This window comes from Oratosquilla oratoria, chromosome 16, assembly GCF_046742065.1.
Source record: "Oratosquilla oratoria isolate Oo_2021 chromosome 16, ASM4674206v1, whole genome shotgun sequence".
NCBI lineage: Eukaryota > Metazoa > Arthropoda > Malacostraca > Stomatopoda > Squillidae > Oratosquilla > Oratosquilla oratoria.
Window position 1 is genome coordinate 28997334 of NC_134792.1, and position 72089 is coordinate 29069422.

The window sequence follows — 72089 nt, forward strand, 5'->3', positions numbered from 1 at the left end:
ATGTTTGGGAGCAGAGAACATTGATGTTTAGTACTGGTTCTGGAGTTGGGAGATCACTCATGAAGATGTTGAACAGTAATATTGAAAGTACTGCACCTTGTGGGACTCCATTGTAACTTTTTGTACCTGAGATTTGGTTGTTTTGGGTTACTTTACACTGTCCTACTATAAAGTTGGTTAATCACTATTTGTCATTTCCGTGGCAACAATAACTGTTCTTTACAAGGGAAAGGGACAAGTGTGAGCATAGTAGTTTCAGAAGGATCAGTTTGCTGAGTAATTGTGAAGTATTTTGGGAGGGTTTTGATTGAGAAGATTAGGAGAGGAACAGAGGTAGTAATTGGTGAGGAACAGTGTTGGCTTAGGACAGGTAGGGGTTGTGTGGATCAGATTTTTGTGGTAAGACAGATATGTGAGAAACCTTTTGGAAAAGGTAAGGATGTTTTTTAGGTCTATAGGTTTGGAAAAGGCTTATGACAGTAGACTGGAAGGCACTGTGGGAGGTATTGCAGATATATGGGATAGGAAGGAAGCTTTTAAGAGCAGTCAAGAGTTTTTACAATAGTAGTAGAGCCTGTGTTAGAATAAGAAATGGAGAGAGTGAATGGTTTAAGGTAAAGGTGGGATGGTGTGGACACATGGAAAGAATGAGTGAAGAATGGTTAGTAAAAGAGGTGAGGAAGGCAGAGGTGAGGAAGGCAGAGGTAGGAGTTAACATGAGGGGGCGACCAAGGATGAGATGGATAGATGGGGTAAAAAGGGCATTGAGAAAGAGGTGAATGTCTGTTGAAGAAGGATAAGAGAAGACAGAAGATAGGAGTGAAGAGAGAATAGTTGTGTAGGGATGATGCTGTGATGCATGAAAAGAAGTGGGTGGGGGATGGGGGGGTGAGGGATTATGTGTGAAAAATAATTTGACGCACCCTGAAGGGATTTCTCTCTGTTTTCTCTTTTTCTGTATGAGGGAATGGTGAGGGGGGGTTGGTGATCATATGAAGCAGCCTTGCTGTGGATGTGCTGTGTCTTGGGACACTGCTTCTGGCCCAAGGCAGTGGGCGAGATGCAGGGATGACCCTTTATCCAGGAGGAGCCGCAATAAGAGGGAGGGAGGAGGGTGAATGAGAGTGGAGTATGTGGGGATGGAATGGATGGGAGTGAATTTATACCTTTGTTTTTTGGATACCTCCCTTGTAAGGGAGAAAAAGCCTTTGGTATATGTATGTATTTACCATGTATTGATATTAATAGTAGACAGTAATAGATAATAGTGATTGTGCCGATGGCATTGTATGGGGCAGAGACTTGGTATTTAAGAGAGGCAGGGAGGATAAGTTTGAATGTGTTTGAGATGAAATGTCTGAGAAGTACGGTAGGGGATATTAGGCTGGATAGAGTGAGAAAAGAGGAGGTGAGGAGGAGAACAGGAGTGGAAAAGGAGAGGGCAGCTAGGGCTGTTGAAAGATTATTGGGATTGTTTGGACACATGGAAAGGATGAGTGATGAAAGATTAGTAAAAGAAGTGTGGAAGGCAGAGATGGGGGTGAGTGAACTTGAGGGGACGACTGAGGATGAGATGGATGGATGGGGTGAAGGGAATGTCTGTTGAGCAAGGAAGGGAGAAGGCATGAGATAGGGATGAGTGGAGAGTGACTGTGTATAGATGATACTGTTATGCAATTAGGGGAGGGTTAAGGGGTGATAACATGTGAATGATATTTTGATCCAGCACGAAGGGATTTCTCCCTATCTTCTCTTTTACTGCATGAGGGGACGGGGGTGGTCGCTGATTAAGTAAAGTGGCCTTGATGTTTCTTGCGTCATTGCCTCTGACCCAGGGTAGGGGGCGGAATATAGGGATGACAGGTCATCCATAAGGACCCAAGATGAGAAGGGGGAAAAGGGTAGCAGATGGGATTAGGTATGTGCCTTTAATGTAGCTACCTCCCATATAAGGGGGAAAAGCTCTTAGTATATAGACAGTAGATGATAGTAAGTATATAGATAGTAGATAAAGATATATTGAATAAGTTGAGGGGTAAAGAGATAGTTGATTGAGGGAATGTTGTATTCTCTCCCCTTTCTTTTTCTGATACCCAGTTATATCAATGAGTACTTTCAAGTACCACAAGAATACTACATACTTGTACAATGAAGGTGGTGGCAAAGACAAATTTAATTTCCTTTTATGACACTTGGAGGAATGTGGTGGTATTCTTGTCCCAAAGCACAGAGTGCTAAAGAAGAATAGAGGTATTTGGGTAATAAAAGAGAGATTTAAGGATGGTAGTAGAAAGAACGTATTGAAATTAAATGTGGTCAGCATTCCTAATTAGTGGAAGTTAGTCTCCAGTCACAAAAGAATGCTGTGTGACTGGTCTGTAGGGGTGTCAACTTTTGTTCGTAAAGTATTGACTGCTTAAAATTTTAGCAGTTAGTACTCCATATGATGGCCACAAAACCACTTTTATAATAAGTCTATGGAGTAGAGTTATGTTAATTTATTATTTTCAGGCGATACAAGTGGGCAGTATCTCAATTATGTTAATACATATCTAACTGCCCAGAAGAATGGAACTGCAATAGATGTTTGCGTGTTTGGTAATGACTGTGGGCTTCTTCAACAAGGAGCAGATATTACAGGTGGAGTCTACCACAAAGTAACACAGGTACCTAATAGTTTCATTGTATGACTTGTTAATAATGAATAATATGTTACATTTTTTAGGTTATCTATTTTAGTCTCGCTTGATAAGTTTCATCTTTTTATGTTTTCTGTATATTACCAATGTGAAGAGAAGAGGAATTTCTTTAGCCTGTTTGAAAAAAATACTGAATTTAGATTAATGTATAGAAATTTATTTGTATTTAATTCTCACATGTGTATGTCTCCTTTTTACTAAGGTTGAAGATCTCATGCAAACCTTGCTTTTACTCTACCATGCTGATGTCAAAGTTAGGAAGAAACTCAATGCCCCACCACCTGACAGTGTAGATTATCGAGCTGCTTGCTTCTGCCATCGTTGTTTGGTTGACATGGGGAATGTGTGTTCCAATTGCCTTTCTGTATACTGCAAGGCTGTGCCTCTTTGTTCTACTTGTAATGTTTTGTTCCCATCAGAAAGGCCAATGAAAAAACCCGTCAAGAAAAAGAGATGAGTTTACGTTTAGATTTTTTGGTTAAACTGTGATTTTTTTTTTATTTCCACGGAAACTTTAGGTAGTTGAAATAATAGTTTGATATCTTTCATTTCAAACTTAACATTATTAAATGTAGTCAGTCCTGATATTTTGTATGAGTTTGGTTATATAATTTGTGCAAGTTTCAAGGTAATATACCTTTATTGCATTTAAGTTTTCCCTGTATTTTTACTATTTCATTAAAAGCTAGATTGCTCACAGTATCAGATGAAGTTTGGATTAATTGGTTTATTTTTAGTATCATTTCAATGAAAACAACTCATGGACTTTTCAGCCATTGAATTAAAGAATCTGCTTATTTTGATTCCACTTTGTTGTATAGTTTCATGAGGGTTGTTCTGTCGAATCCAAGAATTTTGTTTTATTTTATATTCAATAATTTTTTCCAAAATAGTAAAAAGAGTGTGGCTGATGTAGTGTGGCAATATGGTGGGAAAGTGTGAGTATGTTGCTGTAACTTGAGAAGTGTAGTGGAAGTTAACTAAATGGCAAACTCCTATAGGTGGATCAAGAAACTTAAAACTAAGCCAGCCATGAGATTTGATTTGGTTGTATCACATTGTTTTGAATTGATGTAAAAAATAACCATGTTATTTTTAAGTTGGTACAATGCAAAGTCAAAATACAGGTTACTTGTATATGTATTTTAACAGCAAAATATGAATATTTTGTGGAAATGGACTGCATGACAGCAACATCCAGTGAATTTAACAATAGTAGATTATCATGGTCTCAGGTAATATTTTCATATTGTTTTTGATGATATTATGAATAAACATTTGATCTCGCATTTAATTTTGTATTCTTGTAGTATACACTTTTATAGTATTTTGGCAACAAAGTGGTGGACTTTCCATAGGTCTAAGATTATGATGGGGAGCCTGTGATCAGCAGAACAAGAAATCCTACAGAGCCAAGATTTCAGAAACCATCACATTTGATCCAATATCCACTTGGAGGTGTGACCCCAAGGGACCAGTAGCCTACTTGGTCTTTGGAATAGGTCCACATTTTCATTTCAGTGATCAATTTTTCACATATCTATCCACCAATCAGGTGAGGCAGTTGCCCTACTGGTACCATGTAACCCAGTACTACCTGCCACATAGTAGTTTTGTTGGTCATTCATCAGTGAGGAGGGTGTTTTGGACACCCAAATGGAGGAAAAAACATCAGAAGGGCAAATAAACTCTTGAATCAATGGTCATCTAACCTCATTAAGGGTCACTGACCCATGTGTTTACCATCTGTGGCATTCCTGCAGGGCCTGAAGACAGGAGTCCTGGAAATTGAGTTATGTTCCTGTGCTGTGGTTGCACTGAGGTGCCCCCTTGGACTGGCAACATAACTCTTCCTCTATTCAGGCCAGGATGGATAGCCCCTATTGGCTTTCTCTCAATTTGTGTTCATGACCTCTTAAACCCCAACCTTTAGGCATACAGAACTGATGCATACTGTTGTAAAGGTTATTTCAGTTGTTGAACATATAATGTTGGAGAGGTTGAACTACAACTTGGACTTCATCTCTTATTACAGTATATACTCCTACCAAGGCGTGTGAACTTATAGAGAAGTATATGTTCTATACCAAACATGACTATAGTTGACCAGTGTCTACCATGAGACTTCACTGCAGTTCCTGGCACCAACAGAGCTGGCTATGAAGTATGTATTGGTCCTTATGGCTCTGTAACCAGGAGAATTAACAGTTTTCTCTTGAACCTTGCTAAGTTCAGAAGGCTGAAAATTGCTGGTTCCTGGTTTCAGAGGTAAGAGCCACACTGATGGACTTAGTACAGCAATGCTGGAAAAGTTGCAAATGAGATTGATTTCATAATTGTTAGTACAGTAAAAGCTCTTTTATCCATTATTCTCGTATCCGGCTCCTTCTTATAACCGGCATATTATTCACGAGGAAATAACAATTTTAAATAAAAATGTAAAAATTCGAAAAAATAAAATTTAAAATTCCCGCGCCACTCCCGCCGCCACCAGAGGTAGCGCGCATCTTTCCCGCCATCTCCCACAAATCCCGCCGCTCCGTCAGGCCCAGTGCCCACTGTAATAAGGTTTCGTTGTGAAACAAAGGAAGGCAGTGATGGCTGAGTTGAAGGATATGCGTGGTAGTGCTAAGCTTAGCGTCACTGATGAAGCTCTTCAGGAGTGGATGGAGGTCGACAATGACGAAGCTATCACCCCCACACTAACTGACGACGAAATCATTCAGGCAGTGATTGAGGAGAAGCATGGTAAGGAAACAGAGGCTGATAGTGAAGAGGAAGATGACCCAGAGCCAAGAGTAACGTGGAAGGATGCCGCTAAAGGATTGGCAACATTTATCAAGTTTGCGGAGCAGTGCACCTACATGGGGACTCACGTCGTGATGTCTCTTCACTGTCTTCAAAATGAATTTTTAATGCAGAGAGACAAATATTCTAAACAAAGAGACATACATGATTTCATGAAAATAAATAAATATATATAAATATGAATATACTGCTAAATAAATAAACAACAAAAGAGAAGCCATTGAATGAATTTTATTTAAATACTCTATGAATAAAGGCAATAAATGTATTTTTTTAATATTCCTTCTCGTAACCGGGATTTCCCCTTTCCGGCACGTCTTTGGTCCCACTTGTGCCGGTTAAAAGAGCTTGTACTGTATTTGTTGGAAGATCCTGCAGAACTGCAGGGTATAACAGAGTGCTGAATTCTGTGATACTAATCATAGACTTGTGGTCACAACATTGTCTGTATAAAGTACAAGAAAATCCTGAGATGTAACCCACCTGGATTTCATCTGGAGAAATTCAGGAATATATGGAAGCAACCTCTAATTTGTAGAATTTGGCACTTTTGAGGACCCTGAAGAACTGTGGGACACCTTCAAATGTGAAACTGAAGGCTGACAAGGAGTGAATTGGAGAGTATCCAAGGTCTAAGAGTGGTGTGGCCTTGCACAAGACACAGGAAAGTATTGTGCTGGACCATGCTGCTAGAATGGCTGGGGACCTGGACCAATACAAGACTTAGAAATAGAGTACTAGAATTCTCATATGGATGGATTACAAGAGTTATCTCAAGGGAACTGATGAGGATATTGAGGGCCATTTCTATGCAAATGATCTCGGGCCTGCTTACCAAGCCCTGAAGAAACTCCATTTCAAATCTGTCGTAACCTGCAGGAGCACAGTCTGAACAGCTAGTGTCAGATGTATTAACCTCATTATAGTGTACAGGAAAGGAACAATTCTCATTGGGTCCTGTCTCCTATTATCTAATTTTCCTATATACCTAGACTCAAATTCATGTATAGTTCCAACTTAATCCTTATCTTTGATTTCCAGGTATATTTAGATTTGGACTCGTGTATCCTTTGAGCTTGGGCTATATCACCTTCTAAGCTATTCCACATATGCATCTATATGAAAACTGCATTTCTTTACATCCTTTTGACATGTGGTTTTTCTTAATCTACTTCCACGGCCTCTTAAGCTCTTCAATATGAGTCAAATTCTTGTGCATAGCAATGGGTGCCTAATGTACGATGCATCACACTACTTGCTGTATTACTCGTTCTCTTTTACTTTGAGTAATAATAAACACAACAAATGTGATCAAACCAATTTATAGGATTTGGGGGTCACTCAGCTACAACTACAAAATAAATATAATCAAGATGCCGATGCTGGCATTCTTGTATACCCACTTGTGTCTCATGATGCCTACGTAGGTGTCCTCGTATCAAAGAGGTTAAGCCCTCCCATCTTTAATCAGATCTCTTCTATCAATACAATCTAACCCCTTTAGTAACCTGAATATCGTAATCATGTCACCTCTTTCTCTTTGATCTTTCAAAGTTGGTAGACCCACTGCTTTTAGTCTCTCCTCATATGTTTCATCTGCCAGGCTGGGGACCAGTTTGGTTGCTGTCCCTTGTATTCTCTTGATCTTGCTTATATCTTTCACTGTGTGGAAATGTATCAGAGTTTTGACGAGTTTTTTCATCATCTCTTCATCCGTATAATGTAATACCACTTTAATCTTCTGCAGTAGTCCATATGCCTCTCCCACAATCCTGCTGATATGTCTGTCAGGTGACAAGTTGTCTTTTATCAACACTCCAAAGTCTTTTGCTTTGGTAATGTGTTCGCTTCCCAAGGAATAGTTTAAGGATGGTCTTTTGCCAGTATTGCCCATTTCTGGTACTTTGTGTTTTTTGGTGTAGAACTTCATTCCCCATTCATAGCTCCATGCAAAAATAGTATCTAGATCTTTTTGTGATATTCTACTGTCCTCCTCATTTTTCACTCTTTTCATGATTTTTGCATCATCTACAAACATGTTGTTGTTGTTGTTGTTCCCTAGACTGTCCGAGCAGTCCCGTCTCCCCAAGGAATGCTACAGCCGAAACTGGGTTTTCCCACAAATCCTTTATAGAGTGTATGTTGTGTTGTTTGCGTGCATGATTGTGTATAATGCAAACATGTTGGCATAGCTTGTTCCTTCCATCATGTCATTAACATAGACAAGAAACATTATGGGTGCAAGGACTGAACCATGTGAAACTGGTTGTTACTGCTGTCCAACTTAACATTTTATCCTTTACTATTGTCCCCATGTATCTTTCAAATATTCTTTAATCCATTCTAGTAGTTTGCCTCTCAGTTCTCCAACATGATCCAATTACCCACATAAGTTGACTGTGAGGTACTTTATCAAATGCCTTCTCAAGGTCCAGGTACATGCAGTCCACCCAGCCCTGTCTTGCAGCACATCAATCACTTGAGTAAAAGCTTGAAAGGTTCTACACATATGACCTTCCAGATCTGAAGCTAAACTGACTGTCTGTCAGAGTGTTCATCTTTTCAAGATATTTGGTTCATTGATCTTTCACAATCCTTTCATATAATTTCACTATTGTGCTGTTGAGTCATACTGGGCTATAATCTAGTGATGTTTCCTTGTTTTCACCTTTGTGAATTGGCACCACTTTCACCCTTTTCCAATGAAGTGGCACAATGCCTTCTTTCAATAAACATGTAATAAGACAGTGGATCTTGTTTGCTAGTTGTTCTCTACATTCTAGTATGTAGTTTGAGATCTTGTCAGGTCCTGAAGCTTTTGTCTCATCCAATGACCCCAGGAGATTGAGCACTTCCACTTCTACATTTATATCTTCTAAACCTGGTTTTTTGCTGCTCTTGCATTACTCAAAAAAGTTGTGCTCTTTTGTGAAGACTGATCGGAAACCTTCATTATTTCTGCCTGAGCTAAGGCCTCTTCAGAGACTTCATCATCTACTATTAACTTCGTGATTTCTCCCCCATGTCTCAATTTACCATTTATGAATCTGTAAAACAGTTTTGGTTCATCTTTGCATTTTTTCTACTACTTTCAAAATTGCTTTCTTCCTGTGAAATCTGGTATAGTCATTCCTAGCTTGTTTGTAAGTTTTCGTTTTACTGCTTTTTATTCTCTATTTTTCCCAAGCCACATCCCTGTCTTTTTTGTAATCTCACACTTTTTGTTAAACCAATCCTGTTTTCGCATCTTCCTTTCTCTAATCTTTGGTACATGTTTGTTCACTCCCCAGTTGTAAATATCAAGAAAGATTTCCCATTTCCTTCCTACTCCTGTGATAATCATGAATTCCTCCCAGTCTGCTTCTTCAAAGAATTTTCTCAACCCTAAGTAATCTGCTTTCCTAAAATTGAGTCTCCCTTGCCTATGTGATTCATTCCTTGGCTCTATTTCCTCATCCTTCAGCTGAAATTCAGTTAGAACCATGGTCACTTTTTCCTGTTGGACAAAGATAATTTAAGGAGCTGATGATGTCCGGCATTTTGGTTAGTACAGTAAGTCCTCGTTATACGGTACATATGCGTTCCTGAAAACCTTACCGCAGACTGAAATTACCGTATACCGAACCCATTATAACATGTAATAATAGGATATGGCAGACATACCTTCTCCCTGCTCTTTCATCTTCAGAATATCTAGCGGATACTGTATCTGAGAATTTTTCTTACCATAAATAGAATCTAGGGTAGTAATTACCAAATACTGTAACTGTGAATTTACCATTTAAAGAATTACCGAATAAGGAGGACTCACTGTAACAAATCTAATCTTGGGGGAGTGTCATCTCCTCTTACCCGAGTCACTTCCTTTACCCACTGAGTCATTGTGTTCTCCATTGCTACACTCAACAGTGTATTTCCCCAGGAATCTGCCTTTTCCACTTGCTCTCTGTTCCTCCCAGTTGATGTTACAATTAAAATCTCCAATAAGAACTATGTTACTACTTTATTAAATATTTTTCTTTGGAAAAAAAAAAAGTTTTATCCTTTAACATTTCTTGATATTCAGTTTCATCCCAAGCTCTTGTCTTGGGGGGGGAACATTCTTTAGGTGAATTGCTTCAGCCGTGCCTTCACTCAGATTTGCTTTTTCCACCTTTGTCACTTCTCACCACAAACATCCTCCATCCTTTTCATCTTCTCTATCTCTTCTCCAGGTGTGTCTGTTGTTCTTTATCCTTATGAAGTCATTTATCTCCAACCTGGCTGATAGTAAACCATCAACATTAGCATATGCTATTCTAAGTTTCCTTGTAGTGCTTACTTTGCAATACTGCCTTCTTGTGGAGTGGTGTAGCCCCTATGCTGAGTACTTTGAGTAGTTACGAATGACCCTCTAAGTAGACAGCTTCCCTTTGGTGGTGTTCAGGTGGCAGTTTAATTGGAAAAAGTATGTGGTTGTTCCTATCTGTAAGGGGAAAGGAGACAAGAAGGACTACCATGATATTACATTGCTCAGTGTGCCATGTAAGGTGCTCACCCAATTGTTGCTAACATGGATTCATTCATATCTGCTAATGTTATAAAAGGCTTGAGCAATGTGGGCGCACACTTGGCAAGCCAACAACTGATTGGATCCTAGCATTCTCTGTTCTTGTGGAGCACCAATAAGTTTCAATAGGGGTTTCTTGCAGTCTATGTTGATCTTTAGAAGGCATTTAACTTAATGCATCATGGGGTACTCTGAGATCTTTTGTGGATCTGTGGGATTCCTGTGAAGATTATTGAATTGATGTCTGACATACTCTGGGACAAAGAGTGCTGTAAAGTATAGAGGAGGGGTTTTAAATGTTTTCTGTTGACTCGGGAAGAATCTTTAAGCTAGAAATAACAGGAGAGGTCTGTAGAGATGCACCAACTCAATCTGAAATAATAAACAAACATGTTTCCAGTTTTCACCAAGAGTGAGAATAGACATATGTTAAAGGATATAAGGTGGAAGTGAAAGAAGTATGCTAACTATTGGAAACATTATATGTGAGAAAAACTCTAGGGCTTGATAGGTTTTTAAATTGGATACTTACAAAATGTAGGGAACAATGGGCAGACAAAAGTCACAACATACTGTGTACATTTAAACAAATGACAGTGCTACAAGATTGGAAGAGGGCTTATGAAGTACTAATTCAAAAAGGAGAAACCACTGAACTATAGGTCAATGTTCCTGACTAGCAAGATAAGTAAACTGAGAGAATTGTGAGAGAGAGGCAGCGAAAAAAGCACACACACACACACAGGAGCGACGTGCGATTTCACTCGGGAAAGTTCCAATGTCGCTCTCGCAAATCCAATACTGGGAGCGATCCCACACAAGAAAAAATCGCTCCCGCGGCAAGATTCAACGTTTTTCATGCATTATCCATCATTTGGCAATCCCTGAATCCCATCACCATTGATGAAAGGATCAGAGCAAACACAACTTACCTGTGATCAATCATTGCATTATCAATCGATATCATAAACGCAACGCATCAATCAACTTTAATTTGTTGATGTACGTACGTATGTGTACGCGGTATAGCTGCTAGAGTTCAATGGCTTACCTAGCCTAGCTTCGTATCAGCTGCATGCGCGCGTATACTAGTACATGTTGACTAGACTCTACACGACTATCGTGCTACATAATGTCGCTAGTTGCGAATTGCATGGTACCTGTATGCAGGGAAGTTCATTGGTTGCATACAGCTGCCCAGTCAACACGCTGTGAACAAATACCACATCACCGCATGCATACGTACACTGTACATATGCAAACTCGCTCGAGGCCTAGGAGGGAAACTGGGAAATCCCATTTATAACTTCGTTCGTGTATTTATGAGAAAACAAAATAGAATCAAACGTTTGGTTAGTAATTGAAAGTAAATAAATTTAAGTATAAATATGAACATTTGATCATTTATATATTTAGTTCATAAATATGGATCTTTGGAGGGAGAATAAAAAATACAAAAACAAAAAATTATTCGTTAGCTAGCTTAGGTTTACGGTAGCTAGGTCTACGTACGTCACGTCCCTGCCAAACTTCCGATGATCGTACATCATGGAACAATTTCTAGTGAAGCGAGTGAAGATGGTTTGCCCTCAGATTCAGTCTCTTCAGAATTGAGGGAGAGTGTTTTAATGGCAGGAACTGCTTCTGGACCAGCAAAGCCTAATTCAAACTCTACGGACAGGGGCCAAGGAAAACGAAAACCAGTAAAGCATGAATCTACTATACGCTCGTGGAACCTAGATTGGCTTGAAGTGGGTCGGGGCAGTGATGGTACTCTAACGGTGTATTGCAAGGCTTGTCGTGCATTTCCACCCCCAATCACTGCCAGTGGAAACAGAGGCGCTGTGTCTGCCGATCAGTTTCAACTGGGAAGCCAACATGTTAAAAAATCGAACCTGCAAAAACATGGCTCTGGAAGTATCAAAAATGGCTCTGGTGATAAAAAATGGAGAGAGGTGAGTCAAATACCATGAAGAGATGAGCATTTTGGCACAATTTTGTTTCAGAACTTGAACATCACTTGCATCAAACTTGTTTAACTTTCACTCAAGAGCAGTTGATGTGCAACAAGATAGGTCTGGAGGATTGTGTATACTTAGATGTGGGCAAGGCCTTCAACAAGGTACTTTACATAATGATTGTGGAAACTGGAGTATATTGGAGGCCTCAAAGAAAACTTATAGAACTGAACAAAAGGTTTACTGAAAGACTGACATATTAGGACAACAATAAAAGATAAGTTGTCTGGAAAGAGGGTAGTGACTAGTCCCACAAGGATCAGTAATAGCACTTGTAAAGTTCTTGATATTAGTAGATGACATGATGGAAGGGATGACAAGTTACACTAATTTGTTTGGAGACAACAAACAGTTTGTGAAGAATATGAAGAAATAAGAAGACTGCGTATTGTTACAAAAAATATTTAGAATACATACCTAGAGCCGATGTGGAAAGCTATCTTCAATGCCAAAAAAATGCAAAGTATTTGAAATGAGAAAATCAAAAAGACTATCAATGATTTTCATTATAAATTGGAACAATTACAAAAGCAAAATTGTTAATCAGATACACAGACTGTTGATGAACATTTCACTTTTTACCATATGAACAGAGACCATATGGTGGCCCCTGGTGGTACGAAGGAGTGCAAACACATGACACAGTGTCAATGTGGACAACATTCCAGGAATCTACAGCCACTAATCTCTAAAGAACACAACATGGGGAATGTGTTTGTTGACACATATGTCATATGCTTGCAATAACCTATTTCAAGCTACCAAAGCCGCCACTGCAGGGTGAAGTGTGGTTGTGGATTAGATTACGGGTATTTTGAGCCTTGCTCATGCATATTCATTGTGCAAGGAGCAGATTAGATGCAATGGACCTGCCATCACTTGAAAGACAAGAAAGAAGCAAAATAATAAGTGTTCATGTCAAAAGATGACTTAGATAAATATTGCAAAGCAGGGAGATCGATCACAGGGTTAATGCAGATACCCATTTTACTATGAATAGCGACATGTCTTTTTTCAACAGACCAAAGAAATTATGTTGAGATATCCGTAAAGTAGTCTGTTGCTACTTAATTTTTTATTCTCGTCAGTAATCTCGACCACTTTCATACTGGATCCACATGTTGATCAACTATTATTTACTATCTTTATTGCAGCTTTAGAGAAAATTTACATGTGTAAGGTTTGTTAGGTACCCGTTACCAGGATCCATGTTCAAGCTGTAAAAGACGCCTATTTTTTTTATTTATTTATTGACAAAACTGGCAACCTTGGCAGCAATTTTTCGGGGGTTAACTTGGGGTATAAAATCGGCCTTTAGGACGTAATTTAGGCGATTCTGGTGCACGAAACGAAGTATGAGGAGATGAAGTTGTTCTTCGACAGTTAGGTAGGTGCTATTTAGTACGTATTCAGACGCACGAACTGGTAATCAAGGTAAAACGAATACTATAAGGTACTCGTTTTACCTTGATTACTATAAGGTATGTTAGCGGGGGGTGAGGGAGAACCAGAAAACCTCTCCACTGCGCAGGTAGATGATGACGTCAATGGAAATATTGAGACCAGGGTTCCGCGGGTCGAGAGCTGTCAATCACTCACACACCAGTGTGTGGAGCGAAGCTCCATCTTCTGATTAAAGGGATAGCTAAGGCAGACAAATAACATATAAAGATGCCAACAGTTTGTATAGTTCAGAAGTTCAATGCCGTTAGACTGAAAAATGATAAAAATATACATTTCTTTTCACTACCCAAAGAGAAAGAACTTAGAAAGAAATGGATTGAATTATGTGGCACACACAAAACTCGGTCATCTGGATATGTATGCAGCCGTCATTTTGAAAGTAACTATTTATTAGCAACATTTCCTGAATTTTTCATTCAGTTGCAAATAAACAGACTATAGAAGCCGGTTAAAATACAACTGAGCTTGGTGGAGATAAAGGTCTACATATAAAATCCACGCTTGAGGAGATATGGAAACCCACGCAAATCCAAAATGTAATATAATAAAAACCATATGATGCTTTTACTTGTCATTACTACTGGGTTTATATTCAGCTAGTTGGTGTGTATCAACAGCATACTATCTTCCTCATCTACCTGATCAACATATAAATTGACATGTCATCCCATCTAATAACTCGTCATACTAATATAATCCACCTAATGTGAAAGCATGGAAAATATTTTTAAAACTTTTCTGGCGGTCATATCTCAGATACTGATAATTTGAGAAAGTGATATTGAGTTATTTCAGTATTATGTGATCATAGTGTAATTTTAAAGTTTACCATACATACAGATGGTTTTCTTTAAAGTTTACATTTTCTTCTACATCTCACTCTCTCCCACTGGATTTCCTATGACGTCACGGTGGAGGTGTGCGGAGGGGGGGGGGTGCTCAACGTACCTTACAGTATTCGTTTTACCTTGCTGGTAATTTCGCACCGCCAATTTTCGTAATAAATGTATAAAATGTGGCCGGGGAATAATGGTGTGATAGATGCTTGCTAAAACATTTACCAAAACAACAAGAAACACCACAATCACCTGTCCTCCATGAAATTATAAAAAAAAAAAAAAAAATACCGAAGAATTAATTTACTACATAAAGTGATAAATATTTGCTATAAAAAATCCACAAAAACTATTTACAAACACGTTTTCCGTAACTGTCAGACTATTAAGGGCGACTGTACATTGACTTGAAGCATCATAAATGTCAAATTCCTTCACTGAAATTCTACCGAAGTTTCCCCGAAAAATACGATCTCGTTCAACTCACGTGAGGAGCGAAAGAAAGTCTACGGATACTCTACCAAACTTTCGCACGCACATCTCGACAAAATCGACCCAGTTTCTCCACTATTAGGCTAAGGTGAATCAAAATAAACAAAATTTGTTGGATTGACATATTTTTGAGTTTATTTAGCAATGAAAAAGTCGATTTTGGCTCCGACACTGGGGGGGGGGGGGAGTAATATTTACATTCGCCCGGCGACGTCCGGGTAAGAGTAGAATTTCGTAAATTCAAATATAGATGTATGATGTGTAGTTCTGGTCTGTAAAATGGTGTGTACTAAACTATGGCTACGGGCCTAGCTACATATATGGAGTTGTGAGACATTAAAAAATAATAGTACTCTTACACGAACGGAAATGATCATTCAATACACTTCCTGTGATAAGGATATAACATTTTTATTCGTAGTAGTTTCTCATTGTTTTTGAAAGCTGTTATATAATTACAACATAATAGTTGTAGAAATAATTCTATTATATTATTCCGGTCCTGATGCTGAATTAAGACCCAAATCATGAAAAAAAGCGAAGGGTGGAGAAGATGAGTCATGCTACCTAGCTGTTGGCCAACCTCACAAATCTGAAAAAAGTGACTAGACAGAAAAGTACGTGGCACGGTGGCAAGATTGACTGCGTAAGTAGTAGTGATAGTAATATTTAAGCGTTTTTTGCAAGCAATATGTTGATTGCGCAGTGTTATACTATTTGAATTACATTCTGTGAAAGACGAGGGTTCACACGAGTTCACATTATGATTATTGAATTGCGCATACTTATACATATATGAACAGCTGCGTTGTCTTAGTCAATATTTCGTTCATTCCGAAAATATGGTGAAACAGGAAATATATTACACGCTCACTGTCACATTACTTGTGAGCGGAAGCATTATGATTCGCTGTTTTTCACGATTTCCCACAATAATAAAAAAAAAAAATCATCTATAGCAATGTCAAGAAATGGGTAACAAGCCTCTGACGTGGCAGACAGCTCAGAGTAACTAAAAACAACCATATATCTTGATGTGATACAGTACAATAGAGTATCCCTAGGAGCCATACACTCACCGGGATTGTCTGTCAATATCTACATACCATGGGCTTCTTCCCCGGACTCCTGAGGTAGCTGGGATTGCATTTGGAAAAACGGTCTCACTAATCGCCGATCAAAGCCGACCAAACGCAAACATTGACAGTTTTACCTCAAATGCACAATTCTATATACAATATAGAATATGGTTCCATTATTCGACCCATTTTCTTCAAAATGTGTGATTTCCATGTAATTTAATCAAAGAGAAGTTACGTTTTTATCCTCTGCAAAATTACCAACCTCAGCCATGAATACAGTCCGACTCACTAATAACCGACCAACGCCAACCAAACGCGAACAAGGACGGTTTTTGCTGAAATGCACAATTTTATATAAACAATTAGCATATGTTTGCATTATTTGACCTATTTCCTTTAAAATATGTGATTTCCATGTAATATCAAAGAGAAGTTACGTTTTTATCCTCTGCAAAATTACCGACCACAGCTACGAAAACCATCCGACTCACTAATAGCCGACCAACGCCAACCAAACCTGAAGGAAGGTTTTTGCTGAAATGCACAATTTTATATATATATAAAAAAAATTAGCATATGGTTGCATTATTTGACCTATTTTTTTAAATGTGTGATTTTCATGTATTTAGATGAAAAAAAAGAAGTTACATTTTTATCCTCTGCAAAATTACCGACTACAGCTATGAATGCCGTTCGACTCACTAATAGCCGACCAACGCCAACCAAACCCGAACAAGGACGGTTTTTGCTGAAATGCATGATTTTATAAAAAAAAAAAAAAAAAAGAGCATATGGTTGCCTTATTTGACCTATTTTCTTTATAATGTGTGATTCCCATGTAAATTTATAAAAAAGAAGTTACGTTTTTATCCTCTGCAAGATTACCGACCACAGCTACGAATACTGCCCGATTCACTAATAGCCGACCATCGCTGACCAAACCCGAACAAGGACGGTTTTTACTGAAATGCACGATTTTATATAAATAATTAGAATATGGTTGCGTTATTTTACCTATTTTCTTTAAAATGTGTGATTTCCATGTAATTTGATAAAGTTACGTTTTTATCCTCTGAAAAATTACCGACTACAGCTATGAAAACCGTCCGATTCACTAGTACCCGACCAACACTGACCAAACCCGAACAAGGACGGTTTTTGCTGAAATGCACAAATTATATAAAAAATTAGCATATGGTTGCATTATTTCACCTATTTTCTTTAAAATGTGTGGTTTCCATGTAATATGATCAAAGATAAGTTACGTTTTTATCGTCTGCAATATTACCGACTACAGCTACGAATACTGTCCGACTCACAAATAACCGACCAGCGCCGACCAAACCTGAACAAGGACGGTTTTTGCTGAAATGCACGATTTTATATTATTAGTTAGCATATGGTTGCATTATTTCACCTATTTTCTTTAAAATGTGTGGTTTCCATGTAATATGATCAAAGAGAAATTACGTTTTATCCTCTGCAATATTACCGACTACAGCTACGAATACCGTCCGACTCACAAATAACTGACCAACGTCGATCAAACAAGTACAAGGACGGTTTTTGCTCAAATGCACAATTGTACATTAAAAGTTAGCATATGGTTGAATTACTTGACCTATTTTCTTTAAATTTTGTGATTTTCGTGTAATTTGATAAAGAAGTTATGTTTTTATCCTCTGCAGAATTACCGACCACAGCTACGATTCGTCCAGCCCGCCATCTATGATCACTGGTGGTATGGATCAAACTACACTTTTTTAAGTTTCTTACTATTGTGCTATTAATGTAATAGATTGCGTATAGTTGAATGATTTCAACTATTTTCTCCAATTGGCGACCAAACCAATCAGAAGCGGACCAAAGCAAACAATGACGGTTTTTTCTCTAATGCACAATTTTATATAAAAAAATTGCATATGGTTGCATAACTTGACCTATTTCTTTAAAATGTGTGATTTCCATGTAATTTGATCAAAGAAAAGTTACGTTTTTATACTCTGCAATATTACCGACCACAGCTACGAATACCGTCCGACTCACTAATAGCCGACCAAACCCGAACAAGGACGGTTTTAGCTGAAATGCACGATTCTATATAAAAAATTAGCATAAGGTTGCATTATTTGACCTATTTTTTTTAATATGTGTGGTTTTCAAGTAATATGATCAAAGAGAAGTTACGTTTTTATCCTCTGCAAAATTACCGACCACAGCTACAATTCGTCCAGCCCGCCATCCATGATCACTGTTGGTATGGATCAAACTACACTTTTATAAGTTTCTTACTATTGTGTTATTAGTGTAAAAGATTGTATTTAATTGAATTATTTCAACTATTTTCTTTAAAATGTGTGATTTTCATGTAATTTGACCAAAGAAAAGTTATGTTTTAACCTCTGCAAAATGACCGACTACAGCTACGAATACCGTAACAAATCAGCATATGGTTGCATTATTTGACCTATTTCATTTAAAATGTGATTTTTATTTAATTTGATCAAAGAGAAGTTACGTTTTTATCCTTTGCAATATTACCGACCACAGCTACGAATACTGTCCGATTCACAAATAACCGACCATCGCCGACCAAACCCAAACAAGGATGGTTTTTGCTCAAATGCACAACTTAACATTAAAACTAAGCATATGGTTGCATTGTTTGACCTATTTTATTTAAAATGTGTGATTTTCGTGTAATTTGACAAAAAAGAAGTTACGTTTTTATCCTCTGCAAAATTACCGACCACAGCTACGATTCGTCCAGCCCGCCATTTATGATCACTGGTGATATGGATCAAACTACACTTTTTCAAGTTTCTTACTATTGTGTTATTAATGTAAAAGATTGTGTATAGTTGAATGATTTCAAATATTTTCTCTAATTGGCGACCAAACCGATCAGAAGCCGACCAAAGCAAACAATGACGGTTTTTGCTCAAATGCACAATTTTATATAAAAAATTAGCATATGGTTGCATAGTTTGAAATATTTTCTTTAAAATGTGTGATTTCCATGCAATTTGATCAAAGAGAAGTTACGTTTTTATACTCTGCAATATTACCGACCACAGCTACGAATACCGTCCGACTCCTAATAGCCGACCAACGCCAGCTAAACCCGAACAAGGACGGTTTTTTGCTTAAATGCACGACTTTATGCAAAGAATTAGCATATGGTTGCATTATTTGACCTATTTTCTTTGAATATGTTATTTCCATGTAATATGATCAAAGAGAAGTTACGTTTTTATCCTCTGCAAAATTACTGACCACAGCTACGATTCGTCCAGCCCGCCATCCATGATCAATGGTGGTATGGATCAAACTACACTGTAATAAGTGTCTTACTATTGTAAGTACCCAGGGTGACGTTGACCTTGGCCTCGGTACTCCCACATAATTTAATTGTACGGCATTATTGTATACCTAGGGATATTTATTTATTTAATATCTATTTATTTTTGTCACACCCTAAGAAAGGACAAATGCAGGTCCGGCGTGAGGTTGCGCCTCTAATGGAAGACAAAGTGCTCAAAAATAGGACTGTCCTCCCTGAAGGAGTCTGGCCACCCTAGAAAGGGGTCAGTAAATTACTATGGGGTCGAAAGGCAGTCTTTTAAATTAAATGGTTAGCATGAAACGATCCTGTTCTCTTCCCGTACTGAAAGAGTGAGGATAATCAACCAAGCAATATCTAAACTTAAAGAAAACCATGTCAGTTCACTCTTGAGTCGAAAATCCTGCCCATGTCTGTGGGGCTTACGCACAACCACATCGTGAATGAACATCAAGATGACGATCGAGCTTGTGTAATATTATTGGCTTGAATATTACTTATAGTAATATAATAAATAATATATAATATCACTCTTAAAGATATTGGTAAATTATAAATATTTATTTTAAAACACTTAAGTAAATGTGAAAGTGTCTATCATTATTGGAATGCCGTCGCTTTGATGAATGTTGCCATTTAGCCCTTTTATAACGGATCAAAATGATAACACTATTGATAACTAAAATTATAATAATAATAACGAATAATAATGATAGTAATAGTAATAATAATAGTAATAACAATAATAGTAATAATAATAGTAACAACAATAATAATAATAATTACAGGCCAGTCAGTTTAACTATTATAATCTATAAAAATTTCGAAACACTGATAAGAGAGGAAATAATGGCACACATAGGAGCCCATGGTTTCTTTGGTGAAAAGTAGTGGTGGGCAAATACCGCTAATTTCAATACCGGAATTACCGGTGAACAATAATACCGTCACCGAAATTACCGGCAGTTTACCGGTAAAAGACTCGTGAGGTAGTAGTGACGTCCAAAGTTCGAGTCGAGTTCGAAAAAAATCAATGTTTTTGTCCTTTAATAAGCTATATCTCTGGTTCTATTTTACTTATTATTTTGATTATGTCATTGTAAAGGGAAAAAGTCATACTTTAATTGGTGCTACTATAGTATGCTATCTACCGCGCGAGTGAGTGAATGGAGGGTGTCTGAGGGTGGGTGTGGTGTATAAACTTTCATCCGCGTCTGCATGCATGGGTTCATGTTTGGAGGGTGCATGTGGGAGTGGGAGCTTTGTTAATACGCACACACATACACATATAATGAGCTTTGGCTAATTTGTAATATTTTCCTCAAAACTAACCTAACCTAACCTGACTAATTTGTAATAAATGTTTTCCTAATTTTTTTTCTATGCTCCCTTGTTTTAATATTTATTTCATACAAATTAGCCCAGCACGTGATCCAAAGACCAAGGTGAATACTCAAGGATATATTAGATTTCATTGTCAGCATGTTTTTTATTTATTTCCTCAATTATTGTTTCATACAAATTAGTTCATATTCTTATTTAGAAACAAGCATATTGGCATTTTCATCACTTAAGCACACATATACATTTGGCGACACGCGGAATTTTTTCGATGAAACTTTCACAATTAATAGAGTTTCGTATGCTAATCACAGAAATAACATTAATTCTATTGAGAAATTAAAAAAAAGTGCCGAAAAAACGGTTATATTGGTAAAAAATTACCGAGACCTTAGCGGTACATACTTGCTTAATGGTAATAGTTTGACCGGTAAAATTAGCGGGACACTGGGCCCGTCAGTACCGTCACTCAGTACCACCAAGCCGAGACGTGCTTACCGCTCTCTGAGTGTTATGGTATAGCTTATCGAGTTATCGGTTAACGGAGCCTTAACGGTAGAAGAATTTTTGCCGGTAAGCTACCGTCAAGGTTGTTACCGATAAAACCCGTAACTTTACAGCTGCCCACCACTACCGTCAGTACCGTCACTCGGTACCACCAAGCCGAGACGGCTTACCGCTCTCTGAGTGTTATGGTATACCTTATCGTGTTATCGGTTAACGGAGCCTTAACGGTAGCAGCATTTTTGCCGGTAAGCTACCGTTAAGGTTGTTACCGATAAAACCGGTAACTTTACCGGTAGCTGCCCACCATTAGTGAAAAGCAATATGGCTTCATCTTTGGACGATCGACAGTGCTTCAACTCATAAAAGTTCTGGATAGATGGACTGAATTTATTGATGAGGGACATGCAGTGGACGTAATTTACTGCGATTTTATGAAGGCTTTTGACAGAGTTGCACACAAAAGATTATTAAGTAAAATTAGAAATTATGGAATTTGATCAGAATATCTAGAATGGATTGCAGCATTTTTAACATATATCTAGAATGGATTGCAGCATTTTTAACATATATCTAGAATGGATTGCAGCATTTTTAACATATATCTAGAATGGATTGCAGCATTTTTAACATATATCTAGAATGGATTGCAGCATTTTTAACATATATCTAGAATGGATTGCAGCATTTTTAACATATATCTAGAATGGATTGCAGCATTTTTAACATGTATCTAGAATGGATTGCAGCATTTTTAACACAAAGACATCAAAGAGTGGTGGTTAAGGGGGAAGTGTCAGGATGGAAGCCTGTGACATGTGGAGTGCGTCAGGGGTCTGTTCTTGGACCACTTGTTTGTTATATTTATTAATGACCTCCCTGAGAGTATGATAAATGACAGTGAGATTTACCTGTATGCTGATGATACAAAGATATTTAGATGCATAAAAGAACAAGAAGATTGTCAAAAGCTGCAGCAGGACGTACAGGAGGTATACTCATGGAGTGAAAAATGGTTGCTGAGTTTTCATCAGGATAAGTCCAAGTATATGCGAATAGGAAGGACGAATATTGAAGATCAAGGCTACTGGAGAAACAGCTGAAGAAAATTGCTCCTGAGAAGGATGTGGGAGTAATAATTAATGATAAATTAAACTGTGTGGATTACCTGGCAGAGAAAGTAAACAAAGCTAACAAAATAGTGGGACTAATCAGAAGGACATTTGTTACATTGGATACAACAATATTTAAGTCTTTGTAGCATTGGTGAGACCACATCTTGAGTATGCTAACCAGTTTGGAGTCCTCACTTGGTAAAAGATATTGAGATGGTGGAGAATGTGCAGCAAAGGGCTACAAGGATGGTGCCAGAACTTAAAGGACTGAGCTATGAAGAAAGTCTAAGGAGGTTGAACCTACCAACACTGGCATATAGAAGAGCATGGGGAGACATGATAGAGACCTACAAGATACTGACAGGAAAATATGATGGAGACTGCACTCAAGGCATATTGAAGCTTAGGGAAGAGAACTTAAGCAAGGTAAACTCACTGAAATTATTCAAGATAAGGTCATGGCTGTATGTAAGAAAATATGCTTTCCCGTGTAGGGTTGTCAATAATTGGAACCACCTGCCTGAATGGTTGATTGCAGCAAAATCAGTCAACCAATATAAGGGTAGACTTGACAAATTCTGGCAAAACCAAGAACTAGAATATGATTATAAAGCAAAGATCCACCACAAGCTACCACAAAGTGTAAATGTTGATCTGGAGTCACAGGCGTAAGCCTCTTCCAGGAAGTCTACTATGTGTCTATGTGTTTATTACTAGCATTAATAACAATAACAACACCAATAATAATAATAATAAACTGACATAATTCATGAATGAATAGATTGGGGGTCTATAGAAAATCTTAAACTTTACGAGGGGGTTGATGAGCTGAAAAGTTTGGGAACCCCTGTCCTAGATAGTCAATGGTGCTCCTCCTAAAGGCACTCTTCAGGATCACAGTATGCTGGGCTTGTTCTAGTCTGTCAAGTAAAGCCTGTGCATGTGATCACTCCATGTGTCAGAGAACACAACTATGTCATCTGAGTATTCTCTAACCCCTGGCAATTCCTCAACTAACCAGTTTACAAGGTGCTGAAGGGATGCTCCACTATTTCTCGTACCAAGTGGGGTCACTTTATGTTGAAAGTGCCCATGTGGGGTAACAAAAGTAGATATCTCAGTGGCTCTGCTTGTAAGAGGAATCTAATGGTATCCCTTAATCAAGTTTTGACAAGAATTTTGCAGCAGCAACCTCTTCAATGAGATAATCTATTCTGGGGAGAAGTTAAGGGTCTGCTTTTGTAACTCCATTCACCTTCCTGTAATCAACACATAGTCTTCACTCACTTCTGGGCTTAGGTACCAGCATAGCTGGTGAAGCCCAAGGACTAGTACTAGGTTCCACTGATCCATGATCCACAAGCTGCCTCACTTCCTTCTCCATGATCCTCTTCCTCTGGGTCGACAATCTGTAGGGAGTTTGCCTCACCAGTTTGGCTCCATCTTCTAAGATGACGCTTGAGTAATGGTGGGGCATGAGGAAAAAATCGTGGAATTTTTGCAGAGGAGTGCTTGGACTTCTTCATGCATCTCTCCCTGTAGTGATGACAGAGATCCCAATAATGCCTCACTAATATCTGACCTGTCCAAATCATAAAAGAAATTAAGATCCCAATATCTGAATGAAAGTTCCCATTAACTTGTCCAGTCTCGATCATACCAATGGCTTTCTCTTCTGCAATCCCCTTAAATTTCTTCAGGTTTATATGTGCTTGTTGCACTCCTGATCTCCACATTGGATTTTGCACTACATTATTGTTTCCACCCTTTCCCTCAAGTACCCTGAATGGTCCCTCATACTTTGGATGCAATGAGGTCTTCTGAGGAGATAACATCACTACATAATCCGTAATATTTAGCTCCCATCTAATTGCCTTCCTATCATAATAATCCTTGTCGGAGTTTTGAGACTTTTCAAGATTTCTTTTTGTTGCCTGCCTAATCTTCCTCAACTTCTTGAAGTTAGTACCAACTAGGTTTGTGTAGGGGGGAGTTATCATCTAAAGTCCCCAATAATGTCATTTTATATAAGGATGCAAGGGGTTCTCGTGGGGTTCTACCAAACATGAAGTAAAAAAGAGAAAATCCTAGACCCTCATGTACAGTTATTCTAGTGACATATAACAGCATGTCTATGCTTTCATCCCAATCTTTCTCAAATTCTAACACAAATGCTCTGATCATGTGCTTTCAAGACTCTGACTTTGGGGGTAGTATGCTGACATGATCACATGCTTTATATTGAAGCCTTCCAGGGCCCTTTTGAATATTCCACTTAAAAAGTTAGTGCCTCTCTCACTTTGTACTTTCCTAGGAATACCTATCTTACTAAAATAAGACATTGAGGTCTTGGTGATTGTCCTGGCCTGTATGTTCAAGAGGGGTATTGCTTCAGCATACTGTGCGGAATTGCATAGCACAGTGAGAAGAAACAACTTCCCAGACTTAGTTTTTGGGAGAGGTCCTACACAATCAACTACAGCCCTACTGAAAGTTTCCTCAATGACAGGAACTTGGCACATGGGTGACTTCTTGTGTATGTCATTTGGTTTCCAATCACTTTCTTGACATCATCTGACAACCAAGGCCAGAAGAAATGTATCAAGATTGTCTAGTCTTGGTGATTCCAAGGTGGGTGCATGAAGTTGTGTGAGCTAGCCTCACAATCTTCTCTCTAATCTTATGTGGAACAATGATTTGGGTAACAGTATCACCTACCTTTTCTGGTGCCTTGTATTTCCTCAGAAGTACACCATCTTCCGTGATGAACTTGGTCTTGCTGTCTTTCCTCTTCTTCCTGCTCCTCAGCTGCTTGGTACACCTCCTCTAACTCCTTGTCCTCCTCCTGTAATTTGATGAGTAGTTCTCTGTTTATGTTTTTCTAAAAGACCACTTCTGCTTGGGTATAGCCTCTCTGGTCTCCTCCTACATCTGTTGCTACCTACTTCTCTTCCTCGCCAAGTTCTTCTTGTGACTCCTTTGGGACCTTGTCTGCAGCATCTGCATGAAAAAGCAGGTTCAGGTTGTCATCACCTTGTTCATCTTCCTTTCGTGCTTTCTTGGCCTAAGATCTGGTGATGACTTCCACAGGGTCTTCCATATCGGCTCAAGTGCCATCTTTCTGTCTAGTCATATGGTCATATACTGTCATAAGTCTAACCTGGACTATCTCACCTACATAATTTCCGAGGAGGATGTCTATTCCTTTCACTGGAAGTTCTGCTACTCGTACTTCAACACCCACTGGCTGACAATCTATTTCAAGTATTACCTTAACTATGGGTGCTAATGTCGTCACTCCCCCGGCTAATCGCATGGTGAACTAACCTATGTGCCTATTTGCTAATCCTGGTATCACATCTGGCCTCACAATGGTGTGGAATACCCCTGTGTCTCGCAGAGCCTTGACCGTATACATTCTTTTACTTCCCTCTACTCCTTCACGTAAGGTAGCCACTCTGGTTGACTCCTGTTTTTTCCATCTTGTCTAACCCATTTCCACCTACACAGCAATTGCTATCTTCCATCTTGCCTACTACTCCCCTCTTCTTTTTCATGCTGTCATCCTTTTCTTGTCTCTAGTCTTGTGTGTCCCCTTTGCTTCCATTTCCCTTGGGACAGTTTTCCATCCTATGACTGTTGGCTCTACAGGTGTAACATCTCCTACTCTGATTCACATCCTCCCTGTTTCCTTCTACACACATTATTTCCTGCCTAGTTTGCTTGTTTCCCATTTCCTGCCTGTACCTTTGTTCACCCTGGGTAGCATAACAATCTGAGTTCTGTGCTCAAATCTCCCACATATAAAACATTTGACTGGTTTTCTCCAACTATTCCATACATGTGGCCTCATGTGTCTCTGACTTGGAGTAATCATCACAAATGACAGGTCCCCCTGATAAAAAGATCAACAAAATTGTTGGAGAATCTTGCAACTTTTAAGATCAATAAAGGTGGCTTTTACTTATTTGGATGAAGAAATTAAAAAAATAAATAAATACTAATCACAATAATAAGGCCTAGACTGGAATATGCTGCGACACTATGGTCACCCAGTACCAAAAAGAATATGAAGAAGATTGAAAGAATTCAGAGAGCAGCTATGAAGATGGCCCCAACACTTTCAAATCTGTCATATGAGGAGAGATTATCAAAACTGAATTTACCAACTCAGGAATAAAGAAGAAAAAGAGGTGACCAGTTTGGTAAGAGAGGACTTATTGAATTGAGAAATGAGAAATATAAGGGAACATAAAAAGAAACTAAAAAAAGGACAGGTATAGAAGAAACCTGAAAAAACAGCTTTCCACACAGCTTTGGATGTCTGGAATAAACTGGACGAAACAGTAGTGTGTGCGAAAATCATATATAAATTTAAGAGCAAATTAGACACATATACAAAGATGGGACACCATGAGCATAGCTGCCCTTCCCATAAGATTCAACTAGGTAAATGCACCTCTGAATTTGTATCATGCCTTTCTTCCTACTCTCACTTGTTTTTAGTGCAAAGTTTTCTACAAAAATTGCTGTTTGTAATAACGTCTCACATTTCTGCATGGTTACACATAGCTTCGTTGCTCAATAAGTCAAGGAATTGTTCAATTGCTATCACTTCCAATGCTATCTCAAGATTTATCACATTTTCTGCACACATCCATTTGTCTAGGTCACCCCTCACATTCCTGCCTAGATCCATATATCCATGACCAGTATTCTTCCTAACTTCCCTGAATTTCTGAAATACTCAGGGGAAATCTCATGCCTTTAATATTTTGCTATTAATCTGATCATAATCATATATACAATCTCTGTCAAACACTGTGTACACACTTAAGGCTCTTGGGGTTAGGCTAGATCTTATCATTGCTGACCAGAGGTTCCTTTTCCATCCTACTTGTTTTGCTATGCCTTCGAATGTAGAAAAGAACAATTCAGGATCCCTTTTGGTAAATTTGGGGATAAGATGACTCACTTTTATGATGCTATCCACTACACTTCCCTCACTACTCACTCCAGTTGACCGTTGCACAGGATGTCCTGCGCCCACCCTATTCGTTTCCCTTCGATACTCTTTCCCTCGTCTAGGATAGACCTCATTGCACGATTCAGCTCTAGGTTCCCCACTTATTCTAATTCCACTCATATTATCTACTATATCATAATATTTACCTCTTTACCGTGGAAGTCTTTCATTTTCAATACTAACTTCCTCCACGTAATATCTCTCTCTTATCCTTGGCAATCCATTATCTATCCTATTTACTCCTGTTATCCTCCCTACTATGATATCTGCCCCATACCTGTGGTAATTTCTCAAAGTTGCACAATACTGCTCCCTGTCTCTGACTGATTTCATCATTTATTCTGATCTCATTCCTTCTGTCTCTCACATCATAATACCTCTCACTCCTATAGTCTTTTACCACAATATCTTTCACTCCTATTGGCTCATACATACTATTCCCCTCTTCTTTTGTCTCCCACATCACAATATCTCTTACTCCTATTGTCTCTTACATCATAATATTTCTCCTATTGTCTCTCACATCACAATATCTCTTCTACCAGTGAGAATCCATCAAAGTCATGACTTATTTTTGGTGCTGCTTGAACTATTCAAATGAGACAATCTCTATTTTATTCGAAGGCCAATCATATTTTAAACACAAGTATGGTGGGCACTGTTTGTAAACAACAAATACGGCAGAAGCACTTATTTCTATGATCAGTCACAATTTGTATTCACTCAGCAACCTAACTTCTATTTTTTTTACTATTTCCTATTTCCTCTTGAGTATTTTGCATATACCAATTATTTCATCCAGTGAAGTAGAAAATTTATCCTGGACAGGCCCCCATTTATATGTCATGACTTTTAGTGTGCTCACCCCTTTTATGGGTTTTTCTTCTTCAATATGGATGTAAATAGAATGATGAGGTTCAAAAATTAATTTACATGATATAAAGATATAAGTTTCTTACAAAAAGATCTGAGGGTGAGAACAGGACATGGTCGGGAGTCAGAGAGCCTCAATGCCCATGTCTTCTTAATTTTATACCACAGCAGCACAACATAGGTGCTAGGGACAAGTGCCGATGTGTACCTCAATAAGTCTAGTCTATCCCCATTTGCCTGGCTTCACACAATCCTACTTCTTTATTTGTGTGTGAAGAAGGCTTACAAATTCTCAGTCATTACCTATCTAGACTAATGGGGGAACATTAATATATATGCAAGGAAACTACTCTGCCATCCGCGCAGCAAGGCTCCTGCAACTAGGGCATTTGATAAGGTACAGACAATTTATATAAAATCTTATTTTCTAATTTAAGATAACCCACTAATTGGTTGAATCCAACAACAATGGTCATCCCAATATGGTTCTTGCTAGAATGTAGCTTGTGGCTCCATTATTTGCATCCCCTTTGTGTCAGTGATGTGTCATGGAACATGACAGGGGGAAGAAGCCCTTGATATATAGAAACTATGATTTTTTTTAGAAGTAGGACAAAATCTTTAGAGGATGTTACAGTGTAGAATTGTGAAAATGCTGTCAAGAATGGCAAGCTGTTCTATATGAGCAGAATTGCAACACCCAGGCGGTCTTATCAGAAATATAGATGTAATTGCTCTGTATACTAAAACATTACTGACAAAGAGTTGATGGTGATGATTTACTGGGTTGTTGACCTAATGTTGTTTTCTTCTTTTTCAGGAATATATGGTGCAATCATGTCAAAAATTAGCCTGTTGATAATTTTTTTGTTAGGAGCATTTGCTGAAGCCAGCAATAAGCCGTCAACATGTGATGAATATCAGATTGAATCTAACATTACCAGGATATTATACATTGAGTTCCCAGAGGTATGTTTTGGTTTCTTTTGTTATAAATTAGTGGATCAAAAAATCTTTTATAAAAAAAAGGTGAAATGATGAACTTAGTACAGTACCTGTAGTTGATTGAAGGTATCTTCCAATTACGTTCAGCTCTGCATGGCATCTGTGGGCAGGTTCAGCACTGTATTGTACATTGGATTCATTGATGCAGTGTGGAAAAATTCACAAGGACCATACTAAAATATGCTTCCACAGTCTAGTTCCTTATGATAAGGAAATATAATCTATAGATAGTGTAAAACAGGGCCTTAGAAAAGTCACATACTCTACCAGAATAGTTTCAGTAATCTATGTCCATCTATCTATATAATTGACACTTCTTCCTCCTTATAATAGTCCATGTAAAAATATAGAAAGCCCTAGCCAAATGGATGATAGGAATAATACTTGTTGCCTTGTTTTGGTACCAACCTTTTTACTTGTTTGCTTCCTTCTTTTTTCTTAGCAAACTTTTTCTAATTTGCTTACCTCTTTTCTGCCACCACTGCCCTCACCTCATCATTTCACCATTTCTCTCCTTTTCCCACACTTCTTCATTTTAGTGAAGGCAAGGCTGAAGCAATTCACCTAAAGATAAGTACTGAAGGGCACAATAAAAGAGACTTCATGGTGGCATATGTTCCACCCAAGACAAGAGCTTGAAATGAAACTGAATATCAAGAAATATTATTGGATATAACCTTTCTTAAAGAAAAATGTTGAATAAAGTAGTAACATAGTCCTTACTGGAGATTTTAATTGCAGTGAGGTCAACTGGGAGGAATGGGATGCAAGCAGTGGGCAAAGCAGATTCCTGGGGGAAATACCCTGTTAAGCAGTGGAGAACACGTTGACCCAGTGGGTAAAGGAAGTGACCCGGGTAAGAGGAGATGACACTCCCACAAGATTAAATCTTTTACTATCCAAAGAGCCAGCCGTCATCAGCTCCAACTAATTTTGCCCAATATAGTGATCATATTACAATTGAATTTCAACAGGAGGATGAGGAAATAGAGCCAAAGAAGGAATCATACAGGCAAGAGAGACTCAACTTTAGGAAAACAGATTACTTAGGGTTGAAAAATTCTTTGAAGAAACAAGCTGGGAAGAATTCATGAATACCACAGGAATAAGGAGGAAACAGGAAATCTTTCTTGACATTTACAACCAAGGAGTGAAGAAACATGTGGCAAAGACTAGAGAAAGGAAGAAGTGGAAACAGGACTGGTTTAACAAAAAGTGTGAGATTGCAAAAAAGGCAAGGGAATGGCTTGGGGAAAATGGGGGAAGAGAAGAAGCAGTGAAATAAAAGAAACTTACAAACAAGCTAGGAATGACTATACAAGAATTTGAAGGGAGGAAGAAAGCAATTCAGAAAGAGGTATAGTAGATGAATGAAAAAATAATAAACCAAAACTGTTTTACAGGTTTATAAATGGTAAATGAGAAAGAAAAGGAGTACAAGAAGAAGCTGAGAGAAGGATAAGTGGAGGAATGGGGATGTTTCAAGGAGGGAGTCACAAGGTGTGCAAAGATGGTGTGTGGAACAAGGAGGACAGGAGGAAATAGAAGGAAGGGTAGTGAGTGGTGGGATGATGAAGCAAAGAAGGTTGTAGAAGAGAAGAAACGAGCATTCACAGATTGGTTACAAAATAGGACGAGAGAATCATACAAGAGGTACAAAGAAAAAAGAAGTAGAGCTTAAGATAAAGGAGGCAAAGAGGAGTGCAGATGTGAGATGGGGTAAAAGTATGAAAGAAAAATTTTAAAGTAATAAAAAGATGTTTTGGAAGGAAATTAAAAGAGGATGAGGAAGCAAATTAAGTAAAGAAGAAAAGGTGAAAGGTGCAGATGGAGAAATGATAATGAAAGAGGCAGCAGTAAGAGGAAGATGGACATAGTATTTTAGGGAATTGCTAAATGTGAAGGAGGATAGGGAGGGAAAGGTAGTTGCAGTAGGAAGTGTTAAGAAAATGACAGTGATGAATAAGGAAAATGGAGGAGAAATAAAGATGTGAAAGCAGTTATTAAAATGATGAGAGCAGATAAGGCACCTGGGCTGGAGGGGTGCCATGCAGTGTCTAAACAAGGGAGGTACAGTGATAGTAGACTGGCTGATGAGGTTGTTTAATGTTTGTCTAAAAGAGGATGGGTTACTGGAGGACTGGAAGAGTGCCTGTGTAGTTTCGCTTTACAAGGGAAAAGGGGACAAGCATGAGTGTATTAGTTTAAGAGGGATCAGTTTGTTAAGTGTAGTTGGGAAGGCTTATGGGAGGGTTTTGATTGAGAGGATTAAGAGAGGAACAGAGGGAGTAATTGGTGGGAATAGTGTGGGTTTAGGACTGGTAGGGGTTGCATGGATCAGTTTTTTGTGGCAAGACAGATATGTGAGAAATCTTTAGGAAAAGATAAGGATATTTTTTGGGGCCTTCATGGATTTGGAAAAGGCTTATGACAGGGTAGACAGGAAGACACTTTGGGAGGTATTGCAGATATATGGGATAGGAGGAAGGCTGTTAAGAGCTGTCAGGAGTTTTTACAAGAGCAAAAGAGCCTGTGTTAGAATTAGAAATGGAGAGAGTGGTTTGAAGTAAAGGTAGGACTTCGCCAGGGATGTGTTATGTCACCTTGGCTGTTCAATTTATACATGATGTGCTGGTGTGAGAGGTAAAGGCAAGGGTAATGGGTCAGGGATTGGAGATGGTTAAAGAAAGTTTAGAAAAATGGGAGATAAGCCAGTTGTTGTTTGCTGATGACACTGCGTTTGTAGCTCAGGATCAGAGGAGGGATTGAGGGAGTTAGTGATGGAGTTTGGGAAGGTGCACAAAAGAAGTTGAAGATAAATGTGGGTAAAAGTAAGATGATGAGATGTATAAGGGGAGAGGATGGCAGCAAATTGGAAGTGAATATTAAGGAAGAAAGACTGGAGGAAGTGGATTGCTTTAGATACTTAGGTGCTAATATGGTGGAAGAGGAATGGAGGTGTAGGTAGAATGTAGATTGAGAGAATCAAGTAAATGCCTACAGGGATTGAAAAGTGTAATGAGAAATAGACATTTGGGAATGGATGCTAAGAGGAGATTGTATGAAGGAGTGATTGTGCCAACAGCACTCTATGGAGCAGAAACATGTAACATAAGAGAGGAAGAATTTAAATGTGTTTGATATGAAATGTCTGAGAAGTATGATAGGGGTTACTGGGCTGGATAGAGTGAGAAACAAGGAGGTGAGGGGAAGAGCAGGGGTGGAAAGGGAGTTGGAAGATAGGATTGATGAAAGAGTATTGGGATGATTTGGAGATATGGAAAGAATGAGTGAAGAAAGATTAGTAAAAGAAGTGTAGAAGACAGAGGTAGATGGAGTGAATATGAGGGGGCAACCAAGGATGAGATGGATGGATGGGGTAAAAGGGACATTGGGAAAAAGGGGAAAGCTGAAGAAGGAAGGGCAAAGACAGAAGATATGGGTAAGTGGAGAATGGTTGTATATGGATGATGCTGTGATGCATGGAAGGGGGTGAGGGCGTATGTTTGAATGATATTTTAACACAGCCCAAAGAAATTTCTCCCTGTCTTCTCTTTTTTCTGCATGAGGGGATGGAGAAGTGGGTTGCCAATTAAATGAAGTGGCCTTGCTGTGAATTTGCTGTGTCTTGCTACATTGTTTCTGACCCAGGGCATTGGTCAAGATGCAGGGATGACCCATCATTCAGGAGAAACCAAGAAAAGAGGGAGGGAGGGGTGGTGAATGGGAGTAGAGTATGTGGGGATGAAATGGGTGGTAGCGGATTTATGCCTTTGACTTTGGCTACTTCCCTTGTAAGGTGGAAAAAGCCATTGGTATATGTATGTATATAAATGGTAAATTGAGACACAACATTGTTGATTAAAACATCAACAATAGGTAGTATATTATAATACGCCTTCACATTGCAAGGGTGACTACAGGCGCAGTAGTCACTCATTACTTGTTTTCTGAGTTCTGTTTTTGACAGTGATTAGCAACATGGCCTAATTCATTGCACTTGAAGCATCTTGCCTTCGGTTCCCTGCAATCCCTAACCAGATGAAGGCCACTACAACGAAAACACTTCCCTTTGAACAAGCTAGTGTCAGGTTTCTTTATTTACTTATTTATAATCATTCCAACAGTCACAGCTGATAGACCACCTTGCTGTTGTGACATCAAAATTCTGGCATGACTAACCAATTCACTCATAGCAATTGTCAGCACATTTGGAACTTGCTGCAAAGAAATGCTAATATGGTCTGGAAAGCCATTAATAAATATCAACTTAATCATGTTTTCCAAACCATTTCTGGTAAATTTTGCTAAACTAGCCAAGTGTCTAATCTCATTGGCAAAAAAATCTATATGTTCCCCTGTCCACTTCTTATGAGCTAATCAACATATGCATCATCAGGAAAAGCAGTTTTTTTTTTTTTCTTTAATTGTTTCTGCATTTACCTGTTCATCACCACTCAACTCCAAATATAATGCTGATGCATCTCCCTCTCAATACGAGGAAATAAAACTGGCCAAATCACTTATTCCCTGTAACTTTGCAACCAAGGTTACTTTCTTCAACCACAAAATGACATTACCTTCACCAGTAAATGGCTTGATCATGTCTGCCATAATTTTGGAGGCCACAAAAAGGACACGGATAGCTTGTTCAATTTGACTCACCTCTTCATGACGTCCGCCTTCTAGTTCACTAACAGGTGAAACTCCACTTTAAATGAGATGACTTACATTGGAAGGACCTACAACAGAGCAACATTAATAGACCCTATCCTTTCTCCAGGACAGCACAATTCCAAGTGTCTGATCCCCCCACTAAGGGCCATCCTTAAACTATTCCTGGGGAGACAAACATATTATAAAAGGAAAAGAGGAGAAAGACTTGGGAGTATTGATAAAGGACAACCTGTCACCTGACAGACATATCAGCATGATTGTGGGAGAGACATGTGGACTGTTGCAGAAGATTAAAATGGTGTTCCATTATATGGATGAGGGGATGATGGAAAAAAAATCATCAAAACCCTGACATGTCCAAGACAAGAATATGTTTCAGTAGTATGGTCCCCACACACAGTGAAAGATATAACCAAGATTGAGAGAATACAAAGGGCAGCAACCAGACTGGTCCCCAGCCTGGCAGATAAACCATATGAGGAGAGACTAAAAGCACTGGGTCTGCCAACCTTGAAAAATAAAAGAGAAAGAGGTGATATGATTACAGTGTTCAGGTCACTTAAAGGGGATAGATTGGATTGGCAGAAGAGATATCCTGACTTAAGATGGGAGGGCTTTAAAAGGTCATGGGAGTAAATTAAGAAAGACCTCATGTTTAAAGGATGTGAAGAAATACAGTTTTCCTTATAGATGCATAAATATGTGGAATAGCATAGAAAGTGATAGCCCAAGCTCAAAGAATACATGAATTCAAATCTAAATATGATAATTGGAAATTAAGGTTATAGATTAAGTTGGAACTGTATATGAAATTGAATTGAGGTATGTTAGAAAATTAGAGGATAGGAAATAGAACCCAATGAGCATTGCTCCTTTCCTGTATACTACAATTAGGTAAGTACACACTGCCTTTACAAATTAATACTTCACTCTTGTAACACATTTAATCTTCCTTGACTCCTACTTTCCATATCCCATTCATTGTATTCTATATATCTCTCAGCTTCAGCTGGCATCATCTCTCTGCCTCCTCCTTCTCTTCTATTTCTCTTATAAGTTGCAAACTAAAAGAAGGTACAATAATATATATATACTGTACTAGGCAAATCCATGGTATTTCATTACATAAAGGGAATAGAATACATAAAATACCAAATTAAAAGCCATCCCCATGGTATTTTCATGTGCATAAGTGAACTAGTTAATATACTATATCTATAATGTATAGGGAAACAAGGATAGCTCATCAGCAATGAGGAGCTAAGATGAAAGGGAAACAAATAGGTGATGGATGGGAGTGTGATGGGTGAGGATGGAAGGGTATCTTAGCAGGCTACCTTATGTATGAGGGAGAAGAATCCTTTGGTATGTAGATAGATAGTCTGTATTGCACGGGAAAGTTAGGAAACTAACACCACAAATGGTAAGAATTGTGTGTATGTTACTAAACCACCAATAAAATATATTGGTAAGATAAGAGAGAGTGCATTCTTCACATGGGAGTTTCCTGGACACCTGCAGATACAAAAAGAAGGGTAATAGAAAAGAGGGATAGTAATTGTTAAAACTGATTACCATTCTTCTTTGAGTTGAGATTAGTTTCCAGTCATAAAAATATGCTGTGTGACTTTGGCTCTAAAGGGCAATGAAATTCTGAAAATATTGACTTCATAAAAGTTGCTTTCAGGATCCTATATGGGGGCATATATACATAAATATATTAAATGCATCATAGAAGAGCATGCAAGAGACAGTTATATGTAAAACATGCATATGTTATGGGTAATCAATACTATTTGTACTTACATTTAGGATCATGATGCTAGGACAAACTTGTAATAAGGGTTATATCTTTAGAAGATTAAGGAGTCAGACGGTCAAGTTGATGACTCAACATATTGATGAAATCTCCTTTGAAATCAGTGTTTAGTGTGTGTTGTAGGACATTGTCTCTATTTGTATTTTGTTTCCAAGGAATGTGTATGGGATGGATGTATGATTTGACTAGGCCACTTTCCATATAAGTCCTGTGTTATTTATGTAATCATAGTATATGGGGTTGGGTGTACTGTACAGTATGGGGCCTTATTTCTGTATCTCTATATATAAAACTTTATCTTAAGTTCATTTATGTTGTTGACCTGTATTGATTTCTTTTGTAACTTACTCCACAGATTGATGCATCTATGTGGAAAGATGTATTTCCCTTTTTTTTTTTTTTTTTTTTTTTTCACTTACCTCCCGGGCAATGGACAAGATGCAGGGATGACCCGTCATCCAGGAGGTGTCAAGATAAGGGGGAGGGAGGAGGGTGGAAAGGAGTGGAATATGTAGGGAATGGAATGGGTGGGAGTGGTTTCTATGCCTTATTCTTTTTGGCTACCCCTCGTGTAAGGGGGAAAAAGCCTTTGGTATATGTATGTATTCACATTGAATCCTTTCATGATCTTGGCATCATTTGCAAATAAGTTTGTATATGTATTGTAAGCCTGATGTGTATGTATTATGTACCATAATATTTCTGTATTTTGATGAAAATGTTTTCATCTTGTTTTCAGGTGACAATATCAGGATGTGAAAATTACCACAAGAAGAGCTTATTCGTAAAAAAACCTATAAGTGTACAAGCTAATATCACTGTAGATGATGTAAGTTGGAATTTTGTTAATTTATGAATATGAGAAAGAAAAGGAGGAGTACAAGAAGAAGCTGAGAGAGGAGTGGACAACTGGACAAAAGAACACAAATACATACCTCATCTCTACATCAACAACACTCTAATACCACACACAAACACACCAAAAATTCTTGGTGTAACATACGATACATCCACGTCTTTCAAACAACACTTCACAAACATAAAAAACAAATGGACACCTAGACTTAACGCACTTAAGTCAATCACTGGAACAACATTTGGACAAAACAAAGAGACTAATATAACAATATACAAACAATGCATACGCTCAGTGATGAATTATGTGAATCCTGCGTGGGCTCCTAATCTCAGTGAGACACACCACAACACCCTTCAAATCATACAAAACAAAGCCCTAAAAACAATTACAGGCTGCACAAATACAACACCTACAGACCATTTACACCATGAAACAAAAGTCCTCAAAGTGAAGGACCACCTCGACATGAGAGGCACACAAACACTTGCTGCAGCCACCACAAACACATCACACCCACTACACTACATAGCAGAACACCCACACACACCAAGAAATGTTAAAACAACACCCAAAACCTTTATCACACACAGATATTCTCTTCTCTTCCTCCACAACCACCAAATACCAGCCTCCGGAAACATATTCATAATCATATCACTCACCGCTCCATTAACACACTGAAAGACAACACACTGCTGCATGCCAGACCCCCTGATATCCACCCTTCTGAATCCTCTCTCCCACTAAAGGACAGAGTCCACTTGGCCAGACTGCGGTGCGGCCACCACCCAGCACTTCTAAGTTACCAGAATAGGCTGGATGACTGCATTGTGAACAGCTGCCCAGGATGTAACACTTCACCCCATACCATACAACACATAATGGAAGACTGCATTACATACAATCATGCACACAAACAACACAACATACACTCTATAAAGGATTTGTGGGAAAACCCAGTTTTGGCTGTGGCATTCCTTGGGGAGATGGGACTGCTCGGACAGACATTCTAGGGAACGACAACAACAACAACAACAACAAGGAGTGGAGGAGGAATGGGAATGGTTCAAGGAGGGAGTCACAAGGTGATGGTGTGTGGAACAAGGAAGACTGGAGGAAATAGAAGAAAAGGTAATGAGTGGGATGAGGAAGCAAAGAAGATTGTAGAGGAGAAGAAGCTTTCACAGATTGGTTACAAAATAGGATGAGAGAATCATATGAGAGGTACAAAAAAAAAAAAAAAAGGAAAAGTAAAGCATAAGATAAAGGATGCAAAGAGGAGAGATGTAAAATGGTGTAAAAGTATGACAAATTTTTGGAAGTAATAAAAAGATGCTTTTGGAAAGAAATTAAGAGAGGAAGAGGAGGCAAATCAAGTTGAGAAGAAAAAGGTAAAAGGTGCAGATGGAGAGATGATAATGGAAGAGAAGTTAGTAAGAGGAAGATAGACAGAGTATTTTAGGAAGTTGCTAAATGTGAAGTAGGATAGGGATGGAATGGTAGTCGTAGTGGGAAGTGCTAAGAAAGTGACAGTGATGAGTGGGGAAAATGGAGGAGAAATAAGGAAAAATGAGGTGAAGGCAGTTATTAAGATGATGAGAACAGGTATGGCACCTGGGTTGGATAGGTGTCATGCAAAATGTCTAAAAAAAGGTAGAGTGATGGTGGACTGGCTGGTGAGGTTATTTAATGTTTGTTTAAGTGAGGGTAGAGTGCCAGAGGACTGGAGGAGTGCCTGTATATTTCCACTTTGCAAGGGAAAAGGGGACAAGTATGAGTGTAGTAGTTTCAGAGAGATCAGTTGTTGTTGTCATTCCCTAGACTGTCTGAGCAGTCCTGTCTCCCCAAGGAATACCATGGCTGGAATGGGGTTTTCCCACAAATCCTTTATATAGTGTATGTTGTGTTGTTTGCATGCATGATTGTGTATAATGCAGTCTTCCATTATGTTTTGAATAATATGGGGTGAAGTGTTACATCCTGGGCAGTTGTCCATAATATGGACATCCAGTCTCTTCTGGTAGTTTAGAAGGGCTGGGTGGTGGCCGCACCGCAATCTGGCCAGGTAGACTCTCTCCTTTCATGGGAAAGAGGATTCAGAGGGATGGATATCAGGGGGTCTGGCATGCAACAATATGTTGTCTTTTAGTGTGTTGACGGAGCAGTGAGTGATATGATTATGAATATGTTTCTGGAGGCTGTTATTTGGTAGTTTTGTAGGAAGAGAAGAGAGTATTTGTGTGTGATATAGGTATTTGGGTGTATTTTGATGTTTCTTGGTGTGTGTGGATGTTCTGCTATATAGTGTAATGGGTATGCTGTGTTTGTGGAGGCTGCAGCAAGTTTTTGCGTGCCTCTCATGTCAAAGTGATCCTTGACTTTGAGGACTTTTGTTTCATAGTATAGATGGTCTGTAGGTGTTGTATTTGTGCAGCCTGTAATTGTCTTTAAAGTTTTGTTTTGTATGGTCTGAAGGGTGTTGAGGTGTGTCTTACTAAGATTAGGTGCCCATGCTGCACATATATAATTCATCACTGAGCATATGCATTGTTTGTATATTGTAGTACTAGTTTCTTTGTTTTGTCCAAGTGTTGTTCCAATGATTGATTTAAGTGCATTAGGTCTAGGTGTGCATTTATTTTTTATGTTTGTGATGTGTTGTTTGAATGATATGGGTGTATTGTATGTTACACCAAGAATTTTCGGTGTGTGTGTGGTATTAGAGTATTGTTGATATAGAGATGAGGTATGTATTTGTGTTCTTTTGTCCAGTTGATGAGAAATGTTGCTGTAGATTTGGCTGGGGCTATTTTGAGTCAGTAGTGAACCATGTGTTGAGTGTATCAAGGTATGGCTGTATTATTTCTGCAGCTTTGTCTATGTTACAATGTGTACATTTGATTGTTATGTCATCTGCATAGGAAGGGATTTGTGTTTCTGAGGTGTCTGGTGTGGGTATATTATGCATGTATAGATTAAAGAGTGTGGGGGGATAGAACTGAGCCCTGTGGTACTCCATTCTTAATGTTTCTGGTGTGCAATGATTGGCCATTATATGACACTAAGCATTCCTGCCTGCCATATAATTGGCCAGCCATCTTTTGGTGTTATTGTGCATGTCTGTGTTATATATTTTGTTTGTTAGATTGTGGTGGGGGATAGCATCAAAAGCTTTACTAATATCTAATGTTATGAGAAGTGTTCTATGATGGGGCCTATCTGAATTGATGCCATCTAATATTCTTTGTGTGAGATTTATCAGAAGAATGTTTGTGGAGTATAGTGACCTAAAACAGTGTTGATTCAGCAAGGGGAATATATTGTGTGATGTATGAGGCATTCTATGACTTTGGAGGGGGTGCAGAGAAGTGTGATTGGGTGGTGCGATGTTGGGATTGTTGGATCTTTATTGGGTTTTGGGATGGTGATTATTTTCCCATGTTTCCAGATGTTGGGTATAGTGTGATGTGAATAGCTATAGTTTCCAGTGTTTGTGAGTGTATGTATACCTTGTGATCCAATGTCTTTTAAATGGATGTTACTTATGTTGTCAGGGCTGGAGGCAGATGAGTGCTTAAGGTTATGTATTATGTGTTTTGTCTGACTGTCTATGAAGGGTATACAGTCTGAGTCTGTGGGAAAGTCTTTCTTACATTCAATGGTGCATCAGTCATTGGGGTGAGAAGTGAGATGGCTTGTCTATGCAAAATGATTTATAAGTGTGTTTGCTTGTTGTCTGTTTGAGGGTAAATTATCTGTTGTTGTGGTTATTGCTGTGTGAAAGTGTGTTGTGATAATGTTAGATGGTATAATGCTGTTGAGTGTTTTATATAATTTGCTACTGTTTGTTTTGTGATCAAGTGTATAGACAAACTTTGGCCAATTTTGTGTTTTGTTCATTGGGTTTTGGGAGTATGTGAGAAATAAATTGATGCAGCCCGAATGGATTTCTCCTTGTCTTCTCCATTTCTGCATGAGGGGACAGAGAGGGGGGTTTGGCGATTTAATGAAGTGGCCTTGCTGTGGATGTGCTGTCTTGCAACACTGCTTCTGACCCAGGGCAATGGGTGAGATGCAGGGATGACCCATCATCCAGGAGGGGCCAAGATAAGAGGGTGGAGGGGAGTGGAGTATGTAGGGGATGGAATGGGTGGGAGTGGTTTATGCCTTTGTTTTTCAGTCACCTCCCATGTAAAGGGGAAAAAGCCTTTGGGATATGTATGTATTTATATATATAAATATATATATGTATATATATATAAATGTTTAAATATATATATGTATATACTGTATATGTATATATATTTATATGTTTATGTATATATTTATGTATATAAACATATATACATATATATATATGTATATATATATACATATATAGATATATATATATTAAATATTTTATTTCTTTTTTCTTTCCTTTCCATTTCACCAAGCAGGAGAAGAAAAACTACACACTTGTCATGGTGGATCCAGATGCTCCAGGACATGTAAAGGGCAAATATTGGCTGCATTGGATTATTGCAAATATTCCAGTAAGTCTTCATTCAGATGCGATTCATTATTGTGTATTCGCTGAATGTATAGTTTGACTATACTAGGGGAAGGGGGCCAAGTGTGAATGTAGTGGTTTTAGTGGGATCATCTGATGAGTGATCAGTAAGGTGTGTGGGTACATGTTGAGAGGATTGGAGAGAATGATTGGGGAAGAGCAGTGTGAGTTTAGGGTAAGAAGAGGGTGTGTTGATTGTTTTTGGTAAGACAGATATACAAGAAGTTTTAAGCAAAAGCTAAGGATACTTTTTGGCAATTGTGGAGTTTGAGGTGTATAATAGGATTGATAGTTAATGTGGAATTTATTGAGGATGTGAGGGATAGGGGGAAGTCTATTGAAGGCAGTAACAGGTTTTCACATGAGTAGTAGGGCATTCTTATGGGTGGAATAGATGCATGCCTTGACTAGCTACCTCCCTTGTAAGGGGGAAGAGGCCCATGGTATACAGATAGTAGTCCATGTGTAAGGGATGGGAAAAGGGTGAATGGTCTGAGGTGAACATGGGGATGTATCAGGGCTTTGTAATATCATCATGGTTATTGAATATGTTTTTGAGTGCTAAGGGAAGTAAATGCGAGGATGCTAGGCAGAGGTTTTGAGTTGGTGGGTGAAGGTGGATGGATGACACTGTACTTCAGAATGAATCAGAGGAGATATTAAAGCAGTTAGTAATTGAGTTTAGAGGAGTCTATGAAAAGAGAAAGTTGGGAACAAATACGGGCAAAAGTAAAGTGATGAAACATAGAAGGAATGATGATGATGATGGCAGATTGAATGTGAGGTGAAGAGTGAGAGGCTGGAAGAAATGGAGACTTTCAAATATTTAGGGTCTTGTGGATGTGAATGGAGAAGTTGATTTTGAAGAGAAGTGTAAAAGGGGTCAAGCAAATGTCTTGGTGGAATGGAAATTATTATGAAAAATAAGGTCTGGGGGATAAAAACATAGAGAAGGATATAAAAGTGTGATTGTACGGTACCACCAATGATCTTGTATGGAGCAAAAAACTTGGAATGTGAAGGTGGTAATAAGGAAGAGTCCGAATGTATTTGAGATAAAATGTTTGAGGAATATGGTTGGTTACCATTAATGGTATTCTATTGATATTATTTATTTACATTTTTGTTTGGGGATCACACTATTACTTCCTGTTCACAGGAGTTTTAATGTTATATTTCTGTTCATTAAGGGTATCTAAAGGCCACAGGTCTTCTACAAGAGAGACCAGGGGCAAAGGATTGATTGATTGATTGTTCCTGAAGTGAACTGCCACTCTTGTGTATGTTGGCAGTTTATGAGTATGTTGTGGGAACAGAGTATAGGATTTAATATTTTTTTCATTTATGTGTTTATTGGTTTTTGCTACAAACATGTTGACAATATATGAACTTGATGGTTGCAGTTGGGGAAATGAACAGTGAGTTATGCTATGTAGTGTTGACTCATGAAATAGGAGAGGAAAAGCTATGAAATTTATGAATCAGAAAATTTTGATTGTAATGCAAAAATGGTGAATCATGATCAATTAATCAATCCGTTCATGAATCATGAAACAGAATGTAAAAAAAGTGATGAGAGTGGCCTTCACAGTTCCCTAGAAGGTAATTGTCATCATATTGTTTGTAAGTAGAAATTGTATGAATCACCTTATACACTTTGTAATTTGATTTCAGGGTGAACATTTGAAAACATCTGTGGATCCTTCCACATGGACACCAGTTATCAAAAGTAAGTTTTATTTCCTGTGTTTATTCTTTCAGCTTATTGACAGTTGCTAATGTATCACTCTGTATTATTAGGTCATACAAAATGTTGACAAGGTCATTAAAAAAAGCTGGTCATGGTAATGTAATTAGAAATTTTAGTAGTTTCAATTTTCCTTTCCCTTCATCCATTAGGAGCTAAGATGAGAGTTAGAAAAGGGTGGTGGATGGGGGTGAAGTGGGTGCGAGTGTGTATGTGCCTTTTGGCTTGGCAACCTCCCTTATAAGGGGGGAAAAGCCCTTGGTATATGGATGGGGTATTGGCAGCATATTGTTGTGAAGTTAAAATCTACTTAGTAGCATAGAGCTGATACTTAGGGTCTATATGGGGTGCCCCTATGGACAAGAGCCACACATCATTTTGTCTGTGATAGAGGAAATCTCTATTAATAGAGAAATGATGCTACTTTATTATACTACTACTGTCCTTCCATTATGCTGTCTCCCCACTCTTGATACTGTCCTGTACCACTTCTCTGAATATAGATTTCCTTTTTTGCCGAACCCTGTGGTAGGGGAGAAGGAACACCTCCACTGAATGTTCCCACTTGAGTTGTAAAAGGCGACAAAAATGGAGCAGGGATAGGACTAGGCATCCTATGAAAAAAAAAAGGGGGGGGAGGGGATGGGAGTTTTCCAACTAGAACCCTAAGGTTTGGGTCTTTTAATGTGTGTGAATGTGGTATGGAGGAGAGTATAAAGGAAGAGATAGGTAATATAATTGTGAGAAGAAAGATGGATATGTTGGCATCGAGTGAAACCAAGTTGAAAGGGAGGGGCGAGTTTGAATTTGGGAGCATAGTTGCAAGGGTGTCAGGAGTGAAGAGAGGATAAGGGAGAGGAGGGGTGGCTATACTAAAGTAAAGAGGTAGCTAAGTATGTTGTGGAGTGGAAGGAGGTTTCTTTGAGGTTAATGTGGATTTTTGTAAGTACATATAGGTCTGATAGAAGAGTGTAGAGAAAAGCGAGGCTTTTTGGATATATATAAATGAGTGCATAGAAGGTTTAGGGAGAAATATCAATGTATTGGTATTAGATCTCAATGCTAGGGTAGGAGATGAACCAATAGTTGGAGTGGTTGGGAAGTGTGGGGTTCCAGGAAAAAATTGTGGAGAGTTGAAGGTGGAAATATGTTTAGAGAGTTGATGATAGCTAACACAGTGTTTAGGAAGAAATTCAAGCATAAGTATACATGGGAGAGGATGGTGGAAGGGTTGTAGATAGGGCTTTAATGGACTATATATTAATAACCAGGAGAAGAGTAGGAAGAGTTTTGGATGTGGGGGAATATCAGATAATTTTTTGGTGGAAGGTAAGTTGAGAGTGGAGGATAGATTTAGAAAGAGGAAAAGGATAGAAGGTGGGAAGGGGCTTAGAGTAAATTGCTTAAATGAGAAAAAAGGGAGGAAGAGTACAAGAAGAAACTGAGAGAAGTGTAGAGTAGAACTAGGAGTGGAGGAGGAATGGGGATGTTTCAAGGAAGGAGTCGCAAGGTGTACAAAGATGGTGTGGGGAACAAGGAGGACAGGAAGAAATAGAAGGAAGGGTAGCGAGTGGTGGGATGAGGAAACAAAGAAGCTTGTTGAAGAGAAGAAACAAACACTCACAGGTTGGTTACAAAATAGGACAAGAGAATCATATAAGCAGTACAAAAAATAAAAATAAAAAAAAAGAAGTAAAGCATAAGATAAAGGAGGCAAAAAGGAAAGCAGATGGGAAATGCGGTAAGAGTATGACAGAAGTTTATGAAAGTAATAAAAAGATGTTTTGGAAGAAAATTAAGAGAGGAAGAAAAGGTGAATCAAGCAGAGAAGAAAAGGTAAAAGGTGCCGATGGAGAGATGATAATAGAAGAGACGGCAGTAAGAGGAAGATGGGCAGAGTATTTTAGGGAGTTGTTAAATGTGAAGGAGGATAGGGAGGGAAAGGTAGTTGCAGTAGGAAGTGACAGTGATGAATAAGAAAAACGGAGGAGAAATAAGAAAAGATGAGGTGAAAGTAGTTATTAAAATGATGAGAGTAGGTGAGGCACCTAGGTTAGATGGGTGTCATGCAGTGTCTAAAAAAGGGAGGTACAGTGATGGTGGACTGGCTGGTGAGGTTATTTACTGATTGTCTAAAAGAGGGTAGAGTGTTGGGGGAGTGCCTGTATACACTTTACAAGGGAAAAGGGGACAAGTATGAATGTAGTAGTTTTAAAGGAATCAGTTTGTTAAGTGTAGTTGTCAAGGCTTATGGGTCTTGATTGAGGGGATTAGGACAGGAACAGAAGGAGTAATTGGTGAGGAACAGTGTGGGTTTAGGAATGGGAGGGGTTGTGAGGATCAGATTTTTGTGGTAAGGCAGATATGTGAGAAAGTTTTAGGAAAAGGTAAGAATGTGTTTTGGGCCTTTATGGATTGTTAAAAGTTTTTATGATAGTAGAGCTTGTGTTAGAATTAGAAATGGAGAGAGTGCGTGGTTTGAGGTAAAGGTGATACTTTGTCAGGGATGTGTTATGTCGCCCTGGCTGTTCAATTTGTACATGGATGGGGTGGTGCAAGAGGTAAATGCAAGCGTAATGGGCTGGGGATTGGAGATGATCAAAGAAATTGGAGAAAAATGGGAGATAAGCCAGTTGTTTGCTAACAACATAGGAGGGATTAAGGAAGTTAGTGACAGAGTTTGGGAAGGTGTGCAAAACAAGGAAGTTGAGGATAAATGTGGGTAAAAGTAAGGTGATGGCATGTACAAGGGGAGAAAGTGGCAGCAGACTGGAAGTGAATATTAAGGGAGAGAGACTGAAGGAAGTAGTTTTAGATACTTGGGGTGAATGTGGTGGAAAAGGGAGAAGTGAAGGTGTAGGTAGAATGTAGATTGAGAGAAGCAAGTAAATGCCTTAGGAGATTAAAAAATGTAATGAGAAATAGACATTTGGGAATGGATGCTAAGAGGAGATTTATGAAGGGGTGATTGTGCTGACAGTACTGTATCGGGTAGAAATGTGGAACATAAGAGAGGAAGAGTTTAAATGTGTTTGAGATGAAAAGCCTGAGAAGAATGATAGGGGTTACCATCCTGGACAGATTGAGAAACAAAGTGAGGAGGAGAGCAGGGGTGGAAAGGGAGTTGGAAGATAGGGTTGAAGAAGAGTGTTGGGATGGTTTGGACACATGGAAAGAATGTGAGTGAAGAATGATTAGTGAAAGAGGTGTGAAAGGAGTGAACATGAGGGGTGACCAAGGATGAGATGGATAGATGGGGTAAAAGGGGCATTAGGAAAGAGGGGAATGTCTGGTGTGAAAGGGCGAAGACAGAAGATAAGGGTGAGTGGAGAATGGTTGTGTATGGATGATGCTGTGATGCATGGGAGTGGGTGGGTGATGGGAGGTGGAGTGACGGAGTATGTGTGAATGATATTTTGATGCAGCCCATAGGGATTTCTTTCCCATCTTATCTCTTTCTGTATGAGGGGGCAGAGAGTTGGGGGGTCGCTAATTAAATGAAGTGGCCTTGCTCTGGGTATGCTGTGTCTTTCTGCATTGCTTCTAACCCAGGCCAGTGGTCAAGATGTAGAAATAACCTGTCATCCAGGAGCCAAGAAAGGAGGGAGGGATGGGTGGTGAATGGGAATAGGGTATGTGGGGATGAAATGGGTGGGAGTGGATTTATGCCTTTGACTTTGGCTACTTCCCTTGTAAGGGGAAAGAAGCCCTTGGTGTATGTATATATATAGATGGATGGAATAGTTTCTTGTGAATCACAAAATAGTATCATCATTTATATGAATATAAGATTATGAAAAGATAAATGATATGTTACTGCAGCATAATTTTTTTTAATGGAGCATCTGTTTCATCTGGTGAATATATATATATATATATATATATATATATATATATATATATATATATATATATATATATATATATATATATATATATATATATATATATATATATATATATATATATATACACACACCAAGTACTTTTTCCCCCTTATTAGAGAGGTAGCCAAAATCAAGTGGCATAATTCCACTCCCATTCACCACTCCTCCCTCTCTTTCATCTTGGCTCCTCCCAGATGACTGATCATCCCTGCATCTTGCCCATTGCCCTGGGTCAGAAGCAGTGCAGCAAGACACAGCACATCCACAGCAAGGCCACTTCATTTAATCGATAACTCTCTCTCTCTCTATGTCCCCTCATGTAGAAATATTGAAGGAGGGGAGAAACTCTTTTGGGCTGCGTCAAAATGTCATACATAACCACTCCCTAACCCCTTCATCCCTCACCCACTCCCATGCATCACAATATCATCCAAACACATCCATTATCCACTCACCCCTACCATCTGCCTTCTTCCTTCCTCAACAGACATCCCCTTCTTGCTCAATGCCCTTTTCACCCCACCCATCCATCTCATCCTTGGTTGCCCCCTCATGTTCACTCCTTCCATCTCAAAGGATTACAAGGGCGGAGGATGCCGACAGGAGACCTTTTAGTCCATATCTAGGTCGATGAAAAAAAAAAAATTATGATAAATAAATGAATAAATAAAAACAATAATAATATAAATAATAGATAAAATAAATAATGCATAGGTATAGTTAGATAATAAACAGGTAAATAGTGAATAATGATAAATTGGCATAACTAATAATAAATGAGAATCAAACAATAATAAACAGACAAATGATAACTAAAAAACTAAACACATAATAGAAAATAAATGATAGTCATTACAGCATCTTGCTTAGGTGTTTATCTAAATGATTCTTAATGTTTATCTTAATGATTCTGCCTTCCACACCTCTTTTACTAATCTTTCTTCACTCATTCTCTCCATGTATCCAAACCATCCCAATACTACTCTTTCATCAGCCCTATCCCCCAACTCACATTCCACCCCGGTCTCCTCCTCACCTCCTTATCTCTCACTTTATTCAGCCTTGTAACCCCTACCATACTTCTCAGACATTTCATCTCAAACAGATTTAAACTCTTCCTGTCTTCCTCTCTTATGTTCTATGTCTCTGCCTCATAGTGCTGTCAGCACAATCACCCCTTCATACAAACTCCTCTTAGCATCCATTATCAAATGTCTATTTCTCATTACATTTTTTAATCACCTAAGGCGCTTGCTTCTCTCAATCTATAATCTACCTCCACTTACACTCCTTCTTTTCCTGCCACATACAACCCCAATTACGTAAAGCCATCCACTTCCTACAGCCTCTCTCCTTTAGGACTCACTTCCAAATCATTGCCATCCTTTCCCTTGTACATCTCATCACCTTACTTTACCCACATTTACCTTCAACTTTTTCTTCTTACACACCTTCCCAAACTCAGTCACTAACTCCTTTATTCTCACTTCTGAACCTGCCACAAGTGCAGTTTTGTCAGCAAACAGCAACTGGCTTACCTCACACTTTCCTCCATTTTCAAAGATCATCTCCAACCCCCTGCCACCCTTGTGTCTACCTCCTGCACCACTCCAACCATGTACATATTGAATAGTCTTGGTGACATGATACAAACAAACTGATCCCTCTGAAACTACCACATTTATACTTGTCCCCTTTTTCCTTCTAAAGTGGAACTATACAGGCATTCCTCCAGCCTTCTAGCACTCTACCCTCATTTAGACAAACATCAAACAACCTCACCAGCCAGTCCACCATCACTGTACCTCACTTCTTCCGACTCTCTGCATGACACCCATCTAACCTATGTGCCTTACCTGCTCTCATCATTTTAATAACTACTTATGCCCAATCTTTTCTTATTTCTCCCTATCCATCACTGTCATTTTCTTAGCACCTCCCACTGCAACTACTATTCCACATTAAGCAACTGCATAAGATACTCTACCCATATTCCTTTTACCACCACCTCTTCCATTAAGATCTGTCCATTTGCACCTTTTATATTTTCTTCTCTGCTTGACTTGCTTTCCCTTCCTCTTTTGATTTCCTTCCAAAACATCCTGTTATTTCTTTCAAATTTTTCTGTCATACTCCTATACCATTTAACATCTGCTCTTCTTTTTGCCTCCTTCATCTTTTGTTTTGCTTCTCTTGTTTTTTCTTTCTACCTCTCGTATGTTCTTGTCCTATTTTGCAACCAGTCTGTGAATACTCATTTCTTCTCCACTACAGCCCTCTTTGATTCATTATCCCACCACTCATTACCCTTCTTTCTATTATGCCATCCTCCTTGTTCCATATACTATTTTTGCACACTTTGTCACTCCCTCCTTGAAACCCACCCCATTTCCCTTCCACTCCTACCTCTACTCTATCCTTCACCTATTCCCACACTTCTCTCAGCTTTTTCTTGTACTTTCTGCTCATTCAAAGTTTACTCTAAACACCTCTCTACCTACAGTTCCTTTCCTCTTCCTCCATCCACCCTCCACTCTCAACTTACCTTCCACCAAAAAATTATCTGACATTTCCCTACTCTCTCCCCCAAAAACATGGACATCCAAAACTCTTCCTACTATTAGGACAGATAGAAAAATATAGGCAATGAAAAATCTTGTAGACAAAGTGCAGTTCATGTGTGAGGGTGTGTAGATTCATGGGTGCTTAGTCACTGAATGGTATCTTTGCATGCATCCATGTTGGTTCATCTGTCTGGAATGTATTGTGTTTGAAGATGACATTTCATTTATTGATTTATTTTTATGATTAACAAGATCCATTAAATGAATTTATGGGGTTTGTATATATATCCAGGGCAAGAATGGCCAAATATGGCAAAATTGTATACTCTGTATTTGTGTATATACAGATGGAGAGACTACCTCTTCATTGTACAGTAGTGAGGATGTCCGTAACAACTTTGCCAACCGTGTAGTTAATGAATGGAATAAACTTCCTGCACAGGTAGTGCAATGTAGTTCAGTTCGAAGATTTAAGAAGCATTTAGATACATACCTAAGTAAGATGCGGTAGTGATTATAATTTATCTTATATTATTTGTTTTTGTTTTGTTATCAGTTGTCTGTCTGATTTTTATTTATTATTTGTTATATGTCAATTTATTATTATTTACTATTTACCTGTTTGTTTATTATTTAACTATACCTATGCATTTATTTATGTATTTTATTTTTTATTTGAGGAAAGACTAGTAAAAGAGGTATGGAAGGCAGATGTGGAGGGAGTGAACATGAGGGGACGTCCTAGGATGAGGTGGATGGATGGGGTGAAGGGGGCTTTGGGGAAGAGGGGAATGTCTGTTGAGGAAGGAAGGGAGAGGACGGAAGACAGAGGTGAGTGGAGAATGGTTGTATATGGATGATGTTGTGACTGCATGAGGAGGAATGGGCAGGGGGGTGGGGGTGGGGTAGTATGTGTGAGTAAATTTTGACGCAGCCCGAAGGGATTTCTCCCCGTCCTCGCCTTATATGCAAAGGGGGACGGAGAGGGGGGGTCGCCGATTAAATGAAGCAGCCTTGCTGTGGATGTGCTGTGTCTTGCGACACTGCTTCTGACCCAGGGCGGTGGGCAGGGTGCAGGGATGACCCGTCATCCAGGAGGTGCTCAGATGAGAGGAAGGGTGGGAGGGGTGTGGAGGGTATTTAGGGATGAAATGGGTGGGAGTGTTTTTATGCCTTTCCCTTTTTGGCTACCTCCCTTGTAAGGGGGAAAAAGCCTTGGTATATGTATGTATGTATTATTATAGTTTTTATTTATTGTTTTAATATTAATATGATTTTTTTTCGCATCCGACCTAGATATGGATCAAAAGGTCTCCTGTCGGCATGCTCCGCCTTTGTAATCCTTTGTATTAAGGGAGAAAGACTGGAGGAAGTGAATATTTTTAGATACTTGGGTGCGAATGTGGTGGAAGTGGAGGTAGAATGTAGATTGAAGGAAGTGAGTAAATGCCTTGGGGGATTAAAAAGTGTAATGAGAAATAGACATTTGGGAATAGATGCCAAGAGGAGATTGTATGAAGGAGTGATTGTGCCAACAGCACTGTACAGGGCAGAAACATGGAACATAAGAGAGGAGGAGTTTGAATGCATTTGAGATGAGGTACCTGAGAAGTATAATTGGGATTACTAGGCAGGATAGAGTGAGAAATAAGGAGGTGAGGAGGAGAACAGGGTGGAAAGGGAGTTGAGAGATAGGGTTGATGAAAGAGTATTGCGATGATTTGGACACATGGAAAGAATGAGTGAAGAAAGACTAGTAAAAGAAGTGTAGAAAGCATATGTGGAAGGAGTGAACATGAGGGGTTGACCTAGGATGAGATGGATGGATGGGGTAAAAGGGGCTTTGGGAAAGAGGGGAATGTCTGTTGAGGAAGGACGGGAGAGGACAGAAGATATGGGCGAATGGAGAATGTTTGTATATAGATAACGCTGTGATGCATGAGGTGGAATGGATGGGGGATGGTGGGTAGGGGGAGTATGTGTGAGAAATAATTTGATGCAGCCCGAAAGGATTTCTCCTTGTCTTTTCCTTTTCTGCATGAGGGAACAGAGAGGGGGGTCGCTGATTTAATGAAGTGGCCTTGCTGTAGATGTGCTTTGTCTTGTGGCACTGCTTCAGACCCAGGGCAGTGGACAAGATGCAGGGATGACCTGTCATCCAGGAGGTGCCAAGATAAGAGGGAGGGAAGAGGGTGGAGGGGTGTGGAGTATGATAGGGATGGAATGGGTGGGAGTGGTTTTTATGCCTTTGTTTTTGGCTACCTCCCTTATAAGGGGAGATAAAGCCTTTGGTATATGTACATATGCAAAACTTATTATTTCCACAGCTTATCGTCAACCCACACCACCGGACCATGAACACAGGTACTTCTTCTTCTTGTATAGTGAAACCAATTCCAGTGAAATGAATCTTGAAGACCCAGGGGAGAGGAGTAAATTTGATTTGGATGCCTTCGTAAAATCTCAGCACCTTGGTAGACGTGTAGCTGTATCCAGCTTTGTAACACGGCCAAAGGAGTAGGACTCAGGGTCATCTTCATCAAATGGTGTCACGCAGTTTGAAGATGTGGTTGTTCTTTGTCTATCTGAGTTGAGTGGTCTCATAATGCATTTTCTGATTGCCTTTAAAAAATGTGATTGATAGCATTGAATTTATTATAATCTTGTTGAGTCAGGATGGGTTGTGTTAACAAAGAAAGCTGAATGAAATTTTCAGGTAATCTGTACTTCCAGATACCTCCAGATACTTCCAAATAGGTGTGATATTTGTAAGTGAGATTGGGTATTGCATCATTTGTTGTCTTAAAAATTGTCTTAAAAGTTTGAAGAATACAGCTTTGTTTTTACATTTATATGAAATGGGTAGTGCTAGCCAAAAACACTAAGTAAAATTGCTTTGCATTATCCTGAATAAGGTTATGTTTGCACTGTGTGAGTCTGGTCCCATTCTCATCAAATATTGTGAATTTGAATGGCTAGAAGAAGACCGCTTGTGGCATTCTAAATTTACCGAAGAACACTTCAACAATATGTCTAACATTTGTAAAGGTTTAACTCCATTCACTTCGCCATTCAGTTTCTCAATATTTGCCACAAAGGTAATTTGGCATTTGAAGATTGGAAAAATGAAAGATTGTAACTGAAGTCATTTCTACTCAAATGAACTCATAATAGTTGAGGAGAATTGGCCCAGACTCACTTGGTGCAAGCACTGCCTAAAGGTATTATGACATGATATTTATTCAGGGTGAGAAGGAATGAGTATAACAGCCATATAACTTAATGTTTTTTAATGCATGTATTGTGATGCATCATCATATATCAGGTAACCTTATGTGGATATTTGACTCATATTGAAAAGGTTAATTGACCCATGAAGTGACAAAATATTTTTCAACTTGAGGTACTGGTATTATAATTATTAAAACTGAGGAAGCTACTAAACTGCTAAGATGAGATGTAATCACACTTGCCTTTTATTCATATGACAATGATTTTTTGTATTATTATTGCTAGCAATAATGATATTTTATTGCAAAATTGCAAATATGGAGTTACCATATCTTTGATGACCCTGGAGACCATAGCCAAGGTTTGTGTAGCCTTTGAACATATTCTGACCAAAATGTCTTTGAAAGTGAACAAGGATCTGTCATTGAACAAAATATAATGCTTAAATGCAGTATGTTGAACTCATCCAGTTAATCTATAAGAATTAGACTACTTAGATGTTATCTAAATGAGTATTACATTTATTTTTGTGAATCTAAAATAATATAAAGAGAAGCATATTTATTTATATAGAGATATATTCTCCAAAATATAATAAGGAATACATTTATTTTTGTGAATCTAGAATATATCTGTATATATATATATATATATATACACATATATATATACACATACACACACCAAGAGCTTCCTCCCTCTTTAAAGGAGGAAGTCAAATTGTTGTATTTTTCCTGTTTTGGGTTGTGAAATATTGTGTGAAGCTTAAAGATTGTTTATAAGAGGAAAACCAGTGATTTTGACTATAATTATTATTATGATTATTGATATTATTATTATTATTTTATTTATTATTGTTTTCTCTTTATCACTGTAAGGTTAGCCTGAACAAATTGTTGTATTTTTCTTGTTTTGGGTTGTGAAATATTATTGTGTAAAGCTTAATGATTGTTTATAAGATAGGAAAACCAGTGATTTTGAATCTTGTAATCCCCAGCATTTATGAAGTGCTAAAAGTTAAATTCCTGTTATAACTTTATATTTAGCATATACAGAGTGTTATTTTGATGTACAATTATAAAATTTTGGCAGATCTTGTATGGTGGTTTTTATATTTTCCATAACCTGTTTGGGAAAAAAAGATATAATACATTTAACTTTAAGCTGGCATGTTCTTCATTAATTTTTTTTTTTTTGGAGGGACCCTTTGTGTATATTGTAATTTACTTCTATTCATCAATGCACATATTTGTTTATTCATGGCTGGCCAGTAAAATTCATACTGTACAATGACAAGCTATAAACAAAATTCAAATGCTGGGATCACTCTCAAAAATAGGATGAAAATGTCAGATAAAATTCAAATGCTTTAGTCAAATTGTCAAGTGCAGTATGGCATTGTAACATCATTCATTAGTACTGTGATACTTCATTTGCCATGAATAAATGTTTCATATTGTTGTATATCATGTATTGCTATTTTTATGAGTATTATGATATATTACAAGCAGCAGTGGTCAAAGTAGAAACTCAAATACTGTAATCAGTTAGTGAGGCGTTAACAGTGTGAAATGAACATTCTATCTACATACTTCAGGAGGAGTTTTTTCCCCGTTACAGTTACACTAGTCAACACATGGGTTGGATTTCAGGCCTAAGGATGGATTTTGTTCACTGCTGGATGATTTGGGTTGGAACCCAATCCTAGGGATGCCCAACGCAATACTGTTGTAGTCCAGACCCAGGAAGAAATCAGAGGGGAAGAAACTGAAGATATATGTAAACAGTATTCATATTTACTTCTTATTAAAAAGATAATAATAAAATGTATATATATACATAACTTGTTCAATAATAAGAGGTCAATAATATAAGATTATCTTGAAATAGAAAACAAATTTTATGGAATGTATGCTGTGTAAAAGGCTGGTAGAAAAGGGTTGGTTAGGATGACTGAGTGGTAGCCGCTGAGCCCTGTGATAGGCTGGTAGAAAAGATGGTAGAAGATTGGTTGTTACATTTTATAGGTAGGTTGTAAATAACAGCCTGAGCAAGGTGCCTGAGTCTGCTTTCTGCCTTGTGCAATTTTTTTTTTTTTTTTTTTTTTTTTTTTTTTTTTATAACAGCTCAGGAGCTTGAGGGTATACTTGCATTTTGCTGATATGATATTCCTTTGTAACCCAAGTGAGAGTTATGCAGAGACTTGAGATTATTCTATGTAAACAAGACTTTAAACAAAGAAACTGGTGGTAGGTTGGAGAAAATTCAGTTGGTTCATAAATGTAAGATCATGCCCTTTGGGGAGGATCTTAAATGTAAAGTTAAAGATAATTTGATTAAGGAAACCAGTAAGTCATTTAAAAGCTCATGTAGGATTGTATATATGCCCTTAGGGGATTCCTTGGAAGAGCTCCAGAGGGTATGGTGTATAAGAATTAACAGAAGAAAGATAAAGAAGAAAAAAAGCAGGAGATTTGATTCACTTAGACAGAAAATTATAACTGGAGAAAGTGAGTTGCCATATTCATAGGTGAGGACCACGAGGATGGCAATAGTGGTGAGAAATAGAACACATGCAACTAAATCATCTCCGAAGAGAAACACTCAATGCATGCAAATAAAACATCTCCAAAGAGAAACACTCAACGCATGCAACTAAAGAAGACTATACCTAAAGAATTTAGTATGACCATATGTGCTTGCACATGTGAACATAATTGGTGCAGCCAAGCATTGATCGCAAAGATCTCCAAAGAAACAAAACAAGATAATATGTCTACAAAGAAAATGCAAGCAACAACTCACAAACTCCAAGCAACATACAGGACCACTTAGTGCATTTAAATCCCACCATTGCCACCACTGTTGCCACCCTTGTGGTCCTCACTTGGATATAGCCACTCTCATCCTCCAGTTATTATCTTCTAAGTTAATCAAATATTTCTTTCTTCTCTATCTTTTAATTCTTATACACCATACCTTCTCAAGTTCTTCCAAGGACTCCTCATAAGAGCACATATACAAGATACTATGTGAGCTTTGCAGTGACATTGTGATTTCCTTAGTCCAATGATCTTTAACTTTATATTTAAGATCCTACCCAAAGGGTGTGATCTTTCATTTGTGAACCAAATTAATTTTCTCCACCCTTTCACCAATCAGATTCTTTGTTTCAAGTCTTTATAGCAATGTTGTTTATGTTGGATAATCTCTAGTCTGCATAATTCTCACTTAGGTTACATAGAAATATCATATCAGCAAAATGTGAATATACCCTTGAGTTCCTGGGCAGTTATTTACATACATATACCAAAGGCTATTTTCTGCCTTACACGAGGCATAGAAACCACTCCCACCCATTCTATCCCCCACATACTCCACTCCCTTCCACCCTCTTCCCTCCCTCTTATCTTGGCACCTCCTGGATGATGGGTCATCCCTATATCTTGCCCACTGCCCTGGGTCAGAAGCAATGTCACAAGACACAGCACATTCAAAGCAAGGCTGCTTTATTAATTTGGCGACCCCCCCCTCTCTGACCCCTCATGCAGAGGAGAAGACAGGGAGAAATCCCTTCAGGTTGTCAATTTATTTCTCATACATACTCCCTTATCCCCCATCCCCCACCCACTCCCCCTCATGAATCACAGCATCATCCATACACAACCCTTCTCCATTCACCCCTCTCTTCTGTCCTCTCCTGTCCTTCCTCAACAGACATTCCCCTCTTTCCCAATGCCCCTTTTACCCCATCCATCCATCTCATCTTAGGTCGCCCCCTCGTGTTCATTCCTTCCACCTCTGCCTTCCACACCTCTTTTACTAATCATTCTTCACTCATTCTTTCCATGTGTCCAAACCATCCCAATACTCTTTCATCAACCCTATCTCCCAACTCCCTTTACCCCTGTTCTCCTCACCTCCTCATTTCTCACTCTAGCCTAGTAACCCATATCATACTTCTCAGGCATTTCATCTCAAACATATTCAAACTTTTCTCTTCCTCTCTCCTGTTCCATGTTTCCGCCCCATATAGTGCTATTGGCACAATCACTCCTTCATACAATCTCCTCATAGCATCCATTCCCAAATGTCTATTTCTCATTACACTTTTTAATCCCCCAAGGCATTTACTCGCTTCTCTCAATCTACATTCTACCTCCACCTTCACTCCTCCCTTTCCTGCCACATTCACACCCAAGTACGGTATATAGAACTATCCACTTCCTCTAGTCTCTCTCCCTTAATACTCACTTCCAGTCTGCTGTCACTTTCTCCCCTTGTACATCTCATAACCTTACTTTTACCCACATTTATCTTCAACTTCCTTCTTTCGCACACCTTCCCAAACTCTGACACTATCCTCCTCAATCCCTCCGCTGATCCTGCTACAAGCGCAGTGTCATCAGCAAATATAGAGTTTATTTACAAACAATATTTCTATTACCTGCAGAAGGCAAACTCAGCTCGCTCAGGCTGTTATTTACAAACCTACCTATAAAATGTAATAACCTGTCTACTACTACTCATTCTACCCACTTTTCTATCAGCCTCTTATATGTGGCAATAATCAAACAGTCGTTTGACTGCTCTTTTTTTTTCAATGCACAAAAATTCTTCTCACCATTTGCTTGGTATCTCCACTTTTCATTGATAGAGTGGAATAATGAAGTTATCTATGCTCTAATAGAGAAGATACGACTATAAGAGGCGCTTTGGGATGTGAGGCATCCCAATTATATTAATAAGTAATGATAATATAATCTCTCATTGAGCCAGTTATAATTTTCTATGGATAAATTCTTCTGCCTAGTGCTTGATAATCTATGTATTTACCTAATTGTAGTATACAGGAAAGAAGCAATGCTCATTGGGTTCTATGTCCTATTCTCTAATTTTCTAATGTACCTACTCAAATTCGTGTACATTTCCAAGTTAATCTATATCTTTGATTTCCAATTGTCATATTCAGATTTGAACTCATGAATTGTTTGAGCTTGGGCTATATCACCTAAGCTATTCCACATATATCTATATGGAAAATAATTTCTTCACATCCATTCAATATGTTGTCTTTTTAAATTTACTTCCATGACCTCTTTAAACCTTCCCATCTTTAAACAGGAGATCTCTAATAAATCTAACCCCTTTAGTGACATGAACAATGTAATCATGTCACCTCTTTCTCTTCGATCTTTCAAAGTTGGTAGACCCAGTGCTTTCAGTCTCTCCTCATATGGTTTATCTGCCAAGCTGGGGACCAGTTGGGTTGCTGTCCTTTGTATTCTCTCAATCTTGCTTATATTCTTCACTCTGTGGGGACCATAATACTGATATATATTCCAGTCTTGGATGTATCAGTGTTTCAATGAGTATTTTTCATTATTTCTTCATCCATATAGTGGAACGCCACTTTAATCTTCTGCAGTAGTCCATATGTCTCTCCCATAATCCTGCTGATGTCCGTCAGGTGACAGATTGTCTTTTATCAACACTCCCAAGTCTGTTTCCTCTTGCTTTTGTAACGTGCTTGCTTCCCAAGGAATAGTGCCAGGATGGTCTTTTGCCGCTATTGCTCATTTTAACTACTTTGCATTTTTTGGTAGTGAACTACCAATGTGTGTGCAGAGATCATAAAATAATGCATTATTAGAGAGATCGCGAGTCGTTCAAAGTTAATTAAGATAAAATATTTGATAAACTGGCATAAGCATTGGCTCGGCCAATGAGAGTTCCTCATTCTGGGAAGAGGGCGGGGCTTGCTGTAGCTCCTTTTACGTGATTGGTGGGAATTTCCCCAAATGTACTGGACTTTTGTTCATTTATTATAGGACGAACAAATGGAAAGGTTGGACTTAATGTATTCTGATGACTAGTGTTAAAGGCATACACAGACTTTCCCCCATACCAGTCCCATCCACCATCCATTGTTCAGCTGTTTTCTTAACTCCTCATGGACGAAGGGTCATCCCTGTCTCCTGTCCACCACCCAGGTCTAAAACAATACAGCAAGACCCAGTTGGACCACTTCGCTTATTCAGCGATCCCCCCTCTCTCTGCCCCCCCCCCCCCCATGAGAAAAATAGAGAAGACGAGGAGAAATTCCTTCGGGCTGCGTCACATTATCCATATACAACCATTCTTCACTCACCCCTATCTCCTGCCTTTCCCTTTCTTGGTCATCATAGAAAATGGAGAAGACAGGGAGGAAGAATAGATAGGAATGAATAAATCGCCAGGTTTTAAACTGATTACTCATGCTGACATGGTGGTTCGAATCGGGTTCGAAGGATCACATACAAACAAATGACAAACTATCACCGCAGATAGTATTACACAAAGATACTAATGCATAATATGTAAGGTATACAAAATACTGATGTACAGAAAAATATGAAACCTTTGTCCATGGCAAAGGAAGTTTCACAATATTAGTGAAGCTACAACATCAGGCACATAAACGCTAAAATTAGGGTTGCCAACCATCCTTTATTTCAAAGGACAGTCCTTTATTCAGCTCTATTTGTCCTTGTCCTTTATTTAGATTTGAAATAACACTATTTGTCCTTTATTATGAAATCGTTTTGACTGGTAGTTCAATTTCCCGCTCTCAAGATGTGATGATTGCAAAGGCGTTTACTTCTTTTAAGACTGCAGACTGTCAAGTCTGCATTCTGCACAATACCAGACGCACAGAGCGGCAGACCGCAGAGCAGGGTGTAAAATTAGCCTCACTTTATGTATAACTCAATTTTCCATTAAAAAAGGGCACTCATTTTGGAAGAAAAAAAAAACAGAAAATCGTAAACTATGTTACTAAATATGAGAATCACCACAAAAAAAAAAGGAAAGAAAAGCAATAGAGAAAGAAAGGTGCCGTTGGACGTTTGGAAAGGCAATACAGAACTTCCGCCTCTCAACTGAACTTACGAAGAACCAAAACAAGTAAATTGAGCCGTAATTTGTTATAAATTCCAGAAGAACAGTGAAATCTATGTGAGAAAAGTTGTAATAGTAGTGCCAATATTTCATGTTATTAACAGATATTTGGAAAAACAAATAGATTTCGATGAAATTCAACATTCGGCAAATTATCAAACCTAAGCTTCTAGGCCATTCATTTCCCAAGGTTTCAGAAATTTGTAGAAGTAGTAGAACATTTGAAGCTAGAAGGAAAGCTTAAATTTAAGATGGGTGAACTTTTTGATGAAGTAGTATTAATTCAAAGAAACTTAGACACTAGCAAAAGCTCTGAACTCTTCATAAACCTAAAAACAACCTGTAAGGGGCATTTCATTTTTAAATCTACGGACTTTAAATGTATCAATGTTTTCAAAATGGTTTCTTTTGTACCATCAATTCCTGGAACATGATCTTATTGTGAGAGAGTTTTTGGTTTAATGTCACCTAAATGGCGAGATGAAGGGAACTGAAGCTCTGTTGAATTAATTAAGAATGAACTTCTCATACATTTTAACATAAAAGACAGTTGTTTGGAATTCGCTAAAAACAGTAAAGATGATACAAATTTTCTGAAGGCAGCAAAAAGCCAGGGCAAATATAGTTTTAAATATTAGAATCCTTTGATCAAGATAAAATAAATGTCTTCTCATTCTTGTTTTTGTATTTTCATTTAGGTAAAAGAAATGTAATTTTGAACTGCATTTAATATTGGCATCTATTACGATCTATAGCCACTTAAATAAATGTCGATAAAGTTTTTATGTCCTTTATTGTAGCTTAACAGAGTTGGCAACCCTAGCTAAAATCGAAATATAATGTCTGGGATGACATGAATATACAAAATCCATGTGGCCAGACTAGGATGAAGATTTAATCCTAAGTGTACGATAACAACATATGGACAAAATTAAAACTGGGAGCAAAGTACGATGAAAATGACTAACGAATTTCAAACACCAGTCAAATTAACATGTATGATATGCCATCTCACATAAATCAAACAATAAAATTAGAATGTGTGGGTTGACATAAATATATGAAATAGAAATGCTGAATTAGGATGAAAATTAAATTAAAAATGTACGATAACAACCCATAGAATCTGGCATAAGCGGGATACAAACAATGGCAATAGTAGGACGAAAAAGGCAGACGAAATTCAAAAGCTGTAGTTTGATTTTCGGCAGCTGTGAGAATCCTGAAACCCAAAGCAGTTTTTAAACGGTGTAGTTAGATCCCCACGAAATATGCTTGCTCCGAGGAAACTGTCTCGGAAGGAAGATGGTTGTCGGTTACGAAAAGGCCGCGGGCCTTCTCCAAGAGATCAGGGTCAATGATTTGGTTGATAGGAAATAGTGCAGCTCAGTAACAGCCTGTACAACTGAACAACCTTGTTCATAGTCCGCTTTGTTCACCTCACATAGGCAAATGGGTGTATATACATCAACCTTGCAAGCATCAATGGAACAATATTACTTATCGCATTTTCCCATCTCAACCCAGTGAAATGGTACGGACAGGGCAGAGCCCCGTGGGGGGGGGGGGGGGCAAATGCCCTGCGGCGGCACATTTAGGGGTGCGGCAGTTCTAGTCTGAACCGCACACAAGGTTGACAAAACGATTAGAATAATAATAAAAAGTCAAAGGCGACCCAAGTGTTTTACTGTAATTTACGAATTTTTGCGTTAGAATACACAGAATATAAAATATTTTCCCTTTATCCTTTCTGCGATAGACATTAAATAACATTTACGAAATACTTTGAATTATTTCACAAACCAATAATTATAATAGGCAGTGAGGAGTGGTGGAGATGATAAGTGGTGATGGGGGAAGGGGGGGGGGATCTCTGATAATTTTGTCCCGGGGTTGTACGTAGGCGAGAAAGGAGTATAGACAAAGCCAACAGGCAAAAGCGTGACTGGCCGACGTTGTTATCCACAAGGAGTTGTTATTTCCTGCCGTTGTCTAACCTTTTCTGAGTTATCATTGTCTTCTTACAGCTACGTGACAATTGCTCCGTGAATCTTTGAACGTCTTAGTATGAAACCCATGTAGGTATAAAGGCATGGGTAAATAGGCTATCGCTTTTTTGAGTGCTTTTATTTTCTGTTATAACACAACACACCATTGACAAGGGAAGTTGCAGTTGAAAATAGATGAGTGCAGTGAGAACGTTTGGCCAGTGTGAAGCGGGGATTTCTAAAGTCAGACATTACGTCATTTCCTGTTCGAGAAGGTCGTACGCAGACGAACATAACGTACTCGTGCGTTTGGTGCTTTGTGTTGTCTAACATTTCCGATTACATCAACTAAACTTGAAATAAAAAGTACAAAAGCTGATGCGCAAGGCACCCGTAAATAGTTGATCAAAATTGTGGTTTTATATTTAAAATTATATACTACGAAGCAAGCCTGTAGGTAACATATATTTTATAAATTAGAATATACGGTATCTGTTGAAAACAGAGGGTCTATGCAACTTTCATAAAATCGCTGATGTTTCTTTGCTTAGAATTTTTTCCTCTGTAACAAGAACTCGTTTTGAAGTGATATTACATTATGCGTGCTCAATGTGTGCACTGTTCTGCAAATTTCACAAACACTGCTAGACCTTCAATGCATCTTTCCACGATACTTTCGGCTCAATGTCGTCTTCTTCACTATCTGCCTCTGTCGTTTTTGCGTGGTGTTCATCGAGAACTGATTGTATGATTTCATCATCACTAAGTGAGAATGTTACTGCTTGGTCACTGTCCACATCCACCCACGCTTGTATCGCTTCGTCACTAATGCAAGTTCATTAAGCACGACCATCCATCTCTTTCAATTCTTTCACCACCGACTTCTTTCTTGCCGATGGAAAACTCTCAAAATCCTCATCCTCTTCCTGATCTTCAAACATTGTTTTCGGATATAATGTTCTCCAACATCGGATTTCAGTTTGCTGTTTTACATCCTCCCAAGCTAGCGAAGTCATAAGAATAGCGTCCTTAACATTTGTGGGAAGTCCTTCCTTACTTAATTATTGTATATATTTATTGTATATGTATCTCCTTTATTGTATATGTAACACTTCTTTATTGTACATGAGTACTTAATATCAATTATATAACCGATTATATATACGTCATTAGGCGTACGCTACATGCGTATGCGTCCATGCCAATTTTACGCGTCATAGCATTAAGGTATTTAGCATGCATATTCCTCATTATATGTAATTGTTCTCTTGGTTCTGTATATTCTTATGTATATACCTAGAGATGTTTGTATGTATTGATTTGCCTAGTCTTTTTCCCGCTTGGCAACAATGTATCAGGAAGTGGAGCACGGGCGCGTCATGATGTAAAAGCTAGGCCCCCTAGCATTCGCTGGTGACAGATCACTTCCTGCCATACTTGTGTGTAGACCTAACGTACTAAACTCCTACCAGAGAAAGTACAGTGTGTTTGGCACTTACCACAGTAATCTGTATGACCCTAAATCACTTAGGTACGGAGCACTGGGTATTAGGGTCACTTGGGCACTGTCACTTCGGGGCCACCACTGTGGTAAGTGCCAAACACACTGTACTTTCTCTGGTAGGAGTTTATTACGTAGGCCTACACACAAGTATGGCAGGAAGTGATCTGTCACCAGCGAATGCTAGGGGGCCTAGCTTTTACATCATGACGCGCCCGTGCTCCACTTCCTGATACATTGTTGCCAAGCGGGAAAAAGACTAGGCAAAACAATACATACAAACAAGACAAAAAGAAAGAAGGAATGAAAAGTTAAATAAAAAGTGTGGTATGCGAGAGAGAAATTGAGTTATAAGATGCGAATCTTTACCATGAAGGCGTAATTTAATTAACGTATCTGTCTATAAACTCCTCTGCAGAACGTAAATCAGCAGATTTTGCTTCCCCAGACACATCAAGATGACGTATTCCATGGTGATTCTTGAGCCTTTGAAGCCATCCATGTGAGAACTGACACGATTCTCTAATTGACATCTTTTCAGCAAAATCTATGGATTTTTCTTGTGGCATTGGACCTGATATAGCTGCACCTTCAGAACTTTTATGACAAAACTACTCATACAACGCTTTGTCCAGCATTTCCACACGTTTATGTTGTAAAGTGTGGCTATTTTCTGCAGCTTCAGGCGTGTCACTCAACTTCACAAACTCTTAGTTTCTTGGATTGGGCCTTGATATCGTAAATGGTAGACGACCCAATGCCGTATTCTCCCATTTGTATTTTTCTATTTTCGCCTTTCTCCAATCTTCTGCATATGTCCACCTTTTGTTTAAGAGAAAGCACCACATGTTTCCTTTTCTCAACCATAGGCATGATGAAATAGAGTTGGCTAACATATGCACGGAAGTGGCTAACACGTGGTGAGAGAAGTGAATGGGACTGAGAACCCCTGGTGGCGACCGGAGCAACTACAACCACCCGCAGGAATTTTAAACGCGCGGGAATTTTAAATTTATTATTGTTTATTATTATTTTTTACATACGTTCGCTCGAAACACGCGATAAAACAGTCTGTAAGCAAGCTGCCGAATTCTCCATTTTGATTTAATACGTGTGTCTACACACACACACACACACACAACACGAGCATAGCTCCCCTTCCCGCAAAATACAACTAGGTAAACACACACACACACACACACACACACACACACACACACACACACACACACACACACACACACACACACACACACACAAAGGATTACGAAAGCGGAGCATGCCGACAGGAGACCTTTTGGTCCATAACTAGGTCGAAAGCGAAAAAAGTAATAGAATGTTGTTAAATAAATAAAAATAGATAAATGAAATTATAATAATATAAATAATAATAAATGAAGTTATTAAGCGCATGGGTATAGTTTAATAATAAACAAACAGGTAAATAGTAAATAATAAATTTACAGATAAATAATAAATGAAAATCAAGCAAATAATAAACAAACAGACAAATAAAACAAATATAAAATATAAAATAAATGACAGTCATTATAGCTTCTTGCTTAGATGTTTATCTAAACGAATCCTAAAGCTTCGAACTGAACTACGAGGCGTGTTTTTAAGTACCGTTTTGAAATAAAAATGAAACAAGTATACTTTTCGTAACATTTTTATTTTTACATGAAAGCCTGTGCTGTAATATACTTTTCAAAATACTACGGAATCATCCGACCGTGTTTAAGTTTATTTGTGAGTATTTGAAATGCCTCGTGTGAAATACGCGCTGTGATTCGTTTTCACAATTTCATGAACCACGCTTCTTGACACTTTAGGAAACTGATCAGGTAATGACGAAATCGTAAAGCGTCTGTTTTCTTTCACTTTTTCATCAACTTTCTGCACCAAATCATCAGTAGTGAGTGAAGGTCGTCCACTTCGTTCCTCATCATGCACATTTGTACGGCCATCTTTAACAGTTCTCACCCATTTCCGCACCATCCCATCACTCATAATGTTTTCTCCATACACTTTACTGGTTTGGCGATGAATTTCAGCCGTTTTCACGCCTTTAGCAGTAAAAAAACGAATCACAGCGCGTATTTCACAGTCGGCGGCATTCTCAACTGGAGGCACTTCAATTACTCACAAACAAACTTAAACATGGTCAGATGATTCCGTAATTATGTTGAAAATTAGATGTCAGTACAGGTTTTCATGTAAAAATAAAATTGTTACGAAAAGTCTATTTGTTTTATTTTTATTCCAAAACGGTACTTAAAAAAACACGCCACGTACATTGCACTACCTCTGCAGGAAGTTTATTCCATTCATTAACTACACGGTTGGCGAAGTTGCTTTTACCCACTTCCGAATTAAATCTATTTCCTGACATTTTGAGACCATTATTTCTTGTCGAATTCTCAGTGTAAAATTGTTGTCACTTTTGATGTTGTCAATCCCCTTTAGGATTTTTAAAGACCTATATCAAATCACCTCTGAGTCTACGCTTTTTTAGGTAGAACAGATTCATATATTTTAGTTGATTTTCGTATGATATATTTTTTATATTTAGAATCAGTTTTGTGGCTCGCCCTTGTACTTTTTCCAATCTGCCAATGTCTTTAATGAGATGCGGTGACCATACGAAAAACAGCATATTCCAAATGTGGACGAACTAATGATTTGTTTAGCTTGTTGAAGTCCAAAGATCGCGCAATTAGTCCTAGAATCTTATTTGCTTTCTCTCAGAGGCTGAAATACACTGTTTAGATGATTTGAGATCGTTGCTGATAATGGTATATATATATATATATATATATATATATATATATATATATATATATATATATATAAAAACATACATATATATATACACTATATATATATATATATATATATATATATATATATGTATGTATGTATGTATGCAAAATAACCACAGGAGAAGAGAAACTTGTAGACAGTAAGCACTTTCGTATATTGCATCTTCAGACTGAAGATGTAATATACGAAAGTACTTCCTGTCTACAAGTTTCTCTTCTCCTGTGTTTATTTTACATTTTCGTATCACGGTGATGTGATTGCTTGCATATACTGTATATATATATATATATATATATAGATATATATATATATATCGATATATATATATATATATATATATGTATATATATCTGTGTGTGTGTGTGATTCACCATGGTCTTCGGATCACGTGTTGGACTCGTGATCAACAGCTATTTCCCCCTCGGAAGAGAGCTCAGAGCTCGTATGACCGATCTATGGGTAATACTGTGACCTTACACGCACACACCCAACTCCCCGCACACGAGAGTTGGAGTAACACCCCGCAGCGCAGCGATACTGAAATTATTCCAACCCTGGGCGGGAGTTGAACCCGGACCTCCATAGTGGCAGGCGAGAACTCTAACCACAGCTCCAGCGTGTGTGTGTGTGTGTGTGTGTGTGTGTGTGTGTGTGTGTGTGTGTGTGTGTGTGTGTGTGTGTGTGTGTGTGTGTGTGTGTGTGTGTGTGTGTAGACAGGAAGGCACTGTGAGAGGTATTGCAGATATATGGGATAAGAGGAAAGCTGTTAAGAGCAGTCAAGAGTTTTTAATATAGTAGAGTCTGTGGTAAAATTAGAAATGGAGAGAGTGAGTGTTTGAGGTAAAGGTGGGTCTTCGCCAGGGATGTTTTGTCGCCTTGGCTGTTCAATTTATACATGGATGGGTAATTGGAGATGGTTAAAGAAAATAGAGAAAAGTGGGAGATAAGCCAGTTATTTCCTGGCGGCACTGCGCTTGTGGCAGGATCAGAAGAGGGATTAAGGAATTTAGTGACATCATTTGGAAAGGTGTGCGAAAGAAGGAAGTTGAAGGTAAACGTGGGTAAAAAGTAAAGTGATGAGATGTACAAGGGGAGAATGTGGCAGCAAAGTGGAAGTGAGTATTAAGGGAGACTGGAGGAAGTGGATAGTTTTAAATACCTAGGTGCGGATGTGGCGGGAAAGGGTGAGTGGAGGTGGAGGTAGAATGTAGATTGAGAGAAGCAAGTAAATGCCCCGGGGAATTAAAAAGTGTAACGAGAAATAGATGTTTGAATATAGATGCCAAGAGGAGATTGAATGAAGGATTTATTGTGCCAACAGCACTGTATGAGACAGAAACCTGGAATATAAGAGAGGAGTTTGAATGTATTTGAGATAAGGTGCCTGAAAAGTATGATAGGGGTTAAAGGCTGGATAGAGTGAGAAACGAGGAGGTAAGGAGGATAACAGGGGTGGAAAGGGAGTTGGGAGATAGGGTTGATGAAAGAGTATCGGGATAGTTTGGACTATAGATAAAAAAAAAATCTCCTTTTATTATAAAAAAAAACTTGTTTTTATGATTTTTTTATTGTTTTTTTTTTATCTCGTCCAAATTTGTTCAGATATTAAATATTTAGTATATAAAAACAGGTGCAAGTATGTTATTCATCCCTCCACATATGTTCATCTATCTTATTCAAAGAGGCATTAGACAGAGTATAAAAATAAACAAGTAATTGACTATATAAAGTCACTGTCAGATGCTGCAAGCCTGCAACAAGTGTAGATACTGTATATGGGCCAGTATGGCTATTGGCTGGCTACCTTACAAAATTTACCTTTTATCTTAGCATACTCTTCAAAGATTGAACACTCCAATTTCCCATAATGACCCTGGACGTTGCCTAAACACAGATCCGCCACTTGGACAGTGGAAAAGGGGTTAACATAGTAATGGGGGGAATCTGTTGTACTCCCCGCCACCCATCAAGGCTCAGAGCTTACTTTCTACCTGACTTTTTGCTCGCTATCCCTTAACTTTAACCTACAGTCATACATAACATAATGGGATCACAAGCCCTCTGCTGAATAAATAAATGAAAGTATAATTTATTAAATTTATTAAAGTATGTTTAATAATAGGGTTATAACATAACTTATAAGTATACGAGTTAGTTTTGGTTAGTTTGTCACTGTACTCAACACCACTCACAGCTTGAAGCTGGTTGTTAGTCTACCATTGACCACTACGTGAACGGATTCCTGCGTTCTCTCTCTCGTCTGCAACGTATATTAATTGTATTACTTGTCAAATAAGAGTGATAGATGTCATTAGTAAGTCGGGAAAAATGTGTCTGCTACACCATTTTGTTGTTTGTCACATTTTTAAGGTAGTTACTATTTAGAAAAAAAAGAGCATGTAAATGAACAGACACGAAAATGTAATAAAAAAGAATACCGGGCGAGTTGCTATTCTTGTCCGAAACAATTTTAAAACTGTGCCAAAACTAAATGGGGCAACTGTACATTGTAAAATAAATAAAACACATCAAAACATGAAACCACAGAAAATGGAGGTGCCCTAACACCATAGAAAACCTTAAGTGAGGGGTATACTGATTTATTTGATATTCTAACATAGAAAGATTATTGTAATATGGTTCTTTTCCTTGCTAAGTTATTTTAAAACAAAATATATAAAAAACAAAAATATCCCTTTTTTTTAAGTTAAAACAAAAAAACAGCACGATTTTTTTTTTAGCTGCATCTCTAGTTTGGACACATGGAAAGAATGAGTGTAAAATGCAGAGGTGGAAGGCGTGAACATGAGACGACCAAGGTGAGATGGATGGATGGGGGTAAAAGGGGCATTGGGAGAGAGGGGATTGTCTGTTGAGGAAGAAAGGGAGAAAACAGAAGATAGAGGTGAGTGGAGAATGGTCATGTATGGATGATGCTGTGATGCATAGAAGGGAGTGGATGGGGGATGGTGGGTGAGGGAGAAGTGTGAATATTTTGACGCAGCCCGAAGGGATTTCTCCCCGTTTTCTCTCTTTCTGTATGAGGGGACAGAGAAGGGGTGCGGGGGGGGGGGGGAGGGCGCTGATTAACTGAATTGGCCTTACTTTGTGCTGTCTTGCTGCATTGCTTCTGACCCAGAGCAGCAGGCGAGATGCAGGGATGACCCGTCATCCAGGAGGAGCCAAGAAACGAGGAAGGGAGTTGTGGTGAATGGGAGTGGAGTATGTGGGGATGAAATGGATGGGAGTTGATTTATGCCTTTGAATTTGGCTACCTCCCTAGTAAGGGGATAAGCCGTTGGTAATGTATGTATGTGTACGTGTTTTTACGGTTGAAAGAAACGATTTTAACGTTACAGTATTTGATTTCATTCACTTATTATTATTATTATTATTATTATTATTATTATTATTATTATTATTATTATTATTATTATTATTATTATTATTATTATTATTATTATTATTATTATTATTATTATTATTCACTTCCCTCGTTTACTTGATAATATTCTTCATCGATCGGACCAGACACATGGATCTCTTAGATTCTCATGACAAAAATGATCAGCTATGTACATCAATGAATACTCAATTGATATGTGGGTCATTAAATATTTCGTATCATATAAATACCAGTGACACCAGTGACTAGGTATCTACGTTATAGAAGAGGACCCTGTGTGTCAAGCTGTAATTAAATCTAATCAAACCCTGTCACTTAGCATGAGGCACAATGAAAATACAAAATGACTCTCAAATAAACTGTGTTTCTCGCTTTATTGCAGATCGTAATTTTGTTAATAACTTGAATGATATCAACAATAAAAGTTTGAAATTTTGCACACTGTGAGAGTACTCCTAAAAAGGTAAGCCACCAAAATATTTTTTAAATCTATACGATATTTTCTAAGTTATAGGCATTTATGTATTTTGGAGTCATATTCACTGTTTCTCGCTTTATTGCAGGTTTGTGAAAATGCCCAGAAATGTACGATTGACTGCTACTGAAAAGCAAAGGATTGTAGCAGGCCTTGCAGAAGGACTGACTCTTCTGGATTTAGCCAAGGAACTGGGAAGGGACAAGAGAACCTTGGCTTCTTTTGTGGAGAAGCCCAGCACCACACCAAGGAAAGATAAGGGCACCAGAAGAAGCATTTCCCCTCGTGATATGCGAAAAATACGCAGGCAGGTCAATAGGGAACCCAATGGCACCAGCGCCTCCATTTTTGCAAAAGCTGGCGTTGATCCGATGTCCAGAAAGACCAGATGCAGTGTCTTGAATGAGATGGCCAGGAACGTGAAGCCCATTTCCAGACCTCCCTTGAACAGAACTCACAAGGAAAAACGTATTGCGTGGGCAGAAAAATACATGAAAACAAACTTCCAACAGGTCTTATTCACAGATGAAGCCAGAGCCACACTTGATGGTCCAGATGGATGGGCTAAAGTTTGGAGTCCTACTGGAGCTGCTATCCCACATCGGGTTCGTCGCCAACAAGGAGGTGGGGGAGTTATGTTTTGTGCGGGTATCATAGGAGATACATTGGTTGGACCTTTCCGAGTGCCAGAAGGTGTGAAGCTCACAAGCCAAGCATACATATCATTTTTGGATGAGCATTTGTCCCCTTGGTTGTATGACCTGCCTTTACTTCGTCGACGTCAGCTAATTTTTATGCACGACAATGCTCCATCTCATGCAGCAAAGGCCACGACTTCCTTCCTCGCATCTCTGGGCATCAAGGGAGAGACTCTCATGACTTGGCCGCCTTGTTCTCCTGACTTAAACCCGATTGAGCAGCTTTGGTCAATTTTGAAGAGGGAGGTTTATGAGGGAGGACAACAGTTTACCTCAAAAGATGCCCTCTGGAATAAAATTGTTGCCGTTGCTAGTACCATAAAACCTTCTCAAATCAAGAGATTGACTTCATCTGTTGATAGCAGACTGCTGAGGGTAATTTCAAGGAATGGGAGTTATGTTGATAAATGATTTGATTTTGTGGAATATATCTAGTGAATTCTTCCTTACATGTCATTAATTTTGTTACTTATGATTTGATTTATTGTATTAGATAAACCTGTTAAGCTAAATTGGGATTTCAATACCTTTATATTGTATTTTTACAAACCTGCAATAAAGCGAGAAACAGTGAATATGACTCCAAAATACATAAATGCCTATAACTTAGAAAATATCGTATAGATTTGAAAAATATTTTGGTGGCTTACCTTTTTAGGAGTACTCCCACAGTGTGCAAAATTTCAAACCTTTATTGTTGATATCATTTAAGTTATTAACAAAATTACGATCTGCAATAAAGCGAGAAACACAGTTTAGGTCGCTTCTAGGCGTAGGTCCTATTGCCTGAAAAGAGCTGCCTGGTGAATTGGCAGAATGTCGGAAGGAATTAGCTGAATTGTGTGGCAGCCGTAATAAATACTTAAGACTAGAGCAGCCCTGTGCAACCTGCGGCCCAAGGGCCGCATGCGGCCCTCAAAAGCTTTCATTGCGGCCCTTTCTCTTAAAAATAAATAAGCTATAGTCCGGCCCTCAGAGAGAGAGAGAGAGAGAGAGAGAGAGAGAGAGAGAGAGAGAGAGAGAGAGAGAGAGAGAGTTACCAGTTAGAGCCCACCGAAAGTTTGACTAAATTGATATTCTAGTGTACCAATTTCACCATATTTTTTCTATTTCGTTCACTATAGTACAGATTTTAATCATTTTAGAACAGAAAATAACATACGACTTGATATTGATGAGTTGGTGTCCCAAATGCAACATCAACCATCTCACTAGGGTAGCCTTTAATTTGCTAATTAATGGTCGGGAAAATGTCTGTGTTTAATAATTCTTATGTTAATGATCCCAGTTAACCAATATTAAGTAATTATTTATGTACATTATAATAATAAGGTACGGTAGCCTTTCATTTGCTCCTTTATAGTAAGGAAAATACATTTGTTTCGGACAATTCTTATTTTTGTGATCCCAATTTAGATAAAATCAGCAACAAACTAATTATCTATCTTTATCAGTATAATCTCACATAATATGTCTTCGATCGTAGTAAATAACATGATGAAGTAATAAGGTTATGTGGCCCTCCATACCAACACAGTCGTTACTAGTCCTTTGGGAAAAAAGGTTGAATACCCCTGCTATAGAGCATCTGTTGTTTTAATTTGGCTAGCTCCAGACGTGTTTATTCAGCTTGTTCGTACTCTCCCAGTAAGGAATAGGAATTCCCGAAGCGTTTACATACGTTTAGCAACATTCTGGCAGTGTGAGTATGTCATATTGCCACAATTCGTGTCATGTCTTTGTTCACCAAAAGAAGAATCAATTTATG

The 72089-nt window shown here is 38.4% G+C and overlaps 2 protein-coding genes across 4 annotated transcripts in view; both read left to right on the forward strand.

The window, feature by feature from the left end:
- Positions 1 to 3988, forward strand: part of Tfb4 (transcription factor B4) — a 7941-nt gene extending 3953 nt beyond the window's left edge. For all 3 annotated transcript variants that reach the window (XM_076199429.1, XM_076199426.1, XM_076199428.1), the window contains exons 4-5: positions 2512 to 2666; positions 2902 to 3988. In XM_076199429.1, coding sequence (XP_076055544.1) covers positions 2512 to 2666; positions 2902 to 3156 — 410 coding nt within the window. In that variant the 3' untranslated portion in view covers positions 3157 to 3988. The remainder of the gene's footprint in view (positions 1 to 2511; positions 2667 to 2901) is intronic.
- Positions 3989 to 15061: 11073 nt separating this feature from the next.
- Positions 15062 to 53591, forward strand: LOC143033864 (protein D2-like). The gene is made up of 7 exons (XM_076199430.1): positions 15062 to 15084; positions 17637 to 17689; positions 28971 to 29119; positions 36391 to 36480; positions 40950 to 41045; positions 42737 to 42791; positions 51588 to 53591. The coding sequence occupies exons 2-7, from the start codon at positions 17677 to 17679 to the stop codon at positions 51779 to 51781; spliced, it is 597 nt and encodes a 198-aa protein (XP_076055545.1). The 5' UTR covers positions 15062 to 15084; positions 17637 to 17676; the 3' UTR covers positions 51782 to 53591.
- The last annotated feature ends 18498 nt before the right edge of the window (positions 53592 to 72089 follow it).

Coding starts and splice junctions, on each gene's coding strand:
- LOC143033864 (XM_076199430.1), top strand. Junction 41,046..42,736: donor GGATTATTGCAAATATTCCA/GTAAGTCTTCAT, acceptor ATTTGATTTCAG/GGTGAACATTTGAAAACATC. Junction 42,792..51,587: donor ATGGACACCAGTTATCAAAA/GTAAGTTTTATT, acceptor TTATTTCCACAG/CTTATCGTCAACCCACACCA.